Here is a 60,948-nt window from a genome sequence, read left to right as displayed (position 1 = left end):
CTGATATGCCTGCACTGAGGCACTAGGGCCCAACGATCAGATCATAATGAAACAAATACGGACGGTCGGATTGTGGGACAGCATCAACGAACAGATGCAGTCCTCGATCCGACTGGATTTTTAGCCCTGCCCGATCGACATCTGGCCGACTTTCAGCCATATAACGATGGGGGAAGCCAGTCAGAGGTCCCCATACACCGGCCAACAAGCTGTCAACTCGGTCTGTCGGCAGCTTTTATTGGCTCGTGTAGACGTAATAATTACAATCTTTCCTGTAAACAAAAGATCATTTATTTTCATTATACACATTTAGAGCTGAATTGTCAGATATACAGGGGTAGAAATAAAAGACTTCTACCTGTATCTGATGATTCAGCAGTAAACCCTGACCGATATTCAGGCACCTTTTGGACTTGGCCGATACACACACGACTGTTATCTTTTGCCGATATCGGTCAGCTTATCTTCCACCATAAACGCACCGAATATCGTATGAAACTTTGATTCGTATGATAATATCTGTGTGTCTATGGCCACCTTAAGGTGGGAAATGGGCATGCTCTGTCTCCCTTCTTCAGATGGACAATCTGTGTGTAGGCAGTGAATTATTATATTTGTAGTCTACCCAAGGTTGCCAAATCTTCTTAAAAAATTATAGATGTAGACCTTCAGGACCTTGTCATCATCTGGGATGCTGCTAGAAATATACAGCTTATTAGCATTTCTGTGTTTTTCCAAAGTCTGCTCCAGGACTGCACACAAAAGAGCTTCATATGGATCCCTTCTCAGGTTTACATGTAGTACTAAACGTGTGAACTGTGTGTGTGTCCTGGTAGTGGGGCATTCCCTGAAGCAACTGCCATCAGTGAAGAGGCACACCTAGAAATGGTTAATTACTGCCAGAACAGGACTTTATATCCCACCTCTAGTAATATGGTGTTTATCAACTGTTTTCTTTGATTTTATCACAATTTATACTGTTTCTCTTTAATATTTTTCTCACTTTTATGTTGTAGACCCCCAAGCTCTAATGTAGGGTAAGTCCATTATCATGAGTTATACTGTCAAAGCACCATCTCTCAAAAAAAAGGATGAAAGCTGAAAGTGGACGTCAGTCCTGTTCCAACAGGCCATCACAATGTGAAGAATCAGTATTGCTTGAAAAAATTCTGCTGTGAAGAGTTGTAAATTCTTTTTCAGCAATACAACTGTTTAGGGGCTCCTTTTTGTTAGTACTGATTTTAAACTGTGATGTTAAACTGGTAGGCTTGGGTCCCTGAGATAAAATGGTGGCCACAATTTGGTGCAACATGGGCCAATGTTGATGGCAAGTGTTTCAAATGTGTTTTGGCGCCAAAATCCACAGCGTGTATTTGCACCCGGGCTGACACAGTGGTTCCAGTTGCAGGCAAACAAGAAAGCTGATGCCAGCATATGGGCATAATGTGATAGCCTACATAACCCTAACCCTGAGATATATGCCACTCCTCAAGCATTTCAGGTTTCTTTGTCTAACTGGTATTGGAAGGTCTCCAGTAGAAAAGCAATTTTAAAATAAGAGTTGTTTTTATTGGCCAAGCAGATGGCATTTTAATTTTCACTCTAGAGACTCCTAAATAATGGAAAAATGCTCTTTCTCTCTATATATACAAAGTTGCATAGGTTGCTTTTCCCCTGTAACATCCTAAAAGTAAATTTTTGGAGGTGAATTTCACCTTTAATATGACTCTCCATTTTTCAAGACAAATACAAGCATTTTGATGTCAGTGTCTATTTAGTTAGCCGTCCCACACGGCCACTCCCTGACTATTTGGCTGCAGTTTACATAAAGAGAAGGAGGGACTTTGCTCCATGTGTATAACTAGCAGAGAGGAGACTGTGCTTGGGAGTTGCATAAGGAAACACCATGCTTTCTTTTATCCTAACAGGGGTTCTTTCAGCTCTCATCTTAATCGTCTTTTCTACATGGAGAAAAAAAAACAACCTGCCCCCGGGGCCCACTCCATGGCCAATCATTGGCAATATCCATCAAATAAACAGACTGGCTCCTTATGAGACTTTAGCACAGGTAAGTGGATCCTGCAGTCATTTGAAATCAGCATTTGCCTAAACATGCTTTATATAATAATTTGCTTTGCATGCACTCTAGTGACTAGTACCTGTAGTTAAGTGGGATACACTGTAGGAAAGGCATTGCCGTGTTATAGTGATCTGGGTGCTGCTCTGGTTGTGCACTGTTTATGTGAATATGTAAACAGGAAGGTGGGGAGGGATTTGTGAATAAATGTGAAGCCCTACTCTGGCTCTCAAGGGTTGTAGGGTGCTTGTATATTTTAGGAAGTTACTATACCAACCCATTTTAATTCTAGGTATACCTAGACACTGTAGACGAGGCTGCAAAAAGACGAACATCAGTCAAGTTCAAACTTTTCAATTGAAAAGTGGGGTATATACAAAGATGCACAACAGGATAGAGAAATAGTTACAGATAGATATATAGATAGATGATAGATAGCTTGAGTGGCATTGGACCTCTGACTGCCAACAACCCTGCCTCAGCAACTGGTGCATACGCAGTATAGTTTGCAATCAATCCACTGCCAGGTTTACCTAAAAGTGTCTGTCAGCAGGTAAGGGGATTTTTTTTTTTAAAGTATTAAAATAAATATGTATATATATGTGTTGTGTTTCTATCAGTTAGGGGAGAAATATGGACCTGTGTACACAATCCATTTTGGCTGGAAACCAGTGGTTGTACTGTATGGATATGACACACTCAAAGAAGCCCTTATTGGCCAAGCTGAAGATTTTAGTGGAAGGGCCATTGTGCCAGTCTTTGAAAGGATTGCTAATCGGAAAGGTAGGTTTCCAGTCACATTAAATAATAAAATTGTTATTATTGCTTGCAGTTTCTCATTTGGTGACATCTTCTAGGAGGATGTCACCAACCAGTGGCTCAAAAGAAACATGTTGCTTACCGACCCCTTGGATATTGCTGTCCGTGGTTTCAAAGCAGATCCGTATTTTTGAATTCCTGGCTTCATAAAAAAACAGGTGTACTGCCACACAGAGACTCCTGTAGTCTGCCAGTCCACATAGGGCTACCAATAGTCAATCACAGCCCTTATTTGGAATCCCTGGGGACTTTTGCTTGTGTTGCTCCCTAACTATTTTTACATTTTAATGTGGATCACGGGTAAGAAAAGTTGAGGACCCCTGCCCTAGAATAATGAGGAGGCTGTTGCCAAAACGGATGTGCCAGAAAACAGAGAGATGGTTTAAAAGCATATAAATTGTTTTGCTCTGCCTACAATCTGACTACAATAAGTCTGTAATTGTTCTTTAAAGGGGTTGTTTACCTTCCAAACACTTTTTTGGTTCAGCTTGTATCCGATGCACCAGAAATAAAGTTTTTTTCATTTGCTTTCTATTTTTTATTTTTGAATATTTTTCAAAGATTTCAGTTTAAACTCGATCCAGGTGCAGCCTCTGAACCATTACAATTGACTACATTAGTAGTAGTCCATCTTTGGAATGTTAGCAACTGTTGTATCAGTTAAAGGGCACCTGTTGAATATTTTCCCTAACCAAAGGTGCGGGGAACAGTAACTTTGTTTTTTTTTTAATTGCCCCCCGCCAGCGCTAGGACACCCACACCGGGAAGGTTGGGGCACACACATAAGTGAATGTTTGCTCATTATGTGCATGCGTGTGACGCTCATTGTGTTCATGCGCTCTGCACAACATGACCACTTGCACCGGGAGCTTCCTCCCTGTGTCATAGTGCTGGTGGCAGGTCCGGACTGAGAATTAAAATAGGCCCTGGTATTTCAGGTACACAGAGGCCCAATCAACCCACATAGAGGCCCAAACAGCCCCCACCAGCCCACTAAATACTGACTTTCTATGGGACCTTATAGCAGCCCCTCTTGCATCTGCCAGAACCCACAGATTGCCAGTCTGGGCCTGGCTGGTGGGGGGCAATATTTTAGCCTGCACCTTTGGTTGTGGAAAATATTTTTGCCCAATAGGTGCCCTTTAAACAACTGCCTTTAATGAAACTCAGGGATTCTGTGTTTCTGCTCAAAAATAAGAAATGCATTAACTAATGTATCAATTAGAAAATATAGTCAGTGACTCCCCTCTATTAGCTGCTCCTGGGAGGAATGAAAAGGTGAAAATTAAACATTAAACTTCAATATTAGAAAAATGGTCAAAGACAAAAAATAGAAATAGATTTCTGGTTTACTATCTGATACAAGCTGAACCAAAAACGTGTTTGGAAGGTGAGCAAATTTGAAACCTCTGACAGGGTGAAATGGAAACAGGGAGAAGAGTTACAGGCATGAACATCATTCTGTATTTCAAGTCTGGCATGTATTTGTTTGTATATAGTTGAAAATGATGAAATTAAATATTTTCAGGGCTGGTCTTCTCAAATGGAGCCCACTGGCAACAGCAAAGGAAATTTTCCTTGACTACTCTGCGTAGCTTTGGCATGGGCAAGCGCAGCATTGAGGAACGGGTAACTGAGGAGAGCAAATATCTGCTTGAATTCTTTCAGGAAAAGAAAGGTACTGCTCCATGCATGGGATTACAGGGTCACCATCACTATTGCTGGCAAAGTCCAATTTACCCAACATACTGCCCCATTGTTATACAACCTGCAGCCCTCCACCTGTTAATAAATCTGTACTGACCCCTTTTTGCTTTACTATATACTCTGTTACATCCCTCCCATTGACATAGTCTTGCCTTCCAATATACCCAAGTTATATTCCCTACATATATTCCCATACACTATATTGACTTACACTATCCCCCAGTAATTGCTTCTTTGTTTAACACCATATCACTATGGACTTCATATAGAGCAACCATTCCCACACAAGAGATACATAGAGTTTCACAATAGTTTCATTATTTAAAACCACTGCTTTGTAGGGTTCTAGACAACTATTTGTTGCTTGGAACCCTTGAAAGCTCTGCCGTAGTATGTAACTGTGCTAGGTGGCTTTAATTAATAAGATCTCTTTAATTATTCCTGATGAAACATAGCGAGTAAAATTATGTACAGCATAGTTATAATGACTGATATGCTGTTAGATTTATCTGACTTTGCCTCAGATACCTATAATGGAATGCATGCTTTGCCCTTTGGAAAATGGGTCATAATTTAGAATGGCAGACAAAAATAGTTCAATTTGCATTATTCTATAAATTATGCCTATTCACAAATCCCTGCATGTGATTACTGGTGGATCACATTAATTATTAATGAACATCTGACCCTTTTTCTCTCCCGGCCGTATGATCTAGAATGAGATTTTATTCTAATGCCAACAGAGATGCTTTGTTATACCGTGATGTTAAGGATCTGCGAAAAACCCATTATCCAGAAAGCCCTGAAATAGACCAGTTTCCCATAGATTCCTATTTTAACAAACAATTCTTCATTTCAGACTGGTTTGCTTTTTCTTTCTAATAAGATTGTACCTTGGACTTGACGATAACTAAGCTATAGAAACCCATATTGAAAACCATCCTATTGGGTGGTTCACATTTTAGTATGTTATAGAATGGCTAATTATATTCAACTTTTAAACTGGCCTTAATTTTTTTCTTTTTTATAGTTTTTGAATTATTTGCCTTCTTCTTCCAACTCTTTAAAGCTTTCAAATGGGGGGTCACTGACCCCATCTAAAAAACAAATGCTTTGTAAAGCTACAAATGTATTGTTATTGCTACTTTTTATTACTCATCTTTCTATTCAGGCCCCCTCCTGTTCGTATTCCAGTCTCTTATTCAAATCAATGCATAGTTGCTAGGGTATCTTTGACAGTGTTCTAGTCTAATATCTGTTTTTTTGCCAGGGAAACCTTTTAATCCAGGACCTCGGATAACAGCAGCTGTCTCTAACGTCATCTGCTCTATTGTGTTTGGTGACCGGTTTGATACAGAAGATGAGACCTTTCAGACCTTACTCGGGATGGTTACTGAGAACATTAGTTTCTTGGGTAAACGTGGGTTCCAGGTAAGTTGCGATACAAATTTCTCTCAAGCAAAAATACAGACATTGGTAGAGATTTCATAAATTACATTTTAAAAGTATTCAGATGAGAATTCTGAGTGAGTTAATAAAGTTCATTACTTCTTTTTGTCTTTAGGTCCCCTTTAAAAGTGTTTTTTTTAAATTTGTGGATTTTCTGATGGGGAATATGTATTTCTGCAGATGTACAACACATACCCTGGCATCCTGAAATATCTTCCTGGAGAGCACAACAAGATTTTTCAGAATGCTTCCATGCTACAGACGTTCCTTAGAGGGCTAATAGACAATCACACTCTCAGCCGCGACCCTAACTGCCCCCGGGACTTTGTGGATAGTTTCTTGAACAAAATGGATGAGGTAAGGTTCAATCTGATTATTATGCAACAGTTACTATATGTGTCAGAATAAGTTACTGTAAGCTAAACAGTCTATATTACTCAATACTGAAAAAGAAACATTTTTGTTATCACCCAAGTTTATAAACCCACAGAATTCCTTGCTGAATTCTAATATCTTTATAATTTACAGTAGGGGATACATTATCCCTTATAATACAGTGTTACTCAGAGTTCCCTGTATAAATCAGCCTGCAGCCTTGTGCCTTTATATGGTTACAAAACTTCTAATATCCTTATAATTTACAGTAGGGGGTACATTAGTCCTTATAATATATGAGTGATATTTATGGTTTCCTTTATAACTCAGCCTGCAGCCTTGTGCCTTTATATGGTCACAGAACCCCTCAGTGACTTTTAATATCCTTATAATTTACAGTAGGGGGTACATTATCCCTTATAATACATCAGTGATACTCAGAGTTCCCTGTATAATTCAGCCTGCAGCCTTATGCCTTTATATGGTCACATAACCCCTCAGTGAGTTCTAATATCCTTACAATTTACAGTAGGGGGTACATTATGCCTTATAATACATGAGTGATACTCAGAGTTCCCTGTATAACTCAGCCTGCAGTCTTTATATTTTTATGCCTTTATATGGTCACATAACCCCTCAGTGAGTAGAGGGTACATTATTACTTATAGCAATATTATAAAGTACCATTAAGAAATATGTCTAAAGTTACTAAAATTTGCTAATTCATAAATTCAGTGCTCTTACAGACACACCTTTATAGACCTTTCTAGCATCACTATAAACTACTCATCCATAAATCTGCCTGGTGCTGATGTTGAATAGTACTCATTCATAAATCATTCAATGTGAAGTACTCATTCATAAATCTATCTGGTGCTACCATAGAATACTCATTCATAAACCTATCTGGTGTTCTTTTAAAGTAGTAATTCATAAATGTGTCTGGTGCTACTGTGTAGTTTTAAATGTGTCTAGTGCTGCTATAACACACTCATTCATAAATGTGTCTATTGTTGCTGTAAAGTACTTATTCATAAATCTCTCAGCCGTTATTATAAATAACTCTTATAAATCTGTTTAACCTTACTAAATCTAATACAATGATATTCACTGATAAATCGCCTGAGTTTTTAAAAATAATCAACTCATAAATCATGTTCAGCGCTTCTCTGCACTTTCACTACTGCCTGCATATATTTAACTATAGTGATTTATCCCCCATGTTCTCCAGTGTACCCAATCCAAACTTGGCCTGCCTTACCTCGTAATTGAGACCTTCCATACTTTTCATCAGCGTAATTGCGCCTCTCTATATTTACTTAATTTCATTGATATCCCTTTTAAACACTGGAGACCAAAACTGCATCACATATTCTAGATGGGGTATTGCCAGTGCTTTGGAAATGGAACAATTCTTTGCTGGTCCTTACTGATGCCGACTGCCATTGCTTGCTATAGCCAGCCAGTCATATGAAGGGTATAGGTGGCTACACATTTTTAGATCTCTAATGCATAACGGAACGTTTATCAACAATGAATTTTCTTTAGGAAGAGGGTAACCCAGATTCACATTTTACCATGGAAAGCCTGACCTGCACAACATTTAATCTGTTTGTCGCCGGGACGGAAACAACTTCCTCTACAATCCGCTGGGCACTCAGGTTCATGTTGGCCTACCCAGAAATCCAAAGTAAGGGAATTCAGAATGGCTTTCGATGAGCATCAATAAACACAAATATGGTCCTTAAGCTTTATTTTTGGGCTAATATGCTAGTATGACTTTGTGTAAATTTCAGAAAAAGTCCAGGATGAGATTGACAATGTTCTGGGATCTGACAAATGCCCCTCCCTTGAGGATCGTGTGAATCTGCCTTACACTGACGCAGTAATCCATGAGGTGCACCGATATGCCAGTGTTATCCCTAATGGCCTCCCACATGAAGCTCTGTATGACATTAAGTTCAAAGGCTACACAATACCCAAGGTAAGCCATGATAAAAGGTTGCCCAACTAGAGAAACAGGGGATGGGTGCGGCAGCCCAGGGCCCTCTATACCCTAGTATAAAAATTTGTGCTAAAAATTTGTGTAAAGAAGTGCAGTTATTTTCTCTTAACCCAGGGGGTGGTCTCACTGCCACAGGAAGCAAAAAACCTACATCAAATTCACTGATCTCCAACAATACGAATTTAACCTAAACCTAAGTGATTGCCAACCAGATCTAATGACATGGAATTAAAAATTGAAGGAATTGTTTTGGGGGATATTGGCCTAGTGGCAAAATGATTATAAAGCCCAGTGTGGTCTTCTAACCTGATTGACAGTTAGCTGGCTGATTTTTCAGCTACATATTGGACGTGCAGGTCATCAGGAAGGCCAATAAGCTGCCAGCCAGGCCCAAAAGGCAAACTGTGGGTTCTGGCAAATGCCAGAGGGGCTGCTATAAGGTGCCATAGAAAGTCAGTATTTTGTGGGCTGGGTGGGCCTCTGTATGGGCTGATTGGCTGATTGGGCCTCTGTGTACCTGAAATGCCAGGGCCTATTTTAATTCCTGCCAGCTCTGTCTGGGGAGGTTTTAGCTTGTATAAGGTTAACGACATACGGGTCATATATACACCAGCAGAAAAAATCCGATAAAATGCCTTCCTCGCCTTGGGGCAAATTCACTAAGCGCCGAAGCGCCGAACGCTATCGTTACTTCGCTAGCGTTACTTCGCTAGCGTTACTTCGCTAGCATTACTTTGCTAGCGTTACTTCGCTAGCGTTTGTCATTTTCGTTACTGCGCAAATTCACTAACGAACGCTGGCGTAGTTTCGCTAGTGTTACTTCGCACCCTTACGCCTGGCGAAGTTTCGCTAGCGACGTAACTACGCAAATTCACTAACGCGCGCAGTGTACTGAACGCTACCTTTTACGCTAGACTTCCTTCGCCACCTCAGACCTGGCGAAGCACAATAGAGTAGATAGGGATTGTTTAAAAAAAAAGTCAACATTTTTTCTAAGTCCCAAAAAACGCTGGCGTGTTTTCTACATTATGGGTGATAGGCTGAAAAAGATCGAAAATGTTTTTGGGGCTCCCCTCCTTCCCCCCTACATTTCCTGACTCATGGCAACTTACCTAGACAGTGGGCACATGTGTAGGGCAAAATAAAAATTTTATTTGATGAATTAAAGGTTTTCTAGGCATTTGTAGTGCTGATATGTATTCCTCCATTGAAATTTGAATTTGGCGCCCTATGCAAATTAGCCTTCGCTAGCGTAACTTCGCTTTACTTAGCGAATCAATGCTAGCGCAACTTCGCAACCTTACGCTACCCCTGTGCGCAACTTCGGATTTTAGTGAATTTGCGAAGCGCTGGCGAAACTACGCCTGGCGAAGTGTGGCGAAGTGCGTGAAGCGCAACGAAGTTGCGCCTGGCGAAACTACGATTGTTAGTGAATTTGCCCCCTTGTATATGTGTACACTGGCAGGCACGGAAGTGGCCTGTTACCACATACACAATGTATGTTAGTGTGAAAATGCATACTTTATCAATTCCACTGAAAAATCTTGTGCCTGTCAGTGCACCCACATACAAGGTGCCGAAGGCAGCACATTTTCTTCAAGCCGTTTGCCATTAGCCCAAATAAATGAAATGTACCTGACCTGACCATTAATACTAATATCAACCTTTCTCATCTAAGGGCACTCAGATCATTACATTCCTCTATTCAGCAATGAATGACAAGAAATACTGGGATAATCCTGAGAAGTTCAACCCTGATCGCTTTCTGGATGAAGATCGCAAGTTTGTGAAGAATGAGGCACATTTACCATTTGGAGCAGGTAAGGAGGAAAGGCTATTACAAATTAGAAAAACATGTGCACATTCAAATTCTCTTTACTGAACTCACCAGTATGATTATATACTGGGTAACCTACTTGTTGTGAATGGTTAATATTATTAGGTATGTTATTACCAGTTTCAGTAAAGGAGAAGTGTTAACCCGGGGTGTTCCAGTACTCCACTATGGGACTCAAAGGTCTTCAGTATGTAAAGGAGTGAACAAAACTTTAGCCTTTGTTTTATTATTAACAGGGAGCTATCATGAAAATGAAAATGTAATATACCGGTACTTAAATAAGAAACTTTCTAAATACAATCAATTAAATATTCTGCATCGTTTCTGAAATAATCAAGTTTATGTTCACTATTTCTCTCTCTCAGCATCTGTTTGTCTTCAGTCTGTCTTCATGCAGCAGTTGGATGTTAGATGAATACAGGGGCCCACCGGGACCACTGTCCAGGGCCCCCCTCTGCCCCCCGCTACCTACTTTGAGCCGAATCGCCGATCACCATACTCGCTCAGGCGGCGCATCGCGCATGCGCAAAAATCACTAAGCACACATGCGCAAACGAGGCTAGGCGCGCATGCGCAAATAGCGCTGTGATGCGCCGAAATTGTTTTTTTTAGAAAAACTGTTTGGGAGAGTGGGTCTGGCCCGGCGGGGGCCCACTAGGGTCGGGGCCCACCGGGTATTTTCCCGGTGTCCCGCCGGGCCAGTCCGACACTGGATGAATAATTCAATATATCGTTTAGGGGGGACTTTCTTTCCTAGCAGATGAATTAGAGCTCAATCATATAACTGAGTCCAGTACAAACAAAATAACTGCCTATTGCACAAATTCTGCATGTAGAGAGACCGGGTTTCTGGTGGTTTTAATACAGAGAGCTCTAATACATCTTCTAGGCAAAAGGAGTCCCCCTATAAGATATAATGGATCTAACTGTCAATGATTATCTGTCACCCAACTCCTGCATGAAGACAGAATGAAGAGAAACAGATGCTGAGAGAAGAATAGTGAAGATAAACTTGATTATTTCAGAAACGGTACAGTATATTTCATTGGTTGTATTAATAAAGTTTCTTATTTCAGTATGCTGAAGCTTCTGTTAAATTTTCATTTTCACGATAGTTCCCATTTAAAGAGTCAGTAAAGAATGTTGAGTTGTTTCTTGATACAGCAGACTCTCTGAGTCATATTGTTAATGGAGCTCTATTTAATATGAAGACCTGCATCTGCCTCATCAGCTATTGCTTTCTTCACTTACAGGCAAACGCTCTTGCATAGGGGAAGCGCTGGCAAAGACTGAAATATTTATATTCTTTGTAAGCATCTTGCAAAAGTTCAATCTGAAGTCTCCTCCTGGGGAAGGTGGACCTATTAAATTGGCTGGAGGAGGGACACGTGCACCCATACCTTTCAACATATGTGCTGAATGGCGCCTGTGAGAAGGACATGGGACAGGTCTTTTTACTAATGCAGGTTTAATTTTTGGAAAGTTGAAAGGTATAAACCACACCAAAGGTTCTTAATGTATGAATCTGTCCTGGATGAGAGTTAATAAACAAATTATGTGCATGTCTGCTGTCTTTTTGTACTTGCTTGGTGATTTTTTACTGAATGCTTTCCTGTGCATTGAACTGTACATGTTTATAAAATAAATGACTATGTATATTTGTAAACTGCTCTTTGTTTGTGTCCAGTAACATGCACAATTCACCGACTGTTCAGCAAAGCAATAATACATATTATCACATTGGATCTTGGCACTCCAGAGATCTGGGTGGTGGATGAGATTAAATGTTAAAGGGGGAGGAAAGGCTGGCCAAGTTGGAATTGGTTAAACTGGAAGAGGTAGGGAGATATTATTGAGGGACTATGCTATAAACAAGTCCTGTCCGACTGTTTCCATTTATAGAGCCATATTCAATTTCAGGAGCAAAAGGATTTGAGTTGAAAAAAAATGTCTCATTAATTATTCTGTGGAGCAACCAATCTGATTTTTGCTTGATAACTGTTTAAATATGATTGCTGATTGGTTGCTCTGGGCAATATCACCAGTAAAGCTTCACTCCACTTTTTACACAGCATGATAAATAGGCCCCTTAGTCTACTCAAAATCAGTTTTATTATCACAGAAAAAAAAGAAAATACATATCAAAAATCCATGGAAGACTGACCTTGCCGTAATGCAGAGCTTTCTGAATAGTGGATTTATTTTCTTAATTGCACTTAACATAGGTGACTATCTATATTGCCAAAGTATTAGTGAGAAAACTTCGGGCGTCTTCGGAAAACGAATCGCTGAGTGTGCTTAGCACCGGTGATTTTTTATTTTAGCCAGCGCAAGAGTGAGGGAAGGCGTTGGGGGAGATTGGTCGCTGCAAAGACGAGGCGATTAGTCGCCAGGTGACTAAATCTCCCCGAAATGCTCAGTGTGACCTTACCGTATCATACTGGGCTGTGAGCCCAAGAGGTCTTAACCTATGTAAATCCATTAGAGGATAGCCATGCCCCCTATAAAACCTCACTATGCCTTATGGTCTTAATTTCTTCACACTGAAGTATGGAATTGGAAGTATAGACAAATACTTTCTAATAGTGGTCTAGAAATCAGTACCAGCAGCACTCAGTGGCTTAGGGCCATTATTGTATATAATGTAGGCTACTTTTTGTACAGTATTATTCACCTCTGTACATCTGCTACAGAAAAACAAGGGCTCATTTCCAGTATACAAGGAATTGTGGCTACACACATTACACTTGGTGCAGCTGTGCTCTGTGGCATGTGTTGGTTGCACCTTAATGATACATTAGGAACACACAGTTCAGAGCTCACAAGTACAATAACCCCCTTATTTAAAAGGAAAACATTGTTTTTCAAAACACATTCGTTAATAGTGCTGCTGCAGCAGACTTCTGGACTGAAATCCATTTTTCAAAAGAGCAAACGGATTTTTACATTTAATTTTGAAATCTGACATGGGGCTAGAGACATATTGTCAGTTTCCCAGGTGTCCCTAGTGATGTGACTTGTGCACTGATAAACTCATAACTGCTGCACTTCAAGTTGGAGTGATATCACGCCCTCCCTTCCCTCTCAAGCAGCCCATCAGTAGAACAATGGGAAGGTAACCAGATATCAGCTCCCTGGTAGATATAAGAACAAAACTCAATAGTAAAAATCCATGTCCCACTGCAACACCTTTAGTTACATTGAGAAGGAGAAACAATAGCCTGTCAGAAAGCAGTTCCGCAGCACTGACCAGGCAAATTGACCTGAGATGGCTGCCTACACACCAATATTACAAATAAACAAAATACAGTTGTTGCTTCAGGAATTACATTTTACATGGTAGAGTGAATTGTTTGCAGTGTCAACAGTGTAAGTTAGAAATAAAACCTACACCATAAAAATCATGACAGATTCCTTTAAAAGTCTGCTCAAAGCAGGAATTATGTGCAAGGCTCTAAAGCAACATACATCCCATGGCACTCCTTTCTATGCATCATAAATGAAGAACAGTAAAGAAGGTGCACTGTGGGCAACAAAACATGAAGCTTTGTGCCATTGTTTTACACTTTGCCCGTGTAATAACACCTGTATGGTCATTAAATATCACCTCTTCCTTTTCATATCTGCTACTAGCTGCCATGTCCATAAGCAAGCACATATTGTATTCTAGTAAAGGCTCAGAAGGGTAAGGCAGTGTTATCACAGGGGTGTGTTCAGGAAGGGCACATTTCACTGTGCATATTTACAGAATAAGATTATTACCAGGTCAGCAGCAGGAGCCATTCTGCAGCTATCTCTGCATTCGGGGGAGGCATTTAGTTGTCTTTAGAGTCTTTTGGCTAACACTTGCCCTATGAAAATATGAAAAACCAAATGCAAAACTAAAGCCAGCAGCTCGTTATATAAATGGTGTACAGCTTTTTCAAACCTAGTTCAAGATTAAGCAGGACCCCAAATGCCCCATACATGATCTAATAATTGCTGACTTGGTCTAGAGAGGGACCCAGTCAGCAACTTTTATTGGCCCATGTAAATCTTCCAATATATATAAAATTTTCTCTCTACTCTTTGTTCTAGTTTAAAACTCTGAACTTTAACCCAGTTGTCCACTATATGAACACAGTAAATTATCCAGTGTGCAACTTTCTCTCACTATTATGCCTTTTAGCATGACTCAAGAACCAATATAATTACAGCCGTCAGGGATAAACCCAAACGGAAGCTGATGCAATGACCAGAAACATGCTGCTGAATAGTGTACTGGAATCCCTTAGTCATAGTAAAACGCACAAACGAGACAAATATATAACATTTTCTCTCTACTCTTTGCCCCAGTTTAAACTCTGAACTTTGGCTGAGTTATCGCCTATATGTACACTAGTTCACTAGTGTATTGGAGTCCCTTTGTTGTCATGACATGCACTGTATTACAAAAGACATTTTATTTCCCAAAACAGAACTTTTGACAGTTGGGTTAAGAATTTTGCCAATACTGTTTGTTGCAGGATCAGTATTCGACAAGATGCAGAGAATCTTGCAATTTGATTGCTTTCTGACAGAACTGTTGTTTGGTGTGAATGTGCCTGGCCCCTGAAATTGATCCCTTTGGCCAATCTAACTCAGATTAGCAGAAACACAAAAAACCATGCCAAGAGACAAACACATTTTATGACCCTCGTTAGGTGACCCTTTGTCCATTTTGACTGGTCGTATCAACCAGCCCACAAATACTCTGGACACACTTCCACCATAGAATCCCATCAATTGGCCCACAAGTTGATTAATACAATTTGTACATCCAGACACAGCTACATGAGGATGTTCCAGATTAAAAGTAGGGGACAAACGGCAGCTGAGTTCTCTATCCCCCACTGTATATATCAAGGAAGAACCCTTTTAAAATACACAGCTCTTCCCTGAAAGGTCTGCCACTAAACACATGGATATTAGTTGTTTGGTCAGGCAGGCTGAAAAATGTAACTCGGCTTGGCTCAATTAAACAGGAATATTTGTTGGCCTATAGACAATCTGACGGTAGTAATAAAACTATGTCGGTAAAGCATGACTGGTTCCTAATGTGCATCACAGATATCCAACCAAACAACAATTGGTCATTTACAACTGCAATTAAAAACACAATCTGCCTTGTTAACACCTAAAATGCAGCATCTTTCCCCACGATTCCAGCATAATTGAGGTCTTTGAGGGGGGTTAAGTCCAATATGTCAAAACACATACAGTGAAAATATTAATCTGGATGTTATCAAAATGGTGGCTACAGGTCTTATTCCTTGGTTATATGATGAAATCTCCATGTAAAAAAAGGAATCATTTGCAGTGTTCAGTTTAAATGTTACCTTAACCCGATCAACTGCTCACAAAAACAACAAAGAATCAAGACACCCTTTATGTCTTTTTTTTAACTATTGTATACATCTTTAATTGCACAAGCAATTTCTATGGCAACTTTTTTCTTTCCAGTCGAGCTTTAGTCATAGAAGGTCCTTGGTTATACACCTGGTTATGCACACATCCACTTCCATTCAGATCCTTTCTATTATATGGACAGTTTAAAGTTGAAATCATATGTGGAAGGTTAGTGCAGCCCCCCTCACCCCAAACCGCAGCAGTGTAGCATTCTCCTGGAGGTTCCCCCCCATTGGAGAAGCAGTTATAGTAACTGTTACTGGCTGTTGGATACAGGGCTACATTGGAATGGTGAGCTCCCACACTAGATTTTAGCTTTGCCAGAGCTATGCGCCGTTAACTGATGGGTAAATATAAGGCCCATCACGTCTTTCCCCAGTTTGTTGGTGTGTGTGCCATGGGCAACACATATAACACAAGTGTGATTATACCTTCTGGTTTGGTCTGTTGGCGCTTTCCTGTTCTGGAAATACTTGTAGGGCTGGTTGTTACTGCCCTTTGCTCTCAACACATACATGTAGGTCATCACGAACCTAAATGAAAGCACCTAAAAATGTGCACTGTTTTAGTTAGACTATAGGGACTAAGACTATATTTGCAGGGCGGGGCACAAAGTGTAAAAATTGGTGCCATCCACAATGTTTTTTGTTAATACTGTTTAATGAATACAGAGGTGACAGCAATAGGCAGTGTTGTATTCATGCAGTGTTCGCCCCAGAAAAAAAAGGTGATGGGTGGGAAATAAAAATTGCATGCCCGCTCCACCACTCCCCAGCCTTATTAGAGCAGTTTTCTGGGGAAGCCAACTGGACTGATAAGCCGATAGGGAAAATAAAGCACATAGTCCTGCAGTGATTGCAGGCTGCACTGGAGCCCTGTAATAACCTCATGTCTCCTGACAAATGGCAAGGACAGGTCTGGCTTGCGTCTGTCAATGCTGTGCTCTGCACCTCATGCAAGATTTTTTCATATAAATAACACATTATGCAGAGTGCAACCAGACCTGAGAAGACATGCACTTTGAAATAAGTGGGGTGTTTTTGTGGCCCTTAGTGCACAAGGTATTAGTAAAGGGCCGCTAATAAGAAAGTTGCCTCTTTATTGACAAGCAGAATGCCATGCTATATTTTAGGCACACTGGAAGGGAAGTAACTAGGGGAAGGCGTCAAAGACAGCCGTCCAGGGCACAATAGGGGTCAGGGAAAGCAAAAACAGACAAATGGGGGTGGTGGTTTGAATGAGTTTTGGTATGCCTTCTGTGATAGCGGGGGGTGTTGTTTAAGCAAAAGCGCAAACAACTGGTGCTGGGGGTGAACCAAGCATTCTGGTGAGGAGTAGAGGAGTGGGAGATGAGTAGGCCAAGTAGTATTGTCTCAAACAAATACTGTTTGGCCCAGCTCTGCTTACTGGTCCTTTCTCATGTTCCAGATCTGAGGGTTGGTGCTATAAATCTGGGTGATTGCCTCGTTTTTGTTGAGCTTTTTATATATATACAATGATGACTCCGAGAAATACTCTGAGTACAAAACAGTCTTGTACGAAGGATCTGTTGAACTTTAGATATACTGTACATACATATCATAGTTTTGTATAAAACAACTTTGTAGGAAAGAACTGATGAACTCAATTGCATAATGTGTTTAGGGCTTCTGCTAGTTCATTATGTAGTTATGACTTCTCATAGAAACTTTCTTTATGATAGCTAGGGGCAGAATGCTAATAGCATTGATAAGATAAGCTCTTGGCTTGTGTTTGTTTTTGCTGGGGACCTGGCAAGTTCTTGATGAGCACATAAGAAGGAAGATATTTAGTTGAAATGGGCTCCAAGTGGTTTTAATAAGGATATGAGCTCATTGTTTATTAGAGCATATAAAAGTGGAGGGTCCCGTTTTGTTGGCTGAGATCTCTCCTGTGGTGCAATCGGGCGTGCTGCCGAGGGTCCTTGTTTTCCCATTTGAGAACTCTCTGTCGACTGAATCGGGATCTCCCAGTCACTTGATATCCTGTTATGTTAACTCAAACGGTGATGTATTCTTAATTATCTTACTAACTTTATTTGTAATAAAGTTTTGTGTCTGTTCATATTCAGTGCATTTTCAGTAATTTTTTTCCCACTTTAAACAGTTACGGTCTTTTTTCCAGACAGAAAAGTGGCATCACATAGTTTGCCTAGAACTCTGTTCCACTTTAGAGGAAAAAAAAGAAGTGCCAGTCTATTCAAATACTTACCGCGCCTCTTTGGGGAGTGTGCCTGTTGTACAATACTTGTGGTAGCTGCTTCATCTCCTTGGAGCCCACAACAATAGAGAGAGAGATTTGTACAAACATCAATGCCTGGAAAGACTCTGTTGGTCGGGACTGTGATTCACTAAATGACATGGGCTAAATATATTGCTTCTATATAAACTGATATCTGTACAGGATGGGAATGATGGAAGCGTCGGAGTACAGGCTGCTCAGTAGTCCAGTTCTACGCTGCGAGAACCAATGTGCCCGGGTGCCGCTTTGCCAGTGCTGTGAGACTTGTGTTCTGATTAGGAAGCATGCCCTAACCAAGAAATGGTTTGTGAGAGCCGGTGAAGCCTCCCAGAGGAAATTCCTCTTTGGAGTAATTAGGAGACTACAGAGTCTGGAATTGCTGCAATACACAGAGAAGGTGCTGCAGCCAACACTGGGCAAAGACTTCACCTATAGCCACTCCCGTATAAACCCCAGCCTTAGGCAAGACTCCAGCACCTTCAGCTCTAACAGAGCTCTAAACAGGCGACTCCTGCTACAATTTATGCTGGAGACTTGGGAATGGCTCAAGCACGCCTCCTACTGGACCAAAGCAAATTACACACTTCTGCTGCTGCAAATGTGCCACCCAAACATAGTGCACAGTGCTGCAAATCTGATTCATGTCCTTATTATCCAGGAGATGCATCCCCATACCAGGAAAGCAGGTAAGAAAGGTCTTCGGTTTCATAATGTGTGAGCCTTGGCACAAAAGTATATGTTGCTTCATCATACCACTAGGTGTCTTTCTTTTTTTGATATTACTATCATATATCTTTTTACTTTATATCTTTTTACACATCGTAGTTTGTGAATTAATGGTTATTTTCACGAGGGCTAGCTGTACCTTGGTAGAAAGGAAGTTGATCACCTTCAGGCACACATATAAACTCACCATTCAGGCACACATATAAACTCACCATTCAGGCACACATATAAACTCGCCATTCAGGCACATATATAAACTCGCCATTCAGGCACATATTTAAACTCATCATTCAGGCACATATTTAAACTTACCATTCAGGCACACATATAAACTCGCCATTCAGGCACATATATAAACTCGCCATTCAGGCACATATTTAAACTCATCATTCAGGCACATATTTAAACTTACCATTCAGGCACACATTTAAACTTACCATTCAGGCACATATATAAACTTACCATTCAGGCATATATATAAACTCAGCATTCAGGCACATATATAAACTCAGCATTTAGGCACACATATAAACGTACCATTCAGGCACACATATAAACTTACCATTCAGGCACATATATAAACTTACCATTCAGGCATATATATAAACTCAGCATTCAGGCACATATATAAACTCACCATTCAGGCACACATATAAACTCACCATTCAGGCACATATTTAAACTTACCATTCAGGCACACATTTAAACTTACCATTCAGGCACATATATAAACTTACCATTCAGGCACACATTTAAACTTACCATTCAGGCACATATATAAACTTACCATTCAGGCATATATATAAACTCAGCATTTAGGCACATATATAAACTCAGCATTTAGGCACACATATAAACGTACCATTCAGGCACACATATAAACTTACCATTCAGGCACATATATAAACTTACCATTCAGGCATATATATAAACTCGCCATTCAGGCACACATATAAACTCAGCATTCAGGCACACATATAAACTTACCATTCAGTCACACATATAAACTCGCCATTCAGGCACATATATAAACTTACCATTCAGGCATAAATATAAACTCATCATTCAGACACATATATAAATTCAACATTCAGGCACATATATAAACTCACCATCCAGGTACATATATAAACTCACCATTCAGGCACATATATAAACTCACCATTCAGGCACATATATAAACTCACCATTCAGGCACACATATAAACTTACCATTCAGTCACATATACACTGTATAAACTCACCATTCAGGCACATATATAAACTTACCATTCAGTCACATATATAAACTCACCATTCAGGCACATATATAAACTCAACATTCAGGCACACATATAAACTTACCATTCAGTCACATATATAAACTTGCCATTCAGGCACATATATAAACTCACCATTCAGGCACATATATAGACTCACCATTCAGGCACATATATAAACTCACCATTCAGGCACATATATAAACTCACCATTCAGGCACATATATAAACTCACTATTCAGGCACATATATAAACTTACCATTGAGGCACATATATAAACTCACCATTCAGGCACATATATAACATTTTGATGTTGTGGATTCTGTCCTTTAAATCCAACGATTAACAATGTAAACAATGACAATAGTATTCCTTCTCCTGGCAGTGACTCCTATTAATTCCAAAAAACAAGATGGAATGCAAGGACTGGATCAAGCTGTGTCCTCAGATGACCCCTCCATCATGATGGTACCTACATCATTTAAGTCAACGTCGGGGGTCAGTATGTACAAAGACTTCATCTGCTGCCTGCCGGTCCATCTGTCCAAGCGCATTCTAGGTATAGTTTTACTTTTTACCTACAGCATCTGTAGCCCACTCAGGCAATGCTTTATTTATATATGTGCTGCTCAATATGTTGGTGCTCTAAAAAAAAAATTAATTAATATTAATAATATTATTAATATTAATAATAATATATATACTGTATGTGTATTGTACAATAGAGATTATCTCTGTGCAGTTATTAACTGTCTGTATATTATGGTCCCACAGGGTTTCTAAATAAGAAGTCTCTCTTCAGTTGCCTGTTTGTATCCCAGCACTGGTGCTACCTGACCAAAGAAACCATGCAGGATCTAGATGCTGAACGATTAGTTCGGAATGAAGCAATGATCCTCCAGGTAGTTATGCCATTGCGTATCGACTAAGAATATATATTGCTGTTTTTATCTGTGCTCCATCTAGTTACAGGTAAGAGATACGTTATCCGGAAATCTGTTATCCAGAAAGCTCCGAATTACGGAAAGGCAGTCTCCTACAGACTCCATTCTATCCAAATAATCCAAATCTTTTTAGATTATTTCCTTTTTCTTTGTAATAATAAAACAGTACCTTGTACATGAACCAGTCTAAGATACAATGTATCCTGATTGGAAGCAAAACCAGGCTATTGGGTTAATTTAATGTTTACATGATTTTCTAATAGGTTATAAGGTATGATGATCCAAAATTATGGAAAGATCCTTTACCCCATGTTTTGAGCATTCTGGATAACAGGCCCTATACCTGTATACATTCATGGCCAGTTAAAGGGGTGGTTTTATTATGTAATAAAATGTCTAATTCTAAACAACTTTTCCATTCATTATTTATAGTTTTATAATAATTTGCCTTTCCAGCTGACCGCATCTAAAAACCAAATGCTCTGTAAGGCTACACATTTATTCTTATTGCTAATTTTTATTTCTCATCTTTCTATTCAGGGCCCTCCTATTCATGCATGTTCCAGTCCCTTGTGCAAATCAATGTATGGTTGCTAGGGGAATTTGGACCCTAGCTACCAGACTGTTTATAATGAAAATTGGAGAACTGCTGAATAAAAAGCTAAATAACTCAAAAACCACAAATAATAAAAAATGAAAACAAACTGCAAAGTGTCTAAGAATATCACATCATACATCATACTAAAAGTTAACTCAAAAGTGAACAACCCCTTTACGGAACACTTTTCCTAGTGAAATATATAAGGACCAGTAGACTCATGACAGAATAATAGTTATTGTACAATTAATACTATTCTGTGCATTTAACGGCAATGTCACATGGGCAGATTTAAAAAGTGCCCACCAAGCAAACCAAACAAACCAAAATGTACAAAACCTTCTTCTTTGGCCCCTAGTGTGATGAGCTACTATAAACATGGGCCACAACACCTAAAACCCATTGCCTTAAGCATTTACATTACAGAATCCCTGGGTTTTGCAGTTTGTCTGTCAGTTAAACTGTGTTCAGCCATTGTTTTTCTATTGTCAACACAAAGCCAACCCAGTCTGTTGTGTTCATGGAGCCAAAAGATGGCCATACATGGGCAGATTCGGGGGAGTCTGATGGTACTATGTTACTAATATCTGGCTGAAAACCAGGCAGATATGGATCAGGCAAGTTTAAAAATCCCAATTGTTTTGATCTAATTGTTTTGCCCATAGGGATCAGCCCAATATTGCCCAAACTAGCGGATCTTTCAATGTATGCCCACCATTAGATAATATGCGTACGTATTCATGAACTACTTCGCAAAACTCCAGAAAAACAAGATGTATTCTAAATATATAATGATTTCAGGGTTGGACTAGCGAGCTAGGGGCCCACCATAAATCCTTAGATAACAAGTCTATTCCCCAAGCTATTTTCCTTTCCCTCTTCACTGACCTTTATTATTCTAGTTGCTTCTATTTACATAATCGCAACTATTCTTCCCTTCTTATAGGTTTGCGTTAGCAGTTGGTTCATTGACACCTCCTCTGAGTTATTTCCCCAGTACCGGGCCGGGTGCCCTAGGCAACCTGGCCGGCTACTTCGCCTTCCCCCAGTGCACGTATATGAATGTGTGCTCACATGCTCTGAAGAGAGCATTCACTTTCTGCCGATCACAGTGACGATGTAAGAGCTACCATGTGGGGGATACAATGGTCTAGGGGAAGGCAGTAGAAGAGTTACGTGTCTTGGGCCCCTTTACCTTTGCGCCCTAGGCACGAGCCCTTCTCTAGTTCAGTCCCTGGATTTACCAGTCCCCTTGTGGGTCATCTCCAGGTCTGGGTGTCAAAATAGGCCCTGCCAAAACCCAAAGAACCCCCCACCAGCCCACTTAATAGTGACTTCTAGCTCCTCTGGCATTAGCCAGTCCAGGCCTGGCCATCTGTCGCAATTTTTTAAACAGCTTTGCCATCTTGTGGTCATTGTGGAGAGTTGCAATTTATATAGGGAAAATACACAAAATACTTTGTACATAGTTTTCTGAATATAAAACTATGTAGAACACACACACACAGATAATTTTAGTTGGTTTTCATGTTCAGCTATCTGTCAACATAATAGGTGGCAACGAGAGAAGAGTAGCATTTGACATGAAATTAATAACCCATTTCACAGGATTGCATCTCCAAATAACTGCCCCCTTAAGAACTGCAACTGGGAACCTAACCAAATAATATTTCATGAACAGGGTACATCCTACAAAGGTGTGAGCGTCTCCTATGCCAAAATTCAAAAGGTTCCAGTCCCAAAAGTTGGCGAGGATGGAAACACCATTAACGCTGTGGAGAAGAAGTTCTACCAAGAAACAAAGGTTGGTTCAGCTAATAAATCTTTGTTCATTTTGTATAGCCCCTAACAAAATTCACCATTCCTTTGCAGAGAGACTAATCATGCCTATAATCAGGGCATTGATGTGCAACTAATCTCACAAACCTTATTTTTTCCAGACCGGAGAGAGCCTAGAAGCAGCTTATATTGATATAGAAACAAACATGGTTCCCTTGGAAGAGAGAAACCTTTTCTGTGGATCATACAATGTTCTCATTCTAACGGGACAGTGAGTAAAATTCCCTGTCATCAAGTTTCATCCAGTGTGAATTACACAGTTAATTTGGATCTTATGATACCTGTAGGTTCCCTTGTTTTGAGGTGCCTAAAGTCATTAATAACTATTCAATTGTGTGCGACATATATATATATTTTTTAATCAAATCTATTTACTTAACCAAAATAATTATACAGTGTGGCTGGGTTTCTATAATTTCTCCACAGAGGAGACCCGCACAGAGTGATCCACTTTGATGGAGGGCGGCTTGTTGCTGTTGGCTCGGTGGACCGCAAAGTGAAACTGTTTGACCTAGTGGAGATGAAGCAAGTACCCCCACTTATTCACGGGCATGCCGGGAGCATCCGAAGCGTCTACCTCTGTGAGGAGAGAGGATTTGTGTTCAGTGGGGGATTTGACCTTAGCATCAGGTAAACAGATACTCATACTGGCACCTTATATAGAGGTTGTAGCCTTGCTAAGAAAATGGTGGTCTGCTAACTAATGATTGCAAAGGGGGCTTGATGCCAACAAATCTACATCTACAGAAATATTTTCCTTATCCCTACTCTGCAGGCAGTGGGACCTGGAGTCGGGAGTGTGTATGAGAATCTTTCATGGCCATATGAAGACAATCATGAGTTTTGACATACAAGAAGATGTGTTGGTTTCTGGAGCTAAAGACTGCCACGTGAAAGGTCAGCCAGACAATTTAAAAAAAAACGTTGTAGCATTAAGCACAAAATGAATATTGTAGCCATGGCAGGGGGGGTTAAATAAAGTGTTTAACACAATCATTAAGTCAATGGTACAAAAATGTAATGAGCCTGTCTGTTTTTTCTATACCAGTCTGGAATATAACAACTGGCAAGTGCTTTCGCACCTTTAAGCATAAAGATCCCGTTCTGTCTGTTAAAATAAAGGACCAGTACGTGGTGAGCGGCTGTGAGAAAGGTCTTGTCAAACTATGGCATATCGATTCAGCTACATTAATCAAGGTACTTTTGTCTTGTTGGCTAAGTATTCAATCTAACACTGCAAGGATGACTCTATCATAGTATTCACAAACCAAGGTCAGCTGTCAGCATGCAGGAAACGCCTCTAGCATTCAAGCTTTTTTCTGTGTCACAGATTCCTTAATATATTCTCTAATCATTTCCCTCCTTGGCTACTGCAGTATCCTCTTAACTGACCTTTCTTGGTGTAATTACCTCCAGTTCAATCCACTGTTCATGTAGTTCCACAACCATTTCAGCATTTAAACTTTTTATTTCATTGGCTGTTGGTTAGCCCCTGAAAACGTGCAACAATATGAATACAGCACTCTCTTTTAAGCAGGATAAGGAGACATTAGGGATCATTTATTATTACCCTGGACAGAAGTGTCTGCCCAATCATGAATTCAGTGTTGGTGAACACAGATGTATCAAGGGTCGAATATCGAGGGTTAATTAACCCTCGATATTCAACTGCCGCAATTGCGCAATTCATTCGATTAAATCCTTCGAATCAAACGGATTTTAATCCATCGATCGAAGGATTATCCTTCAATCATAAAATGCTTAGGAAGCCTATGGGGACCTTCCCCATAGGCTAACATTGGCCTCGGTAGGTTTTAGGTGGCGAACTAGGGGGTCGAAGAAATTTTTAGAGACAGTACTTCGACTATCGAATAGTCGAACGATTTTTAGTTCGAATCGTTTGATTCGAAGTCAAAGGTCGTAGTAGCCAATTCGATGGTCGAAGTAGCCAAAAAAAAAACATTCGAAATTCGAACTATTTTTCCTCTATTCCTTCACTCGAACTTAGTGAATAGGCCCCATTCACTAAGGGGCTCTGTACTTTAAAAATGGAGCATAGAGACCTGTGGTAATTTTCTACCTGCAGGAGCAAAGTGCAAAAATAATACCGCAGTTTTTAGAAGTTTGCCCTGCAGGTAGTAGATGAGTCCTTCCATATTAATAACCAGTTACAATAAATGTGTGAGAAAATGCTATTCACTTTGTGCTGTTTTCTTGGACAAGACTCTGACAGGTCACAACGGCCCAATAAAATGCCTTTCCTTCAACCAATGGCATTTGATATCTGGAAGCGCTGATGGATACGCTATTGCCTGGAGCATGATGGGAAACTTTCAGAAACGCCTTATCACTTTCAGGCATCCAAAGTAAGCTTTGTTCTTAAAATAAAACGAAATCAGGCCCATTTATAATGAGCCAAGAAACACTGTTAAATTCTAAGAAAATATATTCTGTTTAAATTAATACAACAGATGGGTTGTAAAAAATAATATTTTTTATTCTAGGGAGGTGCTGTGTATGGATTTCCTTTACCTCAGAGTAATTACAGGATGTGCTGATGGCAAAATTCGGGTGTTTAATTTCCTGAACGGAGACTGCCTAAGAGTGATGAGGGCTAACAGCCGAGCAGATCCGGTGATGTCATTATGTATAAGAGATAACAGGTAGGATGCAATATTGCATTATGGTATATTTTTTTATTATGATGCAGGGGTGAATTTAGCCCATACAATAAAGTACACAGAGAATTAATAGCATTATGCTAAAAGTCATATCAGTGCCATATACTTTGTCTGTGCGACCTGGTCACATTTCTTGTGGAAGTCAGGGGGTCAGCAATTGGGTGGAGTATGTAAGAGTACTCTGAGAGCACTGTCCTTAGTGTCCTTCTCACCTTGTCAGATAGACTTTATACCACTCAGGTAAAGCCTTTGACATACTGTTCAAAATAAGAACAGTTATATATTATTTGGGTAAAAGTAGGATAATAAAATATACCATCGGCCACAAAATTGTACTTTTGCTCATGTGTAGTGTAAATGGAGCCTTAGGGGACACACAATCCAATATAAATAAAAACTCCTAATGACTTTTTAGTTCCTTTACATGTTACCTTCATGCTTGCCAAACAAAACCTAACAAAAGAAGAATACAAGTCAAACCTTTTGGTGCTTTGCTCGTTGCAGAATGGTGATCAATACGCCAGCCAGTATCATGATTTTCCAGTTTGAAGAGGTTTCGTGGGATTACTCGCAGGCATCTGAAAGAGTCGATGTTCTGAAAGAAAGAGACAAGTTTAAGTCAGCTCCCATGAGGGTCAGGCCGTATAGCTATGTGCGGGCCCAAAGGATGAAGCGGGTGGGATCTAGTCATGTAAAGATGTACCAGAAGGAAGAAGAGGAAAATAGGGAGGGCACCAGCAGTCTGTCCCACCATGCCAGAAGCCTGTCAGCAAAGAATATGAAGAGGGCGCAAGGTAATTATTATGACTACTACTCCATCATAGGATATCATAATAAAACAGGTGAATAACTAAGTACTTGCACACTGATATCACTGATTATCCATCTTCTCACTTTAAAGAACTTCACCTAGAATCTCTTAAGCCAGTAACTTGGCCCGAGTTACGGAATTTCCGGAGAAGCTTTGCCTACATTGATCTGCAGCCCGAGTTTTATAAGAAGTCCCCTTCAGCCAGCAGGCCCCAAACGGCTCCAAGAAGCCCCGAGGCAATCAGCAGGGAGAGCACAGTAACAGAACTAAAAGCAAAGGATGATTCTGGTAAAGCATGAACAATCTTCACTTCTTTATAGAACCAAAACCCTGCCACCCTAGATTACAACCTTGTATATGGTTGCTTATAAGGGTGGCATTAGTTTAGATTTTCTAAGGTCATGAAGATGAAGAGTACAATGTGCAGGAGAGACCTTTAAAGTTTTGGGTTCAGGTCGCCTTAGCACATAGCAAGTTTAAAAATATATGAAAACATGGCCATTTATAGTCACTCTCATATAATGTCATGGATACCCAAGATAGTACATAAGCAATGACTTTGGCATTTTACCCTATCATACCTTCCAGTAACATCTTCTTTGTGCAGCTTTAGGACCAGCCCCATATTCTGGGAACAACTACCTTAAAGGGGTGGTTCACCTTTAAGTTAACTTTTGGTATGTTTTATAGTTTTTGAATTATATGGCTTCTTCTAACTCCTTCCAGCTTTCAAATGGGGGTCACTGACCCAATCTAAAAAACAAATGCTCTGTAAGGCTACACATTTATTGTTATTTCTACTTTTTATTACTAATATTTCTGTTCAGGCCCTCTCCTATTCATATACCAGTATCTTATTCAAATCAATGTGTGGTTGCTAGGGTAATTTGGACCCTAGCAACCAGATTGCTGATGTTGCAAACTGGAGAGTTGCCGAATAAAAAGCTAAATAACTCAAAAAACACAAATAATAAAAAATGAAAACCAGTTGCGAATTGTCTCAGGATATCACGCTCTATCATTCTAAAAGTTAATTTAAAGGTGAACAACCCTTTTAAAGGGATTCTGTCATGATTTTTTTTATCTAGTTTTTATTTCTAAATTACACTGCAAATAATTCACTCTACAATATAAAATTGAATTCCTGAACCAGCAAGTGTATTTTTTTTTAATAATATTGGTGTGTAGACATCTTAGGTCTTTTTGCCTGGCCATGTGCTTTCAGAAAGAGCCAGCACTTTAGGATGGAACTGCTTTCTAGCTGATGGGGGGGAAGGGAGGGGGGTCGTATCACTCCAACTTACAGTACAGCGTGTGTGACTGCAGTTTATTAGAGAACAAATCACATGACTGGGGGCACCTGGGAATCTAACAATAGGTCTGGCCCCATGTCAGATTTCAAAATTAAATATAAAAAAATCTGATGCGTTTTGAAGAAATTTTTTCCCCATGAAAGTATCCCTTTAAGTAGAAAGGATAAAGATATCTGCATTAGATCAAACAAGTTTCACATTTTGTAACTTATTCTGTTGGGTTTTCTTTCATATAGATGCAGAATCTGGATATGGTTCACCTGGGCGCAAGTCTGTCCTCTCTGTAAGTGAGAATGCAACTCTGGAGCGTATAAAAAAACGCGGACCTCACTCTATATTGAACCCTGATCAAATACTTCTTAAAGTCAGCACTTTGCACAATATGCAGAGATTGGATCAGCTTGCATCAAACTGTGAGCACAATGCAATGATACGGGACGCGTGGGGTCCTCAAATGTCCCCACAGGAGCCTCAGAAAAGAGTCTCAAATTCCCAAATAAAGGAAAGGAAGAAAGACATTGCAGTCAATTGTTTGAAACAGATACAATCTTCAGAATTTTCCTCAGAGATAAAAACCACAGTGACTCCATTTGAGATGAGAAAATTGAACCTCAAACTGAAGGAATCCTTACATGGTTCAGAAACCCAGTCGTCTATACCCCCTCCAATTTTAGTACGTCCACAAACCAGCCATCAGTACAGAGAAAAGAAGAAATGCATTGCTGTACACCGGAGGACAGTTTCTGCGGTGGAAGGCAGTGTAAAGCAGATTGGAATGTACACCAGCTATGAGTCCATACAACCTGTGAAAATGATCATGGGGCAACATAAGAGACCGCCTCAGAGAAAGAAAACTTCAGAGAGAGCTGTCACTGTAAATCCCTACAGAGAAAAGAGTGGGTTCCAGCTCCTTACAGTGAAGCAGATGAAAGACTATGAGGTTGAAAAACTGGCTCAGTACCAGACAGCAGAGGTGCATATACAGGCCAATAAAGACCAGGAGAGCAGGAAAGCATGGCTCATGAAAATCAAAGGGAAAAATATTGATGATTTTACCAAAGAAGGGAAAATTGCTGCTCCAGAGCTTGGACCCAATGTTTTTCTTTAATTAAAAGCATTATATTATTATTGTGTATTATATGTGTGTGGATAAGGATTAGGGCTAGTACGGTGCTGCAGAAATGGCTTTATGATCTTGATACAGGTATAGGATCCCTTATCCGGAAACCCGATATCCAGAAAGCTCCGAATTACGGAATGGCTGTCTCCCATAGACTCCATTTTATCCAAATAATCCAAATTTTTAAAAATGATTTCCTTTTTCTCTGTAATAATAAAACAGTAGCTTGTACTTGATCCCAACTAAGATACAATTAATCCTTATCGGAAGCAAAACCAGCCTATTGGGTATATTTCATGTTTAAATAAATTTCTAGTAGACTAAAGGCATGAAGACCCAAATAACGGAAAGATCCATTATCCGGAAAACCCCAGGTCCCGAGCATTCTGGATAACAGGTCCCATACCTGTACTTCCAAACTTGTGGTATTGCTTGATTCCTGACCAAATAAGCCCTAGATTGTACAACCTATTTTTCCTGAAGAATAAGCACCATCACATGGCAAAACGTACTAGAGAAGACAGAGCTGTAATGTCTCCTCTAGTCAGATGCAGTTACATTATTTGCAGGCTGCTTTCAATACATTTACTTCTGTTATCCATTTAAATAATTCAACTCCTGTTAGCCACACGCTGACATGCATAACTTTAGGTTCCCAACTAAGTTAAAAAGATTCTGTCATGATTTTTATGCACTGCAAATAATTCACTCTACCATATAAAATTGAATTCCTGAACTAATAAGTATATTTTTTTTAGTTGTAATATTGGTGTGTATGCACCTCAGGTTATTGTGCCTGGTCTTGTGCTTTCAGAAAGAGCCATCACTTAAAGGAGAAGGAAAGGCTAAAATGAAGTAAGCTTTATCAGAAAGGTCTATATAAATACACCAGTAAACCCTCAAAGTAATGCTGATCTGAGTCCTCTGTCAAAAGAAACACCACATTTCTATCCTTCTATTGTGTACTCATGGGCTTCTGTATCAGACTTCCTGTTTTCAGCTTAATCCTCCAGGGCTAGGGCTTGAGCATGCTCAGTTTGCTCCTCCCTCCTCACATTCCTGCTGTAATCTGAGCTCAGAGCTGTAAGTAAGCAGGGAGAGACTCAGGCAAGAAGTGATGTCACACCAAAGTTATATGGCAGCTTCTATCCTAAACAAAAAGAGACAGTGTCTAGAGCTGTTTACTCAGGTATGGTAAAGCATTCTGCAGAATAAATATAGCATTCTAGCTTGCACTATTGTGGCTAATATGTTGGCAATAAACTCTTGGAGCTTTCCTTCCCCTTTAAGGATGGAACCGCTTTCTGGCAGGCTGTTGTTTATCTTACTCAATGTAACTGAGGAGTCGAGTGGGACATGGATTTTTAGTATTGAGTGCAGTTCTTAGATCTACCAGGAAGCTGGTATCTTGTGTTATGGAGCTGCTATCTGTTTACCTTCCCATTGTTCTGCTGGGGGTGGGGGGGTAAAATCAACTTGCAGTGCAGCAGTAAAGAGTGAATGAAGTTTATCAGAGCACAAATCACATGACTGGGGGAATCTGGGAAACAGACATGCTTTCCCATGAAAGTATCCCTTTAAGCTTAAAAAGATGCTGACTTGCCCCTCTCCAGAATGAAAAAGCAAGTGTATGGGCCACTTGGGACTGACTGGCCAGCCAATATTGGGAAGGTGTCAAAATCCCATCAGTGAGGACCTCATTGGTTAGATGATACAGTCCTCACACAAGTACTTGTAAACCCCCTCTCCCCCCCCCCATTTAGCCCAGCACGCAGGTTGGCAAATTGGGAAGAGATCTTCTTATTTTAGGACCTAACCAAATGAGCAGCTAAAGATCATTCAGTGGAGTCTAAAACCCTACTTTGAAAGAAAATATCCAGACTCACAAGTTGGGGTAAGAAAGGCAAAGAAATAAGATATTACTGTTGATTCATGCTGGACAAAGAATTAAATTGTAATAAACTTGAAGAGTTGGACGGCACTTCTGGAAGGGCTTTATTAAAGCAGTAAGCTGATAATACCTAACGCGTTTCGGGATAGACTCCCTTAATCATAATTACAATTACTACAAAAAAAAACCTTTGTGATGATCATGTATATTTATGGTCTGTCCTTGGGAACAATTGCTTTACTTGAGCATTTTATTGTTCTCCTTAAGTCATGACAAAAATGAACTGGTTCTAGAAGGGGCTACAGCAAAATAGGAATACAAAGGTTACAACAGGAAAGATGTCAGCTTTGGAGAGGAAGGTGAAGAAGATGTTATAGAATTAGAAAGCTTTCTTTAGTTAGTTATTAATAAGAAAGGAGCTATGTGACAAGAAATATGACACAAACTGACACCTGGTATGAAGATATAAAAAAATGTATTTATAAAAACAAGGATCTCAAGTCTGCCAGCTATGGCATTTGGTGATGCTGCATCAACTGATGAGAAGTTTCAGCATGCATTTATGAAAACCCTCTTATTCCCAAAGTTTATGGGGACCCTACACTTGAATACGGGTTTGGCTACATGAAAATATGCAGTTACCAGTAACATGGTCAGGTTTCTGTGTACGTTGAATTTGTTTAAAGAGCCTTACTTTCTGTGTGGTCTTACCAATATAACAACATAAAAATACTATGTGTTTTGTACACTTATTATTTATTTCATAACCCTCCTTCCCAAAATGTGGAAAGTATGGCTACTAGTACCTGACAACTAAAGGGTGTTTGTTAACTAGTTCAGCACCCTGTCTTTATTATTTTAGAATACGGTTACAGTTAGCAAAAGCGAAAGCAAGACATGTTGTTGAAAGGCAAGACTGCAACAGGAGAAAAAGATAGAGACAGAAGGATAAAATGGAGACAGTAGGACAAGATTGAAACAGCAATGCAAAATGAAGACAGCAGGACAAGATGGAGACACGAGGACAAGACTGAAACAGCAATGCAAAATGAAGACAGGACAAGATGGAGAGACTAGGACAAGACACAAGTAAAACAATTTGAATTCAGTAGGGCAAGACTTGAGTAAAGGTGGCCATACATGGGCAGATTTAAGATTCCGATTCCGGTCCTATAAATAGATTCGGCAGTTTAGCTGCCAGTGTATGATGCCCTCTGATGGGCCTACCAAAATATCTGGTCAAAAATCGGCCAGATCTCGATCAGACAGGTTTGATTTTCCCGACCCGATCGAGTACTGCGTCAGCTAGTTGATGCCTCATCCCGTCGGCTGCCCATTTTTGTAATCTGATCATTTGGCTGTAGGGCTGAACGATCGGATTAGCCTGATACTACCCACCTTTTGGTAGGCATATCAGGGGGAAAAATCTGCTCATTTGGAGACCAGTACAAATGAGCGGATCTTATAGTGTATGGCCACCTTAAGACAAGATGGAGAGAACAGGGCAAGATGGTGATAGTACATTAAAATAACAATAAGACAATAAGAAAAAAGAGATAGTAGGGGAAAATGGAGATGGTATATCAAAATGCACAGCAGGGCAAGATGCTGACAATACAATACTGACAACTGTCAAAATCTGAGATCTAGTCCCCAAGCCCAGGCCTTGCCACAAATCCAGGCCTCGGAGTTGTAGTCAAAGAGTGCCTTGAGGGCAGTCCCAGACTGAAATCTGTGGATTCTGGCAAATGGCGAGTCTGCTATAAGATGCCATAGAAACCATAGAAACCAAAGTCACTATTATGTGCAGTATCGATCCTAGAGGGGGGGCGGGCCCTAGTGCGTAACGCGCAGCCGGGCCCCGCCCCCTTCCGTATGGCCGCATTTGTTAGTGGCGCACGGACTGCCGGGGGGCCCTGATGGGTTCCGCCACTGATTATGTGGACTGGTAGAGGGGGGGGGGCTTTTTGGGCCTCTGTGTACTTTACATGCCTGGGGCTCTTTTAAATGCCAGTCCAGATCTGTTTGAGGGTACGACTATATTAAAGGATAAATGAAAAAACTCAAATTTTGTAGGCAATTATGAGTAATAATTTGTTCATTTTACATGGTGCTAAAAATTAATATTATCTTTAAAAATAGCCCCTTTATTAGAGCTCCCTATAGATGTTCTCTGGTCCCTGTCTGTGTTTCATGTAAGGATGGATGTGTCCTATCATCCCTGCCAGAAGCACAGTAGGAGGGGGACAGCCAATCACAGCCCGGCAGTCACACAAGCACAGACAGGCGTCAGTTCCCTATCAGGTCCTGCTAACTGCTGATTGGTTCCTGTCCTACAGTGCAGTGAGCTCACCTAGACAGTGTGGGAATTCAGGGAGCAGGAAGTGGAAGAGAAGGGGGGATTATTAGGGTTTTTGCAGAAATATTAAATAAATCAGCCTGAAAACACTACTTTATTGAGCACAATTCTTCTATAGCGACATGAGTCCAATGCACTGGTACTTTATTATTTTTTACACAAAATGTCTCCTGGGTCCTGTACAGTCTATAGTAGCCCATAGAAGGCTGCTTTACTGAAGCTTTTATTGGTTATATATAATGTCCCTGTGCTCAGTCTGTAAATAAACCGCAGGGACACCAATATGAACCAATGACAGTAGTATTACCTGCATAGCCCATTCGCGACGATTTTCACTGTGCCCTTTACCATTTCTGATTGAAATCAATGTGCATGACATCTCAGAAAGAACAACGCAGAGCGCGCAACTAACAGAGCAGAATCAACGCTGAATTTCCCGCAACCTTTTGTGAGCGCATGCGCGGACGAGGACAGACTTCAGCGAGAACCGGAAGTGTCTGCGTGTCCCGGAAGTGAGCTGGTGAAGATTCCGGAAGAAGTGAGAGGATGCTGCGGCAGGTGAGGGGGGACAGCGCCTGATAGGGGGGTTCTTTGGATGGAGCCCTTTGGGACCAAAGGGTAACTGTAGCTATAAGTAATATGTAAGAATCCATGGATATTTCAATTTCAGTGATGGGCAGCTGTTTCTAAACTACAGCTCCCAGCCTGCTCAGTGCTGTTTCTTGCATACGTTTCTGCTGCTTCAGCCTGTCCCTGCATAAATCAACACTAGGCTATTGTGTGCCTGGGCAGTAACCCCTAGCAACCAGTCACTTGTTTTCCAGCCAGCTGCAGGTAGAATAATGAAGACAAAAACTTGATTGGTTGATATGCCATGTGCAAATTAGCCCAGAGTTGATAAATGATCTCCAGAGTCCTACTGTTGGGCCTAATATAAGCGGGCAGCAGTACTTCACTATTGCAAGATCTGTTTTGCATTTTCGTATATCCTGCTGCGGGACAAAACAACCCCCTTCCCTTCTGGATTTGATGTTCTCCTTGTAATTACAGGACAGCAATGATGAGACAGAAGATGTTTCCCTGTTCGATGCTGAAGATGAAGGAACTAAGGCTGCAAAAAAGAAAAAGATAAGGTGCGTGTGGTGCCCAAAGTGGGGCAAACGTCACCTTGTGGCATAAGGAACACAGGCACAGCAGATACCCTTTATTGTCCTATGTGCAGGCCGGATTTGTGGAGAGGCCACCAAGGCCCAGCCCTAGGGGGGCAGAATTTTAGGGGGCGGCATGCTGCTCAACCGCACCCACATTGGTTGAGAAATACTGGGGATAAGAAGGAAATATGATAGTTTTTAAAATCTCCCATTTCTCCGGTCCCAATGATGACAATTTGAGAGGATAAAAGTGAGGGGACAGGGCAACGAACGACAGGGAGGCCCTCTGTGTAAATCCAGCCCTGCCTATGCGATTGGTTTAGCCTTGCGGTATTGATCAGGACTGTATGGAACATGTCTGTGTGTGTATATATATATATATATATATATATATATATATCAATCATTTTTTTTCCAGACACCCCATTGCTTCATTTTTCCATCTGTTTTTCCGGATGAGCGCAATCTTGGTGTATGTGCTTTCTGGGTTAAGCAGCAGTTTCATTGCCAGCATGGTGACAATAATTTTGCTCTTGTCCTGTGACTTCTGGGTTGTGAAGGTGAGTGCAGAATCTTATTTTCCATATGTATGACCTGTAGCAGTATTTTAGGTATCAATTAGTGGACTCTCTAAGCCCATTGGATCCCCAGATGTTGCTGTACTGCATCACCCAGCATTCTTTAACATGTACTCAAGCATGCTGGTGGTTGTAGTCCAAAAATATCTCATCTCCAAGATTAATAAACTGCATTCATACATATGTACTTAGATTAGCACAGCAGTGCATAGAACAATTTGTACGCCCACACATGATTCGATACTTGTTTGGTCTCATCCTTTGCTCACAGGCTTAAAAACTAATTTTATTAATGACCCTGCAAATCATAACATGTAATATTCACTGTAGTCTGCTAAAACTAAAGAAATGTACAGTAAATATAAATAAATGAAGTAAAGTTACCAACTTAAAGGGATTTTTTTCACGGGAAAATTGTTTTTTTTATAAAATGCATCGGTTTTTCAAAAGAGCAAACAGATTTTTTTTTTACATTTAATTTTAAAATTTGACATGGGGCTAAACGTTGTAAGAATCCCAGATGCCCTCAGTCATGTGATTTGTGCTTTGATAAACTTCAGTCACTCTTTATGGCTGCACTGTAAATTGGAGTGATATCACCCCTCCTCCCCCCCAGCTGGCATTCAACAGAACAATGGGAAGGTAACCGCATAACAGCTTCCTGCCCCGCCTAGTGGTAGATATAGGAAAAGCACTCAATACTAAAAATCCAAGTCTGTCTAACTCGTCACGACTCCATCGGTTACATTGAGTAGAAGAAAAAATAGCATCAGAATCAGAACGCAGTTCCATTGTAAAGTACTGGCTCTTTCTGAAAACACATGGCCAGGCAAAATGCACTGAAATGGCTGCCTACACACTAACATTGCACAATTAAAAAAAAAGAAAAAAAAAAATTAATTTGTGATTAGTTCAAGAATAAAATTTTAAATGGTAGAATTAATTACGTGCAGTGTACACAGTGCAATTTAGTAATAAAAACTGTACCATAGAAATGACTGACTGAATCCCTTTAACATGAATATTTGGAGAATGTTTTCTGGCTGTAATGTGGCATCACTTATTTCCATATGGCCGATACAAAAAGTACCATGACATTATGCTTCCATAAGCAGTAGTAATTCTCTTGATTAAGCACAATTTAGCAAGAAGAGCTCCCTAAGTTTGCTCATAGCCTGTATAGAGAGAAACCATACATCTATACCAGCATAGGAATTCCGCTGATCTAAGCGTTATTCAGCAGGAACAGCCCCTAAATGTCTTCACCGCCTGTACAGAGAGATTCTATAAAACTATGGTAGCATAGGTATTCCCCTGTACTCAGCACAATTCAGCAGGAACAGCCCCTAAATGTATCCATATCCTGTATAGAGAGATACCATACATCTATACCAGTATTGGTATTCCGCTGTACTAAGCACAATTCAGCAGGAACATCCCCTGAATTTACTTATAGCCTGTGCAAAGAGATACCATACATCTATACCAGCATAGGTATTTGATGTAATTATAATTATATCAGCAAAACAATGTCAGTGAAAGTATTTTATATATGTTAAAGTAGATTGACTTTATATTAATGTAAATTTCTGTTTAAATTATTTTTAATGAACTACTCCATTTAAAATGCATAGTTTTGTAATACAGGTATGGGACCTGTTATCCAGAATGCTCGGACCTGGGGTTTTCCAGATAACTGATCATTATTTAAAATTGGAACTATGTGGATAAAATGGAGTCTATCAGAGACAGCCTTTCCTTAATTCAGAGCTTTCTGGATAATGGGTTTCTGGATAACAGATCCCATACCTGTATATATAACTACATGAATGTGTTAAGGTTTAACATTATAAATGGTGATATTGTTGCTTTAAAAACATATATCTGTCAATAATCTTCCTGAAGTTTCTTTCTAGTGTGTTTGTTGTTTCTTAAATCCACTTCGGATCCTGGTACCTTGGGTTGGGCTTCAGGTTATGTTACCTGGAAGTGTTTCTTTTGTGTCCCTGCAGAACATAACAGGAAGGCTGATGGTGGGGCTGAGGTGGTGGAACCAGGTGGATGATGATGGGAAGAGTCACTGGGTGTATGAATCCAGGAAGGTAGGTAACCGGCGGTGGGGGGACAAGGAACCTTTCATTGCTTACCCTGACGTATAACTAAACCCTCACTGGAGGTAAATAAGGACATTGCTTAGCTGTGTAGCAGAGGAATATATGAATGTATCTGATGTACACAGAGCAGCACTATCTTTCTAGGACTGATCTATAAGTATATATGGTAATCATGTTCCTTGTATGTTTCTATGTAAGTTACAATTGTACATTTCCAGGCAGCTCAAGGAAAGAAATCCAGCTCTGAAGCAGAGTCCCGAATCTTCTGGTTAGGGCTCATCACCTGCCCCATCATTTGGGTGATCTTTGCCTTCAGCACACTCTTATCCTTTAACTTGAAATGGCTGGTAAGGTCCAAAGGTTTCAGAATAATAATGTTGATAATTCATTTATAGCCTGCAGTGAGGTGCTGATCTATACCTGGCATACTGTTTGTCTTCACTTTTAAAGTGGACCTGTCGCCCAGACACATGAAATCCAATTTCTATTTTTTATTAAAGCTGTTAAAAATCTCAGCTGGCAATCAAATATTGTCTGCTCTTCTGCTTTGCCTTAGGCATAGAGGCGGGGCAGACAATTACTTTCACTTTCCATTCAGCACTTACTAGATGTCACTGCTCTCCCTACATTACCCTGTTCTCTTCACCATTTAATTGTGTAGCCAGGGCATGGGGATGGACATCGGGTCCTCCATTCTGGTGCACAAACAAGATTCTGAGATGATACAAGACTTGTCTTAATAACAGTGTCCACAAAATGGCTCCTGCCTGCTTACTATAATTATGAATTCCCAGACTGAAAGAAACGATTGTAATTAAAGTTAATTTTGCTTGACTAATGAGATAAAATAGGATTTTGAATAATTTTTTTTTGTCAGGTCCCCTTTAATCTCACTTATTGAGCTGATCGACTCATTTCTTTCCCTAAAAGTGTTTTTTTTTGTTTTGAAGCAGAAGAAGCAGACACAACTGTTTCATTTATGTGTAACCATAGACTCACCAATAGACTAATAATATTCTAGTGTGTAACATTCATTATGCATTTCCAGGATGTATAGCATGACAGTTGTATGCAGCTTTTGTATTTGTGCAAATGAATAACATTTTTTTCCCCACTACAGGCCGTAGTTATCATGGGGGTAACGCTGCAGGGTGCAAATGTGTATGGTTATATTAAGTGTAAAGTTGGCAGTCGCAAGAATCTCACCAGCATTGCTACCAATTACTTTGGGACCCAGTTCCTCAGACAGGTAATTACAGATATAACCATGTTGCTATGTTTTGAGATACTGGTGACTTTGCCTAGGCACTGGGTAATGTATAGGATTGGAGGGTCCTTGGGCTGGTACGGGTTCTCTAAACGTAATATAGCCTGAATCTTTGTTAGGCTTTAGTTCTCCTTTAGACTGATAATGATAAAAGGCAGCATTATTCTAGCCAAGACCTTTGTTAGAGTGTAATAAACAATAGACAAGGTCTTCATACCCATAACTAATATATTTTGATGGGCATTTAGTGATTTTTTTTCTATGTTTTTCCAGACTTTTTCCAGAGAGAACCAAGCAGAATCCTGAACACCTTTCCTACATGGACTTACTTTTATTTTGTTTCCACTGATAATCAGAGACAATTATTTTTTTTTAGCAAAACTCGGATCTTAAACCTTCCTTGAAATCATTTCTGTGCTGCTTTTGCTGATTGCAGTTTGTAAGGTTCATACTGGGGGTTGTTGCTCACACCACTGACACTAACAGAGACCTTGCCATCTTCCTGCTTGGTGATCACTGGGCCAAAATGAAGATACATCAAACTAATCTGCAGCCCTGGCATTAACTCCTTTTCTACTGTTCACATTTTATCTACTAGAAGTGCAACTGCTGTTAAGTCTTTCTTCCTTGGCTACGAGTGTAAATATGTATTTATGGATAAAGGGGATATGCAAATAAAGGCGAGTGGGAAATAAAGAATATTTCCTAATCTTTCCTGTATAACTGTCATTCTTTAATACCATGTAGTCTAATTATCACTCTCTGGGGATCCAGTGTTGTGTGCCCAGAACATTACTTATCTGTATATTTACTTTTCTATATAGGGTTGTGAGGTGTATTGACAGTCTAGTATGAGGGTATAGCTTATTGTGTGCCCGGAACATTTCTCATCTGTAGAGTATGAGGTTATAGCTTAGTACAGAGATCCCTAATCTTTGAGCAACATTCAAATGTAAAAGAGTTGGGGAGCAACACAAGCATGAAGAAAGTTCCTGGTGGTGCCTAATAAGGCCCTGATTGGCTATTTATTATGTGGGTTTGCAGTCTTGAGGCTTTACTTGACTACACCTGGTTTTTATGCAATTAAAACCTGCCTCCAAGTTTGAAATAAAAAAAATAAGAACCTGCTTTGAGGCCACATCCAAGGGGTTGGTGAGCAACATGTTGCTCGTGAGCCACTGGTTGGGGATCATTGGCTTAGTGTGTGCTTAGAATATTCCTTCTCTGTATATTTTTATTTATACATATGGGTAGGAGGTGCCATATTGTTTCCCTTAAACAGTACAGTATGAGGGTATAGCTTATTGTGTGTCCAGAACATTCGTTCTCTGTATATTTGTATTTATACATATAGGTAGGAGGTGCCATAGTGTTTCCCTTAGACAGTACAGTATGAGGGTATATCTTATTGTGTGCCCAGCATATTCCTTTCTATTTCCTTAAAGTGGACCTGTCACCCAGACGCAAAAATCTGTACAATAAAGTCATTTTCAAATTAAACATGAAATCCCATTTCTATTTTTTATTAAAGCATTCAAAGTTGTAAGCTCCTTTAAAAATCTCAGCTGTCTAATGCCCTGGGCATAGAGGCGGGACAGACAATTACTTTCACTTTCCATTCAGCACTTCCTAGATGTCGCTGCTCTCCACACATTACCCCCTCCATTTAATTGTGTAGCCAGTACATGGGGTTGGACACTGGGTCCCCCATTCTGGTGCACAAACAAGATTCTGAGATGATACAAGGCTTGTCTTAATAACAGTGTCCACAAAATGGCTCCTGCCTGCTTACTATCATTTTTAAATCCCAGACTGAAGGAAGCAAGATTCAAATAACTTAAATAGTGTAATTATAGTTCATTTTGCTTGACTAATTGTAATAATTTTTGTTGACGGGTCCCCTTTTAACCAATAAACAAGGTTATGCCTGGCTGTGTCAGAGTAGGCACGGGCTGGATCAGGAATGATGTTTTTAATCTGGCACAAGCCTGTACATGCAGGTCTGCAGCCGATGGATGTGAGAGGGATGGTGCAGGTTTCCCATGTGGATCACATTGCCCACGCACTGTTTATCCCAGGAGGAACTTCTTTCTGCCAGAAATGCGAGGCCGCAGCCATGAGTGGAATGTTGCCTCAAACCGCAGGCAGGAAGCCGAGGAAGAGGAGTGGAATTTACTCTGACAGAGGCTTCACCTCTCTGTGGTTAACTGGACTGCGGCAGCCTCTCCAGTCCAACAGTCACCATTTATTCACATTCTGCATATATAATATAATGTATTTAATATATATATATATATATATATATATATATATATATATATATATATATATATATATATATTTCATAACCCTCTGCTATTTCACCCAAAATATGCAGTCAGACTGAAGCCTGTAATCAGAACAAGACATTACTGTTCTGAGCAGAGTGTTCTGCTGATCTGGATAGAAAGCTTAACAGCAAAAACCCATAGGATGTTAATAAAACATCTGTGTGTCAATGCCCTAAATATGATGATAGTGGAGATCAAGAACTACAGTATTACCGGTATTAAAAATAATACTAAGGGGCCCTGTTACCCAGACATAAAAAGCTGTATAATAAAAGTACTTTTCAAATTAAACATGAACACCAAATTTCGTTTTTATTAAAGCATTCATAGTTATTGTGAACGTGTTTAAAAATCTCAGCTGTCAATCAGATATTGCCTGTCCCTCCTCTATGCCTTAGGCAGACAATTACTTTCACTTTCCATTCAGCACTTCTGAGATGTCAGTGCTCTCCCCAAATTCTCCCTCTCTCTTTACCATTTAATTGTGTATCCAGGGCATGTGGATGGACATCAGATCCCCCATTCTGATGCACAAACAAGATTCTTAGTTGATACAAGGCTTGCCTTAATAAGTGTCCACAACATGGCTCCTGCCTCCTTGCTATAATTATGAATTCCCAGATTGAAGGAAACAAAATTCAAATAATTTATATAGTTATAAAGTTAATTTTGCTTGGGTCTCCTGTAATCCCTTTGATTGAAACATTCTCACCTGAATGCTCCCAATGTTTTCAGTCGGAAGCCTAACTGTGTCTGCATTGGGGGATCTAAATGGGAATTGTGTATAGCAGCCCTGTGCTGTAATTGTTTTTCTAGGGCTTTACGTGCCCATAAAGAAAAATACTTAGACATCCATTGACTAAAGTGCTTTAAAATTGCCTATAGCTCATTGTGAACTGCAATACTTTTTTGGCACCAACAGAGTAGCTCAACCCATGTCTCTAGGGAAGTCCAATCACTGCTGTTACCTTTCTATAATGAGCCTCTAAGTAGTGAGGAATAAGGGGCTCAGTTTATAGGCTTGGATGAAATGGTGGGGCTCCGGAGCCAGGAGAATCTTAGAGTGTCTAATGGGATGGGCAATGAGTTACAGATCAGAGTCCTGAAGTGAGGAGGAGAGAAGGGGTCATATGCAGAGCAAAGCTAATGTCTGGGGGAATACATGGTAATTATAGTGGTGATGTGTAGTGGTGCCACACTGGTGAGTGCTGTGTGATTTTGAAGTGAACTCTGGGTATAACAGGTGCCAGTGTAGGGAGGGGCAGAGAGGAGCAGCACTTGTGTAATGGGAGGAAAGAAGTGTTCATGATGGATAGGAGTAAGATCAGTTTTGATGTGGGGAAGTGGAGAGCAGTGAGTTATAGTGGTCTATATTCGAAATGATTAAGGCATTGATGTGAATTGTGGCCTTTTCTTTTGTGAGAAAGGTTTGTATATGGGAAATGTTTCTAAAGTGAAAACAATATGATTTAGTGACAGTGGCGGAACTACCAGGGGAGCAGGGGGTACAATTGGGCCAGGGCTCGCACCCCCTCAGGGCCCCCCTGGCAGCTCGCGCACTGCCGATTTCCGGCCGCATGGGCCGATTTCGGGGAAAATAATCTGTAACGGAGGGGGGAGGGGGCCCAGCGGCATGTGCCGCACCAGGGCCCGCCCCCTCCAGTTACGTTACTGTTTAATGAGCATTTAATGTGGGGAATGAATGAGAGGTCACGAGTCAAAAGGGTCTCCCAATCAGCAAATATGGTAAATTGGGCTTATGCAGATGAGGAATAGTTGTGTCGGCTCTGGTGCAAACAAATTTGGCTGATTTTGCCAAAGAAATGTGATACTTTGCATTTTTGCACCTCAATCAGCTGTTGGTGTTTACGCCAGAGTGACCCAAAAGCTTCAAATGCCTGTGTAGGGGGTTAAATTGGCTTGTGTATTTCAGCAGGCTGATTTCAGTCCCCATTTGGCACTAACCTAAGGGTAGGACTACATGGGCGCTTTCTGTGCGATTCGACGCGCTGCGCAAAAACGCAGGCGTCAAATCACATGCAACGGAAATAAGGTAAGTAAATGCAGCTGCGTCTGCATCCGGCAGTCATGCCGCGTTGGATCAACAATGTGACACCATCCGACAATGCATTCACTTACCTTATGTCCGTCGCATGTGACTTGAAACCTGCATTTTTGTGCAGCGCGGTGGATCGCACAGTTGTTGGACTGAGGCCAGATATCAGCCACGTCTTATGCCCTTTTTGTCCTGCCTAAAATCCATCTGTACTACAGAATGTAAAGGGTCCAATAGAAAGTCTTCCCAATGCTGCTACAACTCCCAGATGCAAATAAACAATGCAGAGTTTATCCGATCATGGAAAAAGCCTTGATATTTTTTCCTTGTTTTTTCTTACTGATCCTCTATCCTATCTGGCAGCATGTCACTAGCATGGCAACAGTCATTCATTAGTATTAATTAAAGGGAAAAGTTATGTGCTAGTAATTGATTCATAACCGCAGTTCTGTGCAGCAGGTTGGCAATCTGCATCTCTAACACCAGGGGGAGCTCCCCAACCTCTTTTCCTTTACCAACTTGTCCATAGCCCAATATAATATATCTCCCCACTCCCTAATGTGAATGAGTGAGGTCTGGAACAAATTAACAGCTTGTGCAATCCAAGGAATGGTTTCATCTAATGGAAACAAAATGAGAAGAAAGGCCAACGAGGTCCCATTATATTGGCCAAGCTGAGAAAGTGATGTGAGCATTTGCAGCTCATCGCCCCAGAGAGGGCACGTCGTTAGGACACAGGACAGGGCACACTTTCCAATGATGCAATTCTAAATTTGCCACATTAGCTCAGCGCTCTGTTTACTGCCGCCCTTTGAATTAAACAGCTGGCGGGTTTTAGCACTGTCAGACGGAAACCGCGAACCTCTGGACCCTGTCCAAAATCTGCCTTTATTTTTGTATTTCATTTTAAATGGAAACGTAACTGTTAATTCAGGGTAGCACCTCCCTCTTGGTATCTAAACTGCTGACTTGCACTTGATATCTCTAGCACCACATGCTCCTCCTCATAAGAGCAACTCAGTATAATGCCTTTACTGTCCCTTAATATTTTTTCACCTTTCAGTCTGCAGCATTTGTGTGTTCTTGCAACTCCATAAGAGTTACATGGATATTCAAGGGGTAAAAAAACAAACCTTCCATCAGGTTTAACCCTTACATGGCCCCTGTTTTGCTTTCAACTGATATTGCAAAATACCTGCTAGACCAACTCCAGTTTGTCTTCATATGAGGAATTAGAGGGGCACACTTACCGGAATGGCAGAACAACTGCAGTGGGGGTATTTAAGTTATTGCCCAATGGGGAGCAAAAAGTCACCCACAGGGCAAGGTATATGTGCCCTGTTGATCTTGCAGGATTTTTAGGGTTCTCTCTGTCACAAATATTTTCGGTGGAAGCTCTGGGCTATTCCCCTGCCTCTCTATATAGAATATCAGAAAATAACTGTATATATGGCACTCTAGAGGCCTGGGATCCAGTGATGTGTCGGGAGAGTGAAACGTGAGCATTTGCAGCTGAGCAGCTTATTGCAGTCCCACACATTAGTGGGAGCAGGAGGTGCCTCTGTTATTCCACTTAAGGAAACAGACAGAGCTTCTATGGCTCATCCTCCCTGTCCCAGTCCCCAGTCCTCCCACACTTCCCATTCACTGAACATCTTGTTTGGGTAAAGGTCTGACGTATTCAAGCAGGTTTATAACATGGGGAGAAAACATCTGGTTCCCCCTTGCACACTGTTTCCCCCCTTGGAGCATTCCCAACTCTCACTGACACACAGCTGCTAGAAAGCCTTATTTCTTCTCTATCTATTTCCTTCTCTAGCACTGCCGGCACCAAAGGCTACACAGCCTGGGAAGACTGCTTTATGGCTGAGATTCTAGCTATATGTATAACAGAGCATTCTGTCACATATCCTATCTGAACCCCAGTCTAAGCAGCAGTCCTGCCCTGCTTTATGGCTGAGATTCTAGCTTTCTTTATAACAGAGCATTCTGTCACAGTGGGTCCTATCTGATACACATTGTAAGCATCTAGAACTGTTAATATGGAGACAATTTTATTCTCTGTTTAACCTGCTGTTACTGTCCTTCCCTGCATACTTGGAGTGTTGAATTGGGCCAGCGGGACATAGGAAAAAACCCAGTGGGCCCTGGACATTTTGGGCTCCACCAACCCAGACCCACTACCTGCCTGAGGCCTGCCCACTGTTCCTCCCAGGCCCGATCACACCGGCAAGGAGAGAAGGTACACCACACAGTGAGTTGCGGTTGGGGAAAAGGGCCCCCCATAAGGAAGCCCAGTGGGCCTCGGCCCCCCAGTCTGACGCTGCATAGGGACTCCTGGGAATTCTCAGCTGTCAAAACACCCTTAGCAACCCCACAAACCGCTCACTTTTCACAGCTGAACAAAGATCCTTAGCCTTAAGCTCTTGAATAGCTTTCAGTATATCTATGGAAACCTCACCTCCTTTGCCCTAGATACAAATGGGGCTCATTTATAAACACTGGGCAAATTTGTTCCTGGCAGTAACCCATGGCAACCAATCAGATGACTGAAAAAAAGCTAATCACTGATTGGTTGCCATGGGTTACTGCCCATGAACAATTTTGCCCAGTGTTTATAAATGTCCCCACTGACCGGCTACCAGTTACACAGGCCCATTCAAACTTCATAAAGAAAACATACTAAAGGGGGATCAGGGGGTGGTTCTGCCTTAACTGGACCACAACTCAAAATATTCACCCTGACAGCCACGAATCAATGGGAAGCTCTTTGCCCCTTCATACCAAAACACAATCTAAAAAATTTACCCAGAATTGGTGGTGGTACTACCAGGGAGGTGCAACTGCAGCAGAACCTGGCCTCCCAACTGGGCACACTATCGAATGGTGCAGGGGAGGGGGAGACCAGTGCAAATATCGCACCCAAACCCTTCGGACTTACGTTATTGCACACTTGACAAAACAGTCATGGTTTTATCAAAAGCCATTGCTTGATCCAGAGACAACAAGTACTTCCCCCCAACAATGGGCCACAAATAGAACTAGGGGTAGTGAGCCAAGAAGCATGTGCCTGAGGGCAAGTGTGAGGTGCAATTGGAAGTCCGAGTGGAGACCGACAGTTGGAAACAAGAGGTGGAAATGCAGACTGAGTAGTGGGGCAACGTTTTTCATGTGGGCCGAGTAGCAGAGTAGGGGGTTACAGCCTGTAAGACGAGCAGTGTAAGGTGGGAAGTGGCATAACTAACATACAGCATACCTTGGTCATGGGGCGACCTGGGGAACAGAGGGGTCTGGACTGCAGGTTCTGTTGTATAGTAGTCCCCCTGCACAGGCCCTCCTACCACTTAAACTTTGCTATCTGCCTCTAAGGGCAGGCAGCAAGCAGGCTGGATGGGCTTAGTGAAAATGGACAGTGCATGTTGTCCTCCCCAAAGATTTTTTATTGTAGGCTCTTTGTGATTCCAAGGCTTCCCTCATTGTAAGAGCTCCCTGAAAAATTCTTTGCCCTTACTCCATGCTGAACTGATCTTAGGCCCTAGGGGCACCTTTGAGAAATCATAAGATTCTGGTTGTGGTTGGCATGTTGCATCAAGAGGTGTGTGGGGGGGGGGGGAGTGATACATTATATTATGTGTTCTCACAAAATGTATTGTGTACATGCCCATTTGCTGTGTGCATTTCTCCTCTAGCATCACACTGCTTGCCTCTACTTGAGCTTTCTCTATAGACTTCAGTGAAACAGCACCCCTACTGGAAATGAATAGATGCTGTTGGTGGTTGAGTAAAAGCAAGATGAGCTTTACTTAAAGAAGGGGTATTTTGTTTGCCTCGTCCATGAAATCCTATAATCACGAGTTTCCCTAGAAATTGCAACCTACTGAATGTAAGTGAATAAACATGGCACAGGGAAAGTCATATCCGAAATTGTGAATGGGAAGGCCAGGAAATCCTAGTGCCACCGCCAAGCTCTTAAGCACCTACCACAACTGCATTCCTACAGCAGGTTACTCCTCGTTTCTTTGAATCCAGTCGGAAATACAGGGTGAGAATTGTTGGGTCACATAAAGGAATGATCACTACTTCCTCTTAGATAAAGGCATTTCTCTCTTCCCCTGGGGAGTTGCCATACAGGATACAGGCCAGAATAAAGCATCCCCCAGAGAGGCACTTTCGGAAGCTGTTGGGCAGAGATAAAGGAGCGGACCATCCAGGGTGCGGTGTATAGAAACACTGCCTGCTCCACGCCACTGGCCATACAGTCTGTCTGTGCAATAATGTCATAATATGTACAAACACGGGAAAGTTGTGCTCACCACTAATTTTTAAAACATTAAGCGGGGGTGCAATGAGGCTGTGACCTCAAAATTCATACAGACAAATACAAGAGGTCCTCTGTGCTCAGCCCATTAACACTATAAGACATTGAGACATTTTGTGCCTTAAACTACCAAAAAATGCCTTACCCTTTAAAGAAAACAGGGATTGTTTGTCCATATATTGCAATATATTTAAGATGGCCAACTACGTCAAAATCATCCCTGGTCTGGCTATTCCTCCACTCAACTTTCATCTGATTCATTAAAAATTCTATTGCTTCATTATACATTATATAATTATACATTATACATTTTACACAGGGACTAAGTTTTACCTGCAATTTACTTGCTGCTTATTTATGCGTGTGTGTAGAGAGAGAGAGCGAAGAGAGGTACCTTTAGGGGTCTGGGGCAAAACAGATTGTGTGCAGACCCATTATTTTTATAAGAGAAAACTATGACATCTGAGTAAGCAGCAGTCCTGCCCTGCTTTATGGCTGAGATTCTAGCTATCTTTATAACAGAGCATTCTGTCACAGTGACACAGATTCTCTTTGAAACCACAAATCAAATCGCACACATTTTTCACTATTTATAAGAGTTTTATTTTTAAATATCATTTAAGGAAAGGAAGCAGCTCCACTTAAAAGCGAATGATAGGGAGGAATCTGTTTACTATAGCAGGAATTGTAATTCTAGTAGTGAATGTCATGTAGGTGTGTCACATCTGTTTCCAAAGAATCATCCAGATACCCCACCCAATGTTGGAAGCAAGGAAACCCTGAGCTAAAATATGGTGTGATCCTTTGGGCAGCCCATTTACTACTCACTTTCCGGGTCATCTGTCTGTCCTTTGCATGACTGCACCTTGACTAGGGGCCTGTTGGGGTGTGATTCTTATAGAAACACAGACTGCTGGATTCCATTAATAATACAAATTACAGAAATATGAAAACTGAGCTTTAATTAAGGAATCCCTATTAATACTTATATATGTCTCTGGAAATGCCTGGGATACTCTAAGGAATACTCTATTTAAAATATTCTATTTATTTTAAAATCTGTTGTTAATTGTATAAATTTCTAATTTTCACTAAACCATTTCCTCTTATTAATATCTAGATTTCATACAGTGATATATTTCATATCTGTCACATGCTTAGAATCCTGCTGTGATACAAGCTGCAAGCACAATGGTCTTAATGTACTCACAATAGCTAGCTATCTCAGCCATAAAGCAGGGCAGGACTGCTGCTTACAATGGGGATCAGATAGGATATGTGTCACTGTGACAGAATGATCTGTTATAAAGATAGCTAGAATCTCAGCCATAAAGCAGGACAGGACTGCTGCTTACAATGGGGATCAGATAGGATCTGTGCCACTGTGACAGAATGCTCTGTTATAAAGATAGCTAGAATCTCAGTCATGAAGTAGGACAGGACTGCTGCTTACAATGGGCATCAGATAGGATATGTGTCACTGTGACATAATGATCTGTTATAAAGATAGCTAGAATCTCAGCCATAAAGAAGGTAAGGACTGCTGCTTACAATGGGGATCGGATAGGATTTTTTTTATTAATAAAAGAAAAACTGTTCAAATATAAACATACACATCAGTCAAACAAAAACTAACATAAGATTGCTAATCACTAAGCAAAGTCCTTAGGACAGTTCATATCTGTAAAATACAATGTGATCCAACAGAGGGAGAGCTGTTCCCTCAAAATCCACCCTTCAGAAGGAAACCAAACATCAAAGTCCTTCGCTCCATTCCACCCCAAACCCAAAGGACACCTCAGTCCGAGTCCAGAACAGTTTTCTTATGTACATTTGCCTCCAAGCCCCACCCAAAGCAAATAAAATAAAACCACAAGCAAATATACAAAATGGTAGGCATACACCAAGGTGTTGACCAGATAACTCCTCCAATGTTTAACAATAATGCAGCAATGGTGGTGAGCCTTATCCGTTGGATAAAAAAAATGTTTGCAGGATTGGTAGACTTGAAACATAGACTGGGGTGTTTTCTTACTTCTGATATTGAATAAGATTATAATTAGATATTATTTTCTATGCCTCCTTCTCCCCCTTGTCTCTGGTTGACACTTAGAACTACCCTCTCCGCCTTTGTGCCATCGTTTATATGGGATACTGGAGATCTCCTACTGCTGGCCTGTAGTGATGAGTGAATAAATTCGCCAGCCATGGATTTGCGGCAAATTTCCTCATTTCGCCACCAGCGAAACTGCAGCAAAAATTCACTGCCGAAAATGTGAATTTTGATAACACATCAAATTTATTTTCCAAACTTATATTCATTGATGGAACATGCTTAGATGGAAGGGTTTGCTTTACTACTTTTTCCTTTTCTTCATTTTTGTCCATTCCTCAGGTACAGGAGAACAAAAAGGCTCCACCTGAACGGGTTCAGATGTATTTGACTTTCTAGACTCAGTGGGCTGAGGTTTTTATCGCTGGGGGAGTGGCTGCTTAAACAAAGGATGAATAAAAGGAGCATCAACAGTATGATTGGATACATTGCTCACTGTCACAGAGGATAGGGGCATGTCACTATGGGGTTCCTCTCTAGTCTTTTCTTCTCTAACACATCCACTGCCATTTCTTCCTCTAGTGGGGGCAGTCTTGCATGATGTTATGTAGATCTTCTGGACAAGACCTATTCGGGTGACCAAAATGCCCACACAAATTTCACTTTATATCCTTACACTGTTAACTGGTATGCCCTTCTCCACCCCAGAGTGAGAACCTCACCACCACAGTCACAAGCCCGGTGTCTATAGGACCCACACATAAAACATGCCCTCGGCTGACAAGAGTAAAAGACAATACTTCACTCATTTCCAGTGTAGAATGAGTTGGGCAAATGCTGAGAGATAGTATGCCTTACTATTGATTCCATATTGGTACACCAACCGCCCGTAGCCATTATTGTCTATATCCATATGAAGGGGGGTAAGCACTTTGCAATGTCTCAGTATGATGTCTTCTGTTACAATTCTCATCTGTGTCTTGTGATAGGAATAACACGGAAACTTTTCCAAAGGCCAACATTTCTAAAATTATTAATTCTGCCAAAAGAATTCCAGCCCTTGTGAGGTTTTGAACACCTGGTCTGATTCAGAGAATTTAATATAGGCTCTAATATCAGTTGGAGATATAGTTGCTTGCTTTAGGAGCATTTCTTTTGCAATGTGGTCTCTAGTTGGCATCATCTCTTTCTCACCCACCCTTCTCAACCTGACTACATTCTTTTGCTTAAATACTGACCCTGTAATATTGTTCTGTACTCCTGGTGCTCTCACCCTATTACATGTCTAGTCCAAGCATTTACTGGTGCCGGAGGTCCTGCTACTCCTACTTGTCTACTCTCTTCTTGTATAGTGACAGCTACATTGCTGGCAGATACTGAGACAGCTTCAGAAGGAAGAGCAGAGAGGGATGAAGATAAAGAGGAGACATTAGAAGGAAGAGCAGAGTTAGATGAAGGTGAAGAGGAAACATTTGAGTTAGAAGTATGAGAAGTATCAGGTACATCCATGCTTGCATCTTCTAAAGACTCTATGCACCTTATGTCTTTCCTCATTTACACCTGCCATATTGTCAGCTGTAGCCACATTTTTTTCCACACTAACATCCCACACAATTTCATCTGCAACATCAGCCACTGTACCATTGGTGATTTCTCGCCCTCACATGGCATTGAGCCACAGGTTCCGTCAATTTCATAGTACTTAACTGTCCATGCCCATGGTTTGAAAGTTTAGGATCATTCAAATTATATTCAAAAAAATTTTGCTGTGGAGCCCAGTAATATCAAGTTATGCCACCGGGTACAAGACAAATCCAATCCACCTAGGGTTGCCACCTCACCCCATTAAAACCAAACACATATGGAATCCACAGCCTACATAGCCAATTAGCAATCAATTTAGATGCATGACTGCACATAAATCGGTTAAGTCTGCAGCATGCATCTAAATGAATTGCTAAATAAAGCATGCAGGCTGTGGATTCCATATGTGTTCGTTTTTAAAGGGGTGAGGTGGCAATCTTAAATCCACCATGTTTACTGGACACAACATGTGCCATAAACTTGTTTGTGAATCAGCAGGTGCAGCTTTCTTGTGTGATTTGTGTGATTTAGATTCAGGGGTCTGCTCAGCAGTTGCGTTTTTGCATTTATTCTCTGGCTTTTTACTTTCAGGTTTCCACAGGTGTCTGCCACTTTCCTCCCTTAAGGCTCTTACACATGAGCGTTCCGACCTGCGCTCCCCTGCGTTCCGTTTTTTGGCGTTCAGCCGCAGGGGAGCGCAGGAATAGACGCAAGTCATTATTTGAAATGGGGCTGTACTCACTCAGACTCGTGTAGGCGCCGAACGCAGGAAAAATGCAGCATGTTGCGTCTGAACCTGCGTTCAGCGCCTACACGCGCCTGAGTGAGTACAGCCCCATTTCAAATAATGACTTGCGTCTATTCCTGCGCTCCCCTGCGGCTGAACGCCAAAAAACGGAACGCAGGGGAGCGCAGGTCGGAACGCTCATGTGTAAGAGCCCTTAGTGGCCATACTCTATAAGATCCGCTTGTTTGGCAAGGTCGCCAAACGAGCGGATCTTAACCTGATATCCCCACTGATGCTGAGCAATATCGGATGAATCTGAACGTGCGGCCCTGGGGCCGAACCATCGGATTACAATACTCCGAATGGGCTCCGACCGTCACAGGACTCAACTAGCCGATGCGGTCCCGGATCGTATGAAAAATCAAACTTGACTGATCGATATCTGGCCAATATTTGTCCTGATATCGATCGGGGGGACCCGTCGGGGCCCCCACACATGGGCAGATAAGCTGCCAAATCGGTCTAAAGGACTGCCCATGTATGGCCACCTTTACTCCCTTCCCCCTTCTCACACTCAGGCTGCACACACACAGGTACCTCAGTTTTTTGGCTTTGCTCCACTTTGGCTTTCTCCACTTTCAGCTCCTTTATGTTTCTCCAGCATGACTGCTGAAATTCCTCCCAGAAAAGCTGCTTTGGGCTTCCTCACTGCCTTCCCTGGGACTCCTGCTGCCGCCTTTTGCTATGGGCCTTTCCCTGCTAACCTTGTACTCCTTTGCCCTTCCACAGTGGGGCCCCAAAGCTTGGGCCTTGCAGGAAGAAATTGTCCACCCAGGCCTCACATGGCCTGGGTGGCAGCCATGTGCAGGACAGGACTGCTGCTTACAATGGGTATCAGATAGGATCTTTGTCACTGTGACAGAATGCTCTGTTATAAAGATAGCTAGAATCTCAGCCATAAAGCAGGACAGGACTGCTGCTTACAATGGGGATCAGATAGGATCGGTGTCACTGTGACAGAATGCTCTGTTATAAAGATAAGTGAGAGAGGCGAAACTGTAACCAATGAATGAGAATCACATGGGGTGGTGATGACAGTACACCTACTAAAACCCCCTCCCAGGATCCACTGCCCTGTACCTGCATATACTGCATTCAGAGGGGTATTTGGCTCTGGGTGGTGCTGTAGCATAGGGTCCTTCTGTTAGGGTCTCTTTACTGCACACAGGGCTATAGCCAAGAGTTGATCAGTACGTGATTAATGTAGCTTGGATGAGCATAGAAAGAATGAGAAGTGGCCAGAGGGGCTATGAATTTGCCATAAACCTTTTCAGCTGCCAGGTCAATGGACCGGAACAGCTGCCAGGTGTTGCAGGGTTTCTCCCCTCTGCCAAAGAGTAACATGCCCTGGTCATAGTTTAGGTCAGAATGCCGGGGCTTAGCTGCTAGAGAATGCCAGGCTACTCAACACTGTGTCAGTCCCAGGGTGATTTATTCCAGGCTCAGCTGGTGGGTTGTGTTAGGAATGGTTCAGCCATACGTTCCTCTTTTCATCAAATTCCCTTTGCCAGGGAAGGTACCAGAACTATTTATCCTGTGAATGGCAGGTGAAAGCATTTAATCTGGAATATGACAGGATGTCATTACCTACAATAAGTCACAGTGTTTTTTCTCATTGTAATGTGAACACCCCACAAGAGCCCAGCACAGTGCCAGGATAGCAGGGGGCACCCTATTTAAGTTGATTCTAACCTAAGAAAATTCCTGCACCGGAAATAAACCCCTGAACTTCATTCCTTTAGTGATCCTGCAAAATAAATTGCAAAAAAGTGCCCAGGGTTGTGTTTCATTCATTCTTAATGTCACCAACTGAAATGCCAGTGTCTCTCTGTGCCAATAGAAAGATGATTTTAGTTGTGCCCCAAACTAAAACTCCTGCTTTGCAACATGGGCATTTCCAGGGTGGGTGTGACTGGGATTCAGACCGGCAGCACTTGGGGGATGTATTTTCCTGGGAAGATTAATTGCACAAAGTCAGTATTTCTGTTCTCAGCCGCTGCCTGTTCTCAGATGCAGAACATTCTTCTCTGCACATTACTTGGCAGGCTATGCTGGTGGGGTGATCTATCTGCGCCTGTGTACTAAAAACAGACACCATTAAGTCCAACATAAAGTTCAGATTGCATTCCTGAGTCCTGTTCTTCTCCAACACATCTAGGGTAATCTGTGGATAACCAGGGCTTTTCTCTCCTTGAATAACAATATTGCTTTGCTGCAATGCCAGTTGTCTGCCACTCTATATAGTTGTCTATGGACATGTGCTCCTGGTGCAGCTTGCATTTTCAGCTTTGCAGAAGCTGCCATTGTCTCGGACTCTTTGACTGCCTTCTTCCTTATCACCTCCTTTAATTCTCATGAACGACTGGCCACCGTATAGAACCTCATGGTACAGTTTGCAGTAGTTGTTCACTGTATCTCCCATGCAGGTCTTTCCCTTTTACACTCCATCATTGATTTCCTTTGTAGAAAATGTCATCAGTTACAATTCTACCACTCAGGTTGTGTTTTCCCTTTAACTGATGGATGATGTTCTTTGTGCTCGGGCTGGTGCAATGGCAAGGGACACAGTTTGGGGTCGCTAACAATGCTTAGCTTCTGACCATCCTTTAAAACATGATCTTGCTGTTTTTATTTCCCCGGTGGTTAAAGTGTCTGAGTCTCTCTCTCTTCCTCTCACTTTAATTGTCTGAAAAGAGCTAGAAGGCAGTTAATTACATAAAATTTGTCTGGCGGCCAATCAGATGGGGGCGTGAGAAAGCAGGCAGGCCCAGGTCTGCTTGGGTTGTTGTTACAGATGTTGCAGGCTACAAAAGGGCAGACATATTAGTCCTAGTGTTCAACCGGCTCTGTTATTAACTTAAATCTCCTCTTACTGCAGGCTGCATATTTTACTGTGAACCCAGTGACAAGTTAACATCTGAGCATGTTCCAGGCTGTGTTCAGTGGTGTTCAGAGGCTGTTTAGATGGGTTAAAGGTACCAAAGAACTATGCAAGTATAGGTAAAACCCCACTGTTAAGCACAATTCAGCAGGAACATCCCCTAAGTTTGTTCATAGCCTGTAAAGAGAGATTTAACAAAACTATGGCAGCATAGGTATGGCCCTGTATTAAGCACAATTCTGCAGGAACAGCCCCCTAAATTTGCTCATAGCCTGTACAGAGAGATACCATAAAACTATGGCAGCATAAGTATTCCTCTGTACTAAGCATAATTCAGCAGGAACAGTCCCATTAGTTTGATCATAGCCTGTACAGAGATACCATAAAACTATAGCAGCATAGGTATTCCCCTGTACTAAGCACAATTCAGCAGAAACAGCCCCCTGATCACAGCCTGTATAGAGAGAGATACAATAAAACTATGGCAGAGTATGTATTCCTCTGTACTAAGCACAATTCAGCAGGAAGAACCCCTAAGTTTGCTCATAGTCTGTGCAGAGAGATCTACCATAAAACTATGGCAGCATAGGTATAGAGAATTGGATTAGGAGCTATAGAGTTTGGGTAATCAGGAGCATATAAGAGAAGGGAAATCGGGTTGTTAGGAGAAGGATTCTCTCCATGTAACATTGGTGGTCTGTAAACCAGGGATCAAATCTGACATTGGCTCAAGAAGGAAATCTCAAACCTGATAATGGAATTTCTCACGGCACAGCCCTGCCTGCTTAATGGATAAACCCACTACTCACCTCAGAACTGAGGCACAACATAAACAGTGTCAGCCTGAGGAAGGGAGAAAACAGGATATGGGAGGGGGTCCTCTGGTTCACACGTACACTCCTCATAGCTGCCCTTTTCCCGGGAATACACTTGGAGAGGAATTTATTCCCTTCTAGTTCTCTTGTCTCCCTACAGTGCAAGATCTGCGATTCTAATTCCATGCATAATCCTAAACCAAGATTTAATGGCCCTGCTGCAGAGCAGGCGCAAGCACTTCTAGAGATTTGTCTGTGGGCTGATACTGGAGTACTTATATGGCCAGGCTGTCGGTTCTACCTTTATAAATGCCTTATAATTAAGTACACTTTGGACCTAGGAGGGACTGACCCATAAGCATGTCACTGACATTAGTACACTTTGGGCCTAGGAGGGACTGACCCATAAACATGTCACTGACATTAGTACACTTTGGGCCTAGGAAGGACTGACCCATAAACATGTCACTGACATTAGTACACTTTGGGCCTAGAAAGGACTGACCCATAAACATGTCACTGACATTAGTACACTTTGGGCCTAGGAGGGACTGACCCATAAACATGTCACTGACATTAGTACACTTTGGGCCTAGGAAGGACTGACCCATAAACATGTCACTGACATTAGTACACTTTGGGCCTAGGAGGGACTGACCCATAAACATGTCACTGAAATTAGTACACTTTGGGTCTAGGAAGGACTGAGCCATAAACATGTCACTGACATTAGTACACTTTGGGCCTAGGAAGGACTGACCCATAAACATGTCACTGACATTAGTACACTTTGGGTCTAGGAAGGACTGACCCATAAACATGTCACTGACATTAGTACACTTTGGGCCTAGGAAGGACTGACCCATAAACATGTCACTGAAATTAGTACACTTTGGGCCTAGGAAGGACTGACCCATAAACATGTCACTGACATTAGTACACTTTGGGCCTAGGAAGGACTGACCCATAAACATGTCACTGACATTAGTACACTTTGGGCCTAGGAAGGACTGACCCATAAACATGTCACTGACATTAGTACACTTTGGGCCTAGGAAGGACTGACCCATAAACATGTCACTGACATTAGTACACTTTGGCCCACACACAATCTCTGATCCAAAGAGCTTACAATCTTGTGTTGCATAGGAAATAGGAAGATTAAATTGTGTTGCGCATTTTGTGGAATTTGCCACAGTGCAAATATATCTGAGCAATTAAGTTTTTGGCTGTCGATTCCACTCCACCCTAGTCATTTATGTCAGCTTCTGCTTGGAAGGGTTCAATATATAGGGCACTTTAGAATGCAGAGCGACGGAGCATTGCCCACTCATGCCTTGTAGGGTCCCCTTTTGGTCAATGTGCTTTCTGTCTGTGTGTCGCTGGCATCCAGCACAGCTCTGTGACAACAGAAAGGCCCCATTGTCATATTTCTGGCAGACACTGTGCAGTCCCACAGAGCGGCTGAATGTCAATCGATAGGCACTTCTGAAAACGGAGTCGTTCACCAGATAAATGAAAGCAGCCTCCTCTCTTTCATCTATGGCCCATGCTATCATCTCATTAATGAAAAAGTGCATGGGCCAAAAGAAGGAAGGCTTCTATTTCCTGGCCCAGAACTATTTTATAATAATAATATTATCATCATTATTATTATGGGCTGGGTGGTTTAGCTACATATTCTTCTGAAACACAAGCATGTAAGTAAGCAAGTATGACTGAAGAAGGACATTAGTAAAAGCCAAACAGGAGACCATTGATCCTCAATAATGCAACAGAGAGCACTGGAAATCTATTCAGCAGTCATTGTTTTGTGCCTTAAGCTCCCCATACATGAGCCCATATAAGTCAGCAGTTTATTGGGCAGTGTATGGGCCCTCCGACGGGCTTCCCCAATCGATATCTGACCTAAAGTTGGCCAGATGTCAATTGATCAGGTTAGTGAGGGTAAATGGCAAAATCTAAGTTAGCCAATGAAAATTTTATCACAGCCATTCGCCATTTGTACATGAAACAAGAAATATAAATGGCAGGGAGAACTGATTAAAGCATGTCAAGAGAAGGGACCAAGAGAATGATGAAGGTGAGTGAAGAGAAGTTGAAGAATAATTTAAATAAAGGGTCTGTTGTCTAAGGTTTTCTGGTTGGGCCCCTGGTACCCCAGTCCAACACTGCGTGTAGCAGACGTTCTAGCTGGGGGGAAGTGGTATGAGCGTAAATACAGGTAAGAGGTATGGCTTAGTAATGCGATAATAAAGGGCTAAATTGGCAACAACATTGTTTTTTTGGGCCAAATGTCCTTACTATTGCCTGTCCATACCAAAAAATTCTTCTGCAAACAGGCAAGCCTAGCTGAAATCAAATGTGTAAAACATTTAGTTTCCCTACTAGGAATACTGTTATCCCCGTTGTCATGCTCACTAGTCTTACCTTGACCGGCCCATCTCTCTCATACAACGGAAACAGGGAGTAAATAATATTCTTATCTCCACTGGCAGAATCTGTCCTAAAATTAGACTCTGGCCTGGCCTTGGCAGGATACATTGACAGGAAAACAAATTATACACGTGTTCCTTCTACGGTTTATCCTCTGCATTGTGTTTGGATTCAAGTGTTTACTAAAACGGATCTGACAGTTGGTCCCGGCTCCATCTTGAAAAGGAAACCAAAACTCTGTCATGTTAAGAAATGATTTCCTTGTAAATATGCTGCCGACTCCATGTCTATCTACTGATAGGTTCTATCAGTCTATTTGCTGACAGGGTTGTTTTCAGTTCTGGGTCTATCTACTATTAACTGATAAAGTGACAGTCAACTCTACGTCTATCTACTGATATGTCCACGGCTATCTACTGACAGGGTTACGGTCAACTCCATGGCTATCTACTGGCAGGGTCATGGTCAATTCCATGTTTGTCTACCAATAATTTCATAATCAACTCTGTGGCTATCTACTGATGAGGTCTTGTTCAACTCCATGCCTATTTGCTGATAGGGTCACGGTCAACTTTGTGTATCTAGTGACAGTCTCATGGTCAGCTTATGACCTATCAGGGTCATGGTCAGTTACATTTCTGTCTACTGAAAGGTTCACATTCAATTTCGCTTCTGTCTACTGATGGGGTCATCATCAAATTCATGTGTATCTACTGATAGGGTTGCCGTCAATTTTGTGTCTATCTACTTATAGGGTCATAGTCAGCTCTGTGTCTATGTACTGTCAAAGTCATGGTCAATTATGTGTCTGTCTTCTGATAGGGTCATGGTCAACTCCATGTCTACCTATTAACAGGGTTGTGGTCAACTCTTTATTTATAAGTTCATGGTCAATTCCATGTCTATCTACCGATACAGTCAATTACACACTTCACAAAAATCACCAAAGATTCCCAAGTAGAGAACATTCTGCCCTGCACCAGGAACCTGAGCCAAACATATGTGCTTCATTCATAAATGAGTCCCAGAGTTTAGTCCTAAATAAACCTGTGTTTTTACATCTCTCTGCAAAATATTAAATCTCCAGTGACCTGAGCCTGAATTAGCTGCATATGAAAGGTAAGATGGAGTTCTAACTGGATCTGTATGACACAGTGCAGCCATGATTTTGGCTCTACTTATCAAGCAGATGTTTATGTTTAAAGTGCTCCTTCAATATACCATTTAATGAGCATTTGTTCCAACTCGCAGCCAATCAGGTTAACTCTCTGTGTCTCTGGTAAAAGTTGACTGTTAAAGGTTTTTGTTTTTGACACAAATTATAAAGAGGGACAGGACTTAACCCCTGCAGGGCATAAAGGGGCCAGTGTCCTTAAATGGAAAACAGATGGCTGTGACATCCGTGGAGATCACAAAAGTTTAAGCTCTGGAGACCAGGTTAATCCAAGAGGACTATGGACTGACTTTAAAATTAATGGGGGGCTTGGGGTTGCTTATTTAAAAGATTTATATGCTGGAAGCTAAAGACTGTGGAGACTGCGGATTCCTTTGTGTCTTTACTTTAACAGCTACAAGCTATCAGCCCAGCAACAACGCACACAAACATCTGAGGCTTCAGGTTCCATCACCTCCCGTTATTTGCCCTTTGATTATTGATTCAAATACTATAAATGGTTGCATTTCAGAAAAAAAACATTTACAAAACTTATTATGGAGTAGTAAAGTAACTGGGTTTCCAAAGTACTTTACTGTACCATATGGCATCTCCCGTCCATATAAATAAATACAGATATACAGAGAGGAATGTTCTGGGCACACAACTATACCCTCATACTGTACTATGAAATAATTTGGCAGCTCCCACACTAATGTACTAGACCTTGTATGTATTTTACACCAACGACTGATTGAGGTGCATCCACTCATGGTGATTAAACATATGCCCCTATTTCCCCACTTGGACCTTTTATGTAAAGGTATCTTGACTTAAGTTACTTATGTGCATCAGGGGAACAGGAATGCAGTGGGTTTCCATGCAGCATATATATATATATATATATATATATATATATATATATATATATATATATATATATATATATATAATCCCTATTATGAATTTTTATTTGTCTGCATGCAGCACCCCTTTTAATAACTATTAGCCCCACTGACACTAAGTTGGTTGCATGTGTGAAGCAGAACATTTGAAAGATATTGTGTTGTTCATGAACCTTGATTCCAACTGAGCTTTGAGAAGAAAGGGACAACTGCAATCATTGGGGTCTCTTGTCAACTTAAGGCAGGATGGAAACATTGGGAACAAGACAGCTATAGTAAAACTAGATGGAGACAGGTTTAGTAGTAGTAAGATGGAGTCATTAGGTTAAGATGCCAATAGCAGGACAGGATGGAAAACAAGGTCGAAATAGTCAAGGTGGAGAAGTATAAGATGCAGAAAGTTGGGCAGAAAGGTGAAAATAGAACAAGGCAGTAGGGCCAGATGGAAGCAGTAGGGTAAAACAAATAGGGCAGTAGGATGAGATGGAGCTGGAGCTAATATATATATATTAGAAAAAAAAGGATTTAGGCCGATCCAAACTACCCCCTGCGTATTCTTCTTGGTGTAGCTCCATTTTCATATTCCGAGTGCTCTGCCATCAGCGTTCCAACTGAAATTATATTTGCTCAAAAAATTGGAAGGCAGCACTCCAACAGGTCACTGGCCAACATCACCTGACGCGTTTCGGGAGTAACTCCCTTAATCATAGACTGATATGATTAAGGCTATGATTAAGGGCGCTACTCCCGAAGCGCGTCAGATGATGTTGGTAAGTGACCTGTTGGAATAAACCACCTTTTCTTTTAACCAGAGTGCCGCCTTCCAATCTTTTGAGCAATTATATATATATATATATATATATATATATATATATATATATATATATATATATATATATATATATTTAACAGACTTGTTAGGATTGTGTGCATAAAAGATTCATAATGCCAAGCGGCATACAGTTATCTGCACTGTAATGCACAGAGATAATAATAGCCCTATATGTTGCTGGTACATTTGCC

The 60,948-nt window shown here is 41.1% G+C and overlaps 3 protein-coding genes across 5 annotated transcripts; all 3 read left to right on the top strand.

Moving 5' to 3' along the window:
- The first annotated feature begins 1,832 nt into the window (after positions 1–1,832).
- LOC108701176 (cytochrome P450 2C20) lies at positions 1,833–11,938 on the top strand. The gene is made up of 9 exons (XM_018235461.2): positions 1,833–2,068; positions 2,698–2,860; positions 4,425–4,574; positions 5,874–6,034; positions 6,233–6,409; positions 7,976–8,117; positions 8,224–8,411; positions 10,111–10,252; positions 11,523–11,938. Exons 1-9 carry the CDS (start codon positions 1,907–1,909, stop codon positions 11,699–11,701), a joined length of 1,464 nt encoding a protein of 487 aa, XP_018090950.1. The 5' UTR covers positions 1,833–1,906; the 3' UTR covers positions 11,702–11,938.
- A 3,968-nt stretch (positions 11,939–15,906) lies between these two features.
- Positions 15,907–29,417, top strand: fbxw10.L (F-box and WD repeat domain containing 10 L homeolog). The gene is made up of 14 exons (XM_018235455.2): positions 15,907–15,987; positions 17,839–18,641; positions 20,327–20,500; positions 20,716–20,843; positions 23,165–23,287; positions 23,424–23,533; positions 23,749–23,952; positions 24,098–24,219; positions 24,371–24,519; positions 25,546–25,688; positions 25,827–25,985; positions 26,508–26,797; positions 26,905–27,102; positions 28,364–29,417. Exons 2-14 carry the CDS (start codon positions 18,119–18,121, stop codon positions 29,233–29,235), a joined length of 3,195 nt encoding a protein of 1,064 aa, XP_018090944.1. The 5' UTR covers positions 15,907–15,987; positions 17,839–18,118; the 3' UTR covers positions 29,236–29,417.
- A 4,591-nt stretch (positions 29,418–34,008) lies between these two features.
- tvp23b.L (trans-golgi network vesicle protein 23 homolog B (S. cerevisiae) L homeolog) lies at positions 34,009–39,318 on the top strand. Of its 3 annotated transcripts, none has more exon segments than NM_001086285.1 (7): positions 34,009–34,055; positions 34,548–34,630; positions 35,067–35,208; positions 37,239–37,328; positions 37,559–37,687; positions 38,461–38,589; positions 38,881–39,313. In NM_001086285.1, coding segments are annotated over 7 exon segments (618 nt in total). In that variant the 5' UTR covers positions 34,009–34,043; the 3' UTR covers positions 38,914–39,313.
- The last annotated feature ends 21,630 nt before the right edge of the window (positions 39,319–60,948 follow it).

This window comes from Xenopus laevis, chromosome 9_10L (assembly GCF_017654675.1).
Source record: "Xenopus laevis strain J_2021 chromosome 9_10L, Xenopus_laevis_v10.1, whole genome shotgun sequence".
NCBI lineage: Eukaryota > Metazoa > Chordata > Amphibia > Anura > Pipidae > Xenopus > Xenopus laevis.
This window is presented reverse-complemented; position numbering and strand designations above follow the sequence as displayed.

Bases quoted from the DNA above. Each gene is read 5' to 3' on its own strand.
- LOC108701176 (XM_018235461.2), top strand. From the start codon at position 1,907: ATGCTTTCTTTTATCCTAACAGGGGTTCTTTCAGCTCTCATCTTAATC. The intron at 2,069-2,697 runs GTAAGTGGATCC...TGTTTCTATCAG, and splicing joins CTTATGAGACTTTAGCACAG to TTAGGGGAGAAATATGGACC. The intron at 8,412-10,110 runs GTAAGCCATGAT...TTCTCATCTAAG, and splicing joins AAGGCTACACAATACCCAAG to GGCACTCAGATCATTACATT.
- tvp23b.L (XM_018234027.2), top strand. From the start codon at position 35,104: ATGAGCGCAATCTTGGTGTATGTGCTTTCTGGGTTAAGCAGCAGTTTC. The intron at 37,329-37,558 runs GTAGGTAACCGG...GTACATTTCCAG, and splicing joins GGGTGTATGAATCCAGGAAG to GCAGCTCAAGGAAAGAAATC. The intron at 37,688-38,460 runs GTAAGGTCCAAA...TCCCCACTACAG, and splicing joins CCTTTAACTTGAAATGGCTG to GCCGTAGTTATCATGGGGGT.
- fbxw10.L (XM_018235455.2), top strand. From the start codon at position 18,119: ATGGGAATGATGGAAGCGTCGGAGTACAGGCTGCTCAGTAGTCCAGTT. The intron at 18,642-20,326 runs GTAAGAAAGGTC...TTCTCCTGGCAG, and splicing joins TCCCCATACCAGGAAAGCAG to TGACTCCTATTAATTCCAAA. The intron at 20,844-23,164 runs GTAGTTATGCCA...TTTCATGAACAG, and splicing joins ATGAAGCAATGATCCTCCAG to GGTACATCCTACAAAGGTGT.